Raw genomic sequence first — 64,383 nt, forward strand, 5'->3', positions numbered from 1 at the left:
GGTTACGACGACTATGCAGCGACGACATCGACTTCGAGAACCAAGCCCTCAAAATGTACACATTTTTTATCAACAGAGGATACCCCAGCAGTGTGATTGACAGGGCCCTTGCCCGAGCCAAAAACACCCCCCGGACCATCAACCCGATCAGGAACTCCCGCCGTAACAACCGCATTCCCTTGGTGCTTCCTTACCACCCTAACACACTTCCTATCCCCAGGACCATTAACCAGAATGTTTCCATCCTACAGGATGATCCCTCCATTGGGGCCCTCTTTTCTGATCGCCCTATCATCTCATATCGCCGACCACCTAATCTGCGTAACCTCCTTGTTCACAGCTCCCTTGACCGCCCTCAACAACCATCCACACCAGGCACTTTCCCTTGCAACAGAGCTCGCTGTATCACCTGCAAGTACACAGCCACCACCACACTCATTCAAGGCCCCTCAGGACAATTCCGGATCACCCAGACAGCATCTTGTACCTCCAGCAACCTTATATACTGTATCTCTTGCAGTAAATGCCCAGCCATCTACATTGGAGAAACAGGAAGGAGACTCGGAGACCGCTTCAGAGAACACGTCAGGGCTGTGAAGATTAAAGATCTCTCCAAGCCCATTGTTTCTCATTTCACCTCTGACGGCCACGACCACACTAATCTCTCCGTCTGTGTTCTCAAAGACGGTTTTCCGAACTCATACATCAGAAAGACCACCGAAACTAAAATTATTCTGCAGTTAGGATCACACATTCTCCCTTCCCTTAACGACAGATTACTGTTCTTTTAAATTTTCTCCATTCATTGGAAGTTTCATTTCACACCTCTCTGCACCCATTCTGACTTCACACCTCTTGATTGGCCTCTCTTTCTGTCCCCTGCTCCCGCCTCTCACTCCTCCTCCCTCCCAACCTTTGTTCTCCCGCTACTTTACCTTTGCCTACTGCCCTGTCTCTCTCACACCTGAAGAAGGCTCCACGGCCGAAACGTTGTGTTCTCTTTCTTCTTTTTTTCAGCATGGAATAAACCTATTACTTGTTCCTTTGCAACTCTAAAAAGGTACATCTAAACTAAGATGACCATGGACCCATATCTTATATAGCGAATTCAGGAAGATTAATCCTTGCTGCCCAATAGCCTTCAAATACCAATACATCAGGAAAGAGAACAGCAGAAAAAAAACATTTCTGATGATTAAAGCAGTCTGTAATTTCAGTTCCTACCTTCAGTACCTTCAGTTCCTATAATGTAAATAATGACAACAAGACATAAACCAATGGGCAATGATGACATCACAATTGATGTTGTACGAGTAGGGCAAATACAACACAGTGAAAGGGAAACAAAATTTCGACAGGCACGTCAGCCTTATTGTTGAAAGATTGCCCGTGCCCTCACAAAAGAAATCGGCAATGTGTACTACAGGCAGCAGAGCAGAACTCCGCTTGCTGAAATTGCAGCAGGCTATTTATCTAAGCCACTAACACGGATTATCCTGAAAGTCATCTTATCAGAGTTCAGGAACAGTAAGCGCCTTCACTATGATCCAGTGATTGAATTACATATGACACAAACATTAATGAAAGCATGCGACTTTGACACTGTCCATTTTCCAGGATATGTACAGATTTTGCAGTTAGACACATTTGCTGCCTATCTTTACACAGAACAGAGTATGCAAATTCTTATTGCCCATCTAAAGATGAAGGAGAAAGTCAGCCTTTACCTGGATGCGACAAGAGGGGTAGTCAGAAAAATTCCATCGGAGAACAAAAGAATTCTGTACTACAGTCTCACATTACCTGGAGGTGGAAAAAGAAAGCCTCCATTACCAGTGTCTGAAATGTTGACAAATGACCACACCATAGTCAATATAGAACGTTGGCTCTGGAAATTCATGTTTGACATCTCAACATGTACTACCAAGAGAGTGCAGCATGTAGAAACTGACTACAGCTAAGCCCTGATTCACAGTGTTCTTTTTGCCTTCAATGGGGACACCATCCATGCATACTTAAATCGTACAATGAAAGTCTGCCAAGGCAAACTTAAGTACACAGAACTTCAGATGTTCACTGTTCTGCACCTTTGCTCTGCCCATGTCATAAAGGCTGTCCCTCAAGCAATTAGGAAAAAAACAACAGACAAAGGACTGTGAGACTTTGCCACATTTTCTTTGCCATCCTGCAAAACAGCACAACTTTGAGTGTCGCCAGAAATGTTTTCAAACACATGTGCATTGTACTCTCAAGCAGGAGGTTCACAACTGAAGTCCAATCTAGTGTCTGCCTCCTTAATGCTTACATTACTCAAACAACGATACCAGACCAGATGGAAAAGGAAGCAGAAGTCAAAGACACAGATGAGGTACTATACCCAAAAATGAGAGGCAGCCTGGGCTGCTCTCCTTTCGCTGTGGAGTTCAAAGGTATTTATGAAGACAGCATATCAGTTCAAGGACATGATGACTATGGGACACAACACAATGTGAACCCCTATTTCTGTGAAGACATAATTAGATTTCTGTTGCAAAGATACATGGCATTATTTCCACTGTGGAGAGAATTTTGTTGGGTGACCTGACAAGATATGCTTCAGACAGCAAAAAAGACATATCAATGTCAGAGGTAGCACAAACAAGAGCCACTAATTATCATGTTGAGACCTGGTTTGGCATTGTCAAGCAATCAATACTTCAGCACAGGAGGAAACTGAGGCCAGCAGAGTTTATTACGATAATGAGAAAATCTCTCTAGGGCGGTACAGAGAACATGATCAAAAAGGTTTTGATGACACCATTGATCACCACTAAAACACGTCATGAACATGCACAGGAACAATGGGCAAAGAGGGCACCAGGTGTAGGCAAAGAAACAAAAAATAAATTCTACAGCGCACCACAGAAAATTCCAATCCCCCAAAAATGAGAAAACAGGAAAAAAAATTAGCAATAGAAATATTGAAACAAGTGAAAAGTCGCCAGATGACAGCAACAGCCTGCAAGTACAGCAGGGGAAAGCAGGAACCACAGAATATAAAGAATGGCAGCACAAAGAAGAACGGAAAGTGTCACCCAAGCAAGCTGCCATGGGCATGACTGAAGTGATCACACCACACTGTGATGCACGCCCCATCTCAAAACTTATAAAAGAGAAAACAGATTTCAGAAAGAAGGTAGGATTTGTATTTCAAATAGTTTTCTGTGTGGACATTCACTACTTTTTCAGAGCTTATGAATGTCATCTTCTACTACTGTAGGTGTTCTTTGTCGTTTCTCTCTAACTTGTTATACTTGTTGATAGTGGTGTGTAATCTCAATTTTCGTTATGTATTGGTTATGTTAGCTCCAGTGATCTCTTGTGTATGCTTTTGGCTTGGTAAATCTTTTTTAGGTTCACGCCCTTTGGAACATCAATCCGAGTGAATTAGTGGTTGCAGTTTTGCCATCCATGCACAGTGCAGACACATATATTCTCAGACACTCAGAGTTTGTGTCTCTGAAACCAGATGAGTGCCTCATAGACGAGGTGAGATGAAAGTGTTTGATTGCAAGGTTTGTTAAGGTTTCTGAGCTTTTGTGTAATCAAATGTGTGTGAGTGCGTGAAATCATATCTTCTTCAATTGTATTTGCTTTTCCATAAGACCATTGAGTGTTACTTTCAAGTAGTGAAAGAATCCATGGACTTGGGGAAGAAGGTTTTCCAAATGAACCACTACACAACTAGTGTAATCATGAGTGGGAATAGAGAGCACATGGCTAGACAATGTTTGTCCAAGGTAAGGACATCAAACACAAATGTTGATGGATTACATTAGTGAGGGGCAAACATGGTTTTTCACTAACTGATGATTGTTTTATCAATAGAGAAACAAGGAGAGCTACAAGCAATCAAAACAGGTCACAACTGTGCTCATGGTGCTGCCTAAAGAAACTACCTTTATAGTCAGAGAAATCAAAATTCATAGGTAGCACACCATCCATGTGAGGCAGCCTGTCGTGCTAATCTCGTCATTCTTTTCATTACAGGTCAACTTTGAAAACTATGAAGCCATAATTAGTTTTTTTTTAACACTGGTGTCCATTGGAAGTTGTTGGTAAGTGTGGTGCAGGTAATCCAAAACAGCGTAGGTTTATAATAACACTTGGAACCATAGCACAGTTCAAGTGATTATCCCTGTTGCATCTAAAAAAATTACAATGTATTGGTTCCTCTCCTGTTAAAAAAGGCGGACATGGATAGTGAGTATCCAAGGCAATAGTGACAGTGCACTTTTCCTAAAATATTATTGTGAATACTGCTGTGTAATAAACAGAAAACCAAGTGTCATGAATTGCACCCCCGCAGGCAGGCGCTCATGCATTCCCACGAGCTCCTCCCATCCCAAACGTGCACGCACCAATCTTTCCTCTATTTAAACCCTCGCCAGACCCCCTTTCAGTGCTCACGATTGAGATCTTCTCCCTGAGCTTAGTTCCTAGTTTACATTCTGCGATACTACTCTTTGACTCCTGGATCTTGACCCTGCTGTTCTTCTGCTACGTCTTTGCCTCCCGACTTTGTACCTACGCGCCTACTACTCTCTCCTGGATTTTGGACCCTGCTCTTCTTTCCAGACGACGCCCACACCTACCGATTCTGTATCGACGCTCCTACTACGACTACCCGGATTTTGGACTCAGCTACTTCTCCGACTACGCCTTCGCCTATCATTACCCTTCCGAAGACCTCCACATAGAATCCCTATCCTCCGCAGTCACCCCCTCCGTGACACCAAGCAGGTCAAAGTGTCATGTAGGAAAAAAATAAGTACTGTTAGGTCATTTCCTGACTGTCTTTGCTGAGGTTTGCAAAATATTACATGTTAAATAATATATAAATGAAATATTTAAATATTAAAAACGTTTGTTTCCACAACATTAAACTCCTGAAACTGCCTGTGTGTCTGGCCCCACATTAAATGCAACTTCATGTCTGATGACGGGCCATTTGTTTCTTGCAGTATCTGTATGCTCCATCCCAGAAAGTCTTTGTGGTCGACCCTATGGGGAGATGGCAGACTCCACTGCAGTGGTAAAAAGTTTCAGGTAAGAAATCAAGCATTGGTTTCGTGGTGAAACTCTGCACGGGCACACATTCATTTCTTATTCAAATTCAGCATGACAAATATGTCCTCATTTATCAATAACCTATTATTTTGATTCACAGGGACTTTCAAGATGCGAAGGAACGTCCTAGGAAAAGAAGACTGGTTGAATATCATCTGGCACCCAAGTGTGATTGGTCACACCAAGCAAGCAGATGCCTCAAGCTGTGGGGTCTTTGTGATGCAGGTCAGCATAACCTTTCCATGCAGAAATTTTGGACTGTCTCAAAACTATTGTATGAGAGATTTTAGGGAAATAATAATTGTGACAAACCTTCGTCTGTTAGATGGGCGCAGACATCATGAACAATTTCCCGGATATTCAAACATACATCGAGATGAACAGCAGCGCCAAAGAAATAAGAAAGTTGCGGGAAGACCTGTCAATCAGAATTCTTGAAGCTTCAGGTATTGTACCATTTGATCATCATTGCCTGCGTATATTGGTGTATGTTGTTTTCCTGAAGCATGCTCTGTCTATGTAACAAGTCTGAATGAAAAAAGATTCTCGATTTATTTATATGCAGAACTCATTTGGGTATTCTTTTTGTACTGTATAACACAGAGATGAAAAGTTAATTAAATCACATTTCGCACAGTTAAAATTCAATTACACTTTGGCCTTCGTCGTGGTTGACACAACCATAGTCTGGGAAAAGTGTGGGTCTTGATTGCCCATAGTGAAACAAACTGGTTGAACATGGCTGTGTTATCATGTGCCCCCTTAAAGTCATAGCAACAAAAAAAGGGTAACAGGTGTTGACAGGAGTATTCTGAGACATGACAATGTGCGGTTTAAGAAGCAGTAGAACACCTAATCAGGAAAGTGCATACGAAAAGGTCTCTATCAAATGGTCTTCAATTATGCAACAATGATCTGTAGATAACATTGGAGAAATCAGTCTATTTGGCATGTTTATTATAGCTCCTCTCCAGGACATGTGTCTGATGTGTGGAGAAACACTGGTGCGGCAGACAAACTGGGAAAGTGAACATCATTTTTATCTGTATGTGTAATTGTTATGTCCCAGTGTGTGGTCTGTGTTTTTTTATGTTCCACACTGCTGACCCTTTGATTGTTCTCCCTCCCCCATTGGCCCACCATTACACCACTGTTCTGTATGACATCATGATCAATTAGCTTCTCAGCCAGCGTGCATCTTATTCACTATATAACATGGAGGTTTTCTGAAGGAAGAGCCTTTCGTTTGACTTTGGTCCTGCTTGGTTTTGCTTTGCTTCATTTAGTTGTGGTTATCGCTTTGTTTTGCTATTGTTTTGGCTTTGTTGGTTTGTTGTTTTCTGTTCATTTCTTTGTACTTTCGTTTGTTTGTGTTTGTCCTTGTTTTGCCATTATCTTGCCCTAACATGTTACATGTTCAACCTTTATGTTCTTTTGTACCCTGTTCCTGTCGATTAGTCTCGTTTTCCCTTATTTGTATTCCTAGTTCACTTGTGTTTTTGTGTAAACTTTTGTGTATAAGGTTAGTTCAGGTTGTTGGGTACATTCTACACACTTAAATGATTTTGTATTAGTAACACTAGTTAAGTACGGGTGAGTGCCATTTTTCTTGTATGGTTTTGAGTAGTCAGGGGAGGTTAGCTAGGGTGTTGAAGACGCAGAAGACCGTGTGTTTCGGGTTTTCTTTTGCAGTCAGGTTAGCTTTCCCTCACTTTTTTTAGCCAGCTCCATTTTGTTTGGTTATTTTCTTTTCTTTGGCACCACTCTAGTTCCCTTACCCCTGTGTGTTATCGTGTCTTACCAGTCACTTATTTAACTTAAAATCATCACTTTTACACCCACCTTTGTTATCGCGCTTCCTAGTCACTTACCAGAACCCAAAAGAATTATTCTAAATGTTACACCCCTTTACCCCTAGATACTTGGGGTCGTAACATTATTATGTGTAATGTATGCACATAATAACAAAACATGCCAATGAAATGTGATAGCTGAACTAATATAAGGTTTACTCTGTGTAGGTCCAGTGTGACAGTTGTGAAAACTGGTTCCATGAATTGTGCATCTCAAAAGAAGAGTATGAAAGCGCAAAGAATGAAGTAACGTGGATATGTACATTTTGCCAACCCCAGTTTGGTGAGTATGCTCTGCATGCAAACTATCACTACGAAAGGGTTTTTTAAGCAGGACATGTAGTTTTAGTTTTAGATTCAACAGAAACATAGGATGACATATTTCAGTGGATGTTATAATTGTTTGTTATTGTTAGGAAGTTTGGATTTCAGGGTTATATTCTGGCATTAATGGTTCTATAAATTAGAGATACCTTTTCAAAAAACACTCCAAAGAAGGCATAAAAAGGCATAAAAGATTATTGATAATCTTTGCAATTTATTACATGACACAGGCATCTCGAAGATAGAATTACTGTGTATCAGATTGATGATTAGATATGGATGCATCAAATCAATTACTAGGTTTCTTTCCAATAATATAGAAACAAAGGCACGAACATGAACACCTTAAAGAGCTTGCCATTTAGCACAGAAACAATATAATGTCTTGCTATAAAAACACAAAGTAAGAAAAAAGGAGTTTGATCAAGAGAGATCTGTCAAATTCTGCAAATACCTAGATCTTGATCTGTGACCCATTAATACTCTTTGGATTCTTTGCAGTTCATAACCCTTCTTACGGTTTTATATTTCAGGCACTATTGATGAGTGAGCAACCACCCCCTACTCCCAAGCATTACATAAAAGACATGCTGGAAACTCAAGAAGACTGTCAACGTGTTCTCAGCAGAATTCAACTCCAAAAGACAAGTACAAGTTTCAATATTCCCCCAAAAATCTCTTGGGTAAGAGTAAACTTTCAGACACTTTGCGAAAAAATAATGAAAAACACTAGAACACAAAAAAATCACTAGAAACCATTTGTTATCTATTGCCAGAAACCAAACAAAGTATTATGAAAACGGTAAAAAAGTTCATCATAACACAACACAGTCCCTTTTATATATGATTACTACACAGTGTTAACATCAAAGTAGTAGTGCAAATAATTCTAAATCAGCAATATATCACCATGACATGATTTATTCCACTCCGATGTAAGAAAGATCAAAGAAAACTGGCTTCTATCCAACAGAGGTGTATCTAATGTGATTCCTTATTATTAGGTTACCCAAATAGTACCATCTCTACAGTACCTTTCAGACAGGACACACTACTAAAAGGATTCTAACCGAAACAATAAAAACACAATCACATCATCGAAGTCTGAACCCCACTGACTTTCAATATCATACCGTGTACATCTCCAGGCTTGGAGACTCATCAAAAAAGCCTAGACACCAAAGCGATCCTTTTCTTCCAGTAAGATTATGGCAGTTGCAGGATGCCGTCTAGATCAATGAACAGATTACGTTAATAATAGCAAGCAGGTAGCAGAGCATTTAAGCACACAGCCCCTAAATTGTGGAAATATGTCAGACCTTATTAAGGATGCCCCATACCTACAAGCATATTTAACAATGCTATAGTCTTCTACATCATCTCTGTAGTCTTATTGATCCTGAGTGATCTAATTCTTTAGGAAGTGCAGAAACAGATATCAGGTGGGTAAGTAGACAACCACGTTGCAATTGTTTTTTCTGTGTCTAACCCATTTTTTTTCTCCACACCATGCCTGCCACTGTTCTCTCTTCGGTGCCTTTGGTTGATATTGAGCTCTGTCCCCCATGACAAGGGATCCTCCTGGATTTCTGAAGCAAGGAACCCAGCCGATATGAGTCCTTACAAAACTCAAGATCCTGTACTGCTCAACCCAGTCGATGGGACATACTCAACATTAATATCTAGCCTGACATAATACAGGAAATAAAATTCACCGTGTCAATCTGCATGGTGGTGCATGTGAACTGTTTCTAGTAACTACTTGTCATACCTGGAGGGGAGGTCAACCATCAGGCCTTGGACCCCCAGAGATTTTTTTGTTTTTCTCTCCTTCGTGCCTGATGGTTACACAGTCACATCTGCATACCACACCTTCATTGTGATTTGCTACAGATACAGCTTATTTAAAATGTGAAATTAGGAAAAACTAAAAGAAAGCGTGAAATAAAAAGAATGTCAAATCTAAAATTTTCAGATGTTGTGATGAAGCTTTTGACTCATGAATAGCACCCCCCATCCCAGTGTAATGCATGTTTAATGGTGCCGTATTGAAAAAATAATTTAAAAAAAGGTTTCACAACCCCAAGCAAGGTTGTATAAGGTGAGGGGGGCTGTCTGGTGTGTAAAACACTTGGTTGCAGCATTGTGGGTGCTGTAGTTTAAATGCTATTGGTTTGTGAACAGCATACCCCTATCCCAGCGCAGAATGCCACATTAATTAAAAGCATGAGAAAATGAGATTCAGAATGCAAAGCTGTATTAGTCTTCTGTGTAAAAAATCGGTTTGAACATCATTGGAGCTGTTTTAATTAAGCTGCTGAGTAAAGAATATTTTTAATTTTCCCGCTGTCAGCACTATAGTGTATATATAGTTGACCCTTACCTGAATGAAAACAGGACATTAAGAAAGGGTTTCAGAAATCAAACAAAGCTTTATTCCTGTGCATACAGTCTGGGTAATTGGAGACTGCGCTGTCCTGCTTCCTATGGTGATATACTGTTTTTTTTACACAAAGCCCTATTGAGCAGTATTTCTTGCATTGTGAACGTGTGTACACAGCAGTCCCCCGGGTTCCAGTTAGTGCATAGTTACACATCAATGAAAAACCAGAGGTTTAAAAAGATAATTAGCTCACTAATCGTTTTGATGGCTTAAAAATGACATCGTGAAGGCTGTGAAAATGGTCACAATGTAGTTTGCACACTAAGCAAGTGTTTTCATAACCCTAAGAGGTTTTGTGAAAATGCTGCAGGTGTGCCAAATCGTTTTCGAACTTCAAGCTAACTTTACTCTGCTCAATGACAGTACCTACAGGCTATTGATAGGTTTGCTGGCACTGTGGGTTTGTTGTTCCTGACAATGTGCACGCTGAGAAATGGGCACAGACTGGCTTTCTTTCGGAATGAAAATGTTACCGCTTGTTCCTCATGTAAACACAGTTTTAACCATTAGCACACTCATATATATATATATCTCCTGAATCAAGAATGAATGTGCCCTGGAATCCGCTGTACCGCTTCAAACTGAAAGTCAGATATTTAGAGTCTTGGTAAAGACTTTTTACAGGAAGAGACGTCGTGCTTCAGCTGCTCTGGCCTGCAAAGTGCGAAGGGGCTTCATTTGAAATACCCGATTGTATTTCAAAATCCAAGGTATTTTTGTTGTGCTAGAATGTATAATTTATTATAAATGTTTTATTCACAGCCTCTTCTTCAGGAAACCTCGCACACACTAAACAATCTTCAAAGACTATAGGAACAGTGAAAAAGAAAGCGGTAAGATGGATGAAAATAAAAGATTTTGACATCTCTTCCGTAACTGATGAATACTCCTGTGTGACGTTATTTCTTACATGGATTCCGTTATTTTGCCACAGGCTGCGGGTCTCCGTTTTCAAAAAGAGCAAGTAAAAAGTTTTGTAAAAAAAGCAAGAGCACCTGTTTGGAGTGTTTACGACAGCAGCGGGTCTCCAAACAGAACTTCATCTCCTGAAAAGTGCCCGTCCCTGCCACACAGGTTGCTGTGCCCGGTGCAATGCATATCTCCACACAGCCCTCCACCCCCAGCAGAGCACACACCACCTTAGGACACTCCATCCTGTCCTCTCTGCTCACCACCACCCAGGAATTGGCTGATGCCATCCCCACTGTCTCTCTCCCCTCAGGAAGCACTATCTACACAGCAGAATTCACAGATGCCAATGCCATGTACAGTTCTCCCAGATTTCCACCTTTTGTCCATCAGTCAAGAGAAGGAGGGGGGGATTGAATGTGCAGTGTGTCGGCACGGGGGGACAGCCAGAGCCGACCACTACGCCGCTTTTCTGTTTTGTAATTTTGTGACTAGGAGTGAACCACATCCATAAATGTCGACTGGTCCAGAGACAAAAGGGCCTTGCCTTGCATTCTCCGCGAACGCATAGGCATGGTCAATTGGAGATTCCCAAAACTTACTTTGTATGATTGGAAACCGATACATGATAGGATAAACAAAATGCTTCTCTCTGGTTTTAGTCTGTGCAGCAATGAAACAATCAGATTAAACAGAGAGTGTGACGTTACTTTTCGTTAATGAAAAAATTGTCTTTTCATGTTTATTTAAGTGTCCTTCTTTCATTTGGATTGTATGAAACAACTCGGGAGTTATTGTTATGATTACTCTATTATCGAATCCTCAACTCGTTCACTTCTTATTTTGGGAACATTTTGACATGTTGCTTTTAGCCGTCGATACTGTTGAATTCACTCAGTTTGTAATGTAGGGTGCTCTGAACAAGTTAAACTTTGATACAGGACAAATGTATTTCCCACAAGCTATACTGTAGTAGCTTTAAAAGTATACAATATCACACCATATGCATGTGGCACGTCTTTGTTCAACTTAAGAAAAAACAGGACATTTGATTGCTGGTTGCCTTATGTTAAAGGCCAACAATGACACCAGAAAACTGAAAGTTCCTTCCCCTCCCCCCATAGAACTGTCTAATCTACATAAACACAGTGGGATGTAACACCTAGCCTAGACTTTGTGAGAAGTATGGAGCTGCGTCGCATTAAATTGGCTGCAATGGAATATACAGTAGTAGGCAAAAGTTAATTTCAAGCTGAAAAGAAAAGACTCAACATGTCCCCTCTATATATTTTCCATTTAGACCATCCAATGTCATTTATTATTAATAGCTTCCGTATCCCATTAAAATCAGAAAGTTTCTTACACGTGTAAATCCAACTATTTTCTAATCGCTTTATCCAGGACAGGTAACAGTTTCACCAATACTATTTGGTAACTTTTTACGATTGTCAGACTTCAGAATGCTTCAACTGATGCTTAAAGATATGACATAATGCGCACTGTGTTAAAGAGCTATTGAGCACAGAACATCTTTTCGCCTGTGAAAAGATTTGCATGTGCAGTTTATTCTTATCTGTGTGAAAACAGGAAATATCTATGGAGTTTCAGAAAGTAAACAGAGGTATAGAACACCCTATCTCAGATGTTTAATAAATTCAAGTTTGTGAAAACAGTGACAAATCACCCCAAACAAAATACAATTTTAGAATACAAGCAGTTTGAAATTATTAGTTGTTGTTATTAATAAATCACTTAACTTTGAACATGTTGTGATGTTTAGAAATAGCAACAAATCAATATAATTTACTATTTTAGTTTTTCAAAGAAATGTTTTTGTTAAAGGAAAACTCATGCCAGGAGCTAGGTTCAAACAAAGCTATAGCTGAAAAGGGCAGGCAAAATGTTTAAGTAATCATGGGCGAATGAGACAAATTGATGCAGATGTTTAGAAAGAAAGTGGACTACAGTAATATTTTGAGCTTACAGCCTATCCAATGTTATTCATTATTAATCTTTCATATCACATTAAAATGAATGTTTTTTTTAAATGTAAGAGGCAATACACAATTTGTGTCCTCTATAACACTCCAGTGTACTTTTTAACCAGTTTGATGTTTAACAATGCAATACAAAGCTTAAACTTATTAAATTGGATATACCGTTTAGACTGTTTAATTCTGTAATTGACAAAAGATTGTCCCTCAGCATTGACAGGGATTCAAAACCAAGTGTTTTCTGGCAACAGCCCAAATGCTGCACATGAGAGCTTTCATAGCTCCACCTGGTGGTTTTACAAGATATTCCACCCTACTTCGATACATCATGCGGTATCCTACAGTTCTTTGCGGAACGAGCACTGCGATTTACTGCAGCATACCTTGCACATTTTGAATGGTTGGATCTGTAGTTCTACTCAGTTTGGTGAATTCTTGATAAACCAAACTGGTGCCCTCCCTCTAACTCACCATTCCTCCCTTATGGTAGTGTATGCAGAGAAACCCATAGGGTCAAATGCAATGGACTTCCCGAGTTAAAACACAGCCGCGTACTAAGTTAGTATGGTACATTGTGGAGATTATCTCCTGCTCCGAGTTCAATTTCAGCAAAAAACATGTGGAACAAAGTTGGAGCTCAGCTCAACTTGTGCTTAATCCGGTTCCAAGGGCTCGGCCTTGTTGTACTAATTAGCCCGAACTGGAGAGGACTGTACATCAGAACACTTCTGATTAGTAGAATAATATGTAGGTCACGTTAATATTCAATTACTTTTCTGTTTCTCATTTAAATTCAAATGAAATTTCCTAACAAATCAGTTAGTTTTTTATTTAAGAATTGCATTTAGGCTACAATTCATCTCATGAGGCTACATAGTTATTAATGAGATACCCAATTATAATTAGTCATGAAACAAATGAGAATCGCAGCTGTGCATTTGAAATTAAACACTACTGTATAATTGCAGCATTAATTTTGTTTAACACTCCAGATGAATAAGCAGACATCATTATAGCTAAATCGTTACAAAAGACACCGACTAATAACCAGTAAAGTTAAGTTTTATTTTTAACAGAACTGGAAATTAAACTTATAAAAATACTTGAGCAAAAAAAAAAAACCAACAACAACAATTGTTCCTCTGACCTTCTAAGCATTTTTTTTAAGGCAATACATTTCTTTAGCAGGGTGTGCCTTGTGCTTACTTTTCAGAATTTTGATTTTCTCTCTCTCCTGTGTCAGCTCAGATTAAGCTCTTTAATCAGTTCCAACATCTTCCTTTCAAAGTGGGGAAGTGCTTGCTGGCGTGTTGTTTTGCTAACTCATGCTTATCCTTTATGACAGTATCTTCTGACACCTGTGCACAATCCAACAACATTGCAAGACCAGCACTATAACAGGAATCATAAAAACACAAGAAGCCACGAGCTTTCAGAATTGTAAAACAACGCTTTGCTTGTCTGTCATTTGGTTTGCATACCAGTCCATCAAGAGATAGCACAACCCTGGCTGTTTCAACACAGTCATTGGATCACAGCCACAGGACAGAAAAGGGACTGTAAACCATCATATATCACTTAAGATGCTGAGTTTTTTCCTTTAACATGCTTGGGTGCCACCTATTTCCTCCTCATCCCTGCTTTCCTCGGATAACCACAAATACGGAGACCCATCACTAAAATATTTAACAAAATCTATCCAGTTGACTCCTCAATTTTATAGAACAAATAAAAGGCTCATGCTACATTTTTATAAATAATAGCTTAGGTTCTGTTCTCTTCACTCCCTAGCACCTTAAACTTCACAGCTACTAGTAATGATTAACATTCAACATAATAAGTAAGTGTCACTTTTGTAAATAGCCACATTTATTCATAACGAAGTGGTATGAGTGTTAAGCAATTTTAATTAAATATTACAATGTTTCCAAGCGACGGATGCATAAATTCAGTACGTGGTAACGATATTATTTCCACTATATTCTGGAGCCTTCTAATGCGATTCTTCGTTACACCAAGTATGGTACTAAGTTGCTCAAGCCATATTAAGAGGTGGTTTAAAATAATTCACTAGTTTAGTCACTTCTAGCGGGCAACAACTATTAATTTGTGTTCGTTGTAACGGAGAAAAGGTTTAGTACAGTGCTGTGGACTAAGCACAGCAGCAAAGTTCGTTGCAATTGGACTTAAAGTGGAGCACAACTTCAGACCACAGCTGCGTACTAAACACGGGTTGAACGCCTGTTAGTACGTCACTCTCAGTTTGTTGCAATTAACCCCTAGACTTTGCACTACTAAGGTCTAAATCAAGCTCAAGCAGAGACAACCCATTAACGGCTTTCATAACTTCCATTAGTCTCCACCTCTGTCTTCCCTAACTCGTTCTTGATCTTCCTAAATAGGCGTTTAACTGAAATTCAACCCAATGATACTGTTTAGTCTGAGAAAAAAATATAATAAGCGCTATTCCTGACAGCCTGAAAAGAAACACATATTCCTATAGTCTCAACTGAGCAAAAGAGTCCGTTTCTGCACCTTCTGAAGTATTATTTAAAAAAAAAAATTACCCTTTTAAAATCTCCAGCACTGGCTGGAGAGGCTGTGTGTCCGGGCTCAGCGGTTATATAGGACAGGACTCAGCGCGCAGCAGGTGTGACTCATTGCTCTGCGCTGCCCGTGCGGAATGCGCGTCTCCTCCCTCTACACGCCACCGCCTCGCTAAACCGCCTTCATACTCCCCAGCGGCAATAACATCTCCATTTATTACATTTATTCTTCCCTCTTAACCCAGAAAACTCCCGGGACGTTTCTGTGAACCGGTAAAGCTCTCTCTGTTGGTGGTCACAAGTAGAAACAATGCACGAGCTGAAAGCAGGAAGTCAAAGCACTCCTCCCTCACTGTATATCTGAGTCCAGACTTCCGAAAACTCCTAAAAGTGAATTTCATATTAAAGTCTCCCATCCGTTCGTTTCAAATACATAAATTAGATGAGTTCGGGTACTTTTCTGATGTATTTTAATAGTTCGGCACTGTGCCTTGTTAAATATGTTAAATATGTCACAAGCAAAGTTTATCAACTTCACTTTAATGCGAGGTTTTGCGTGGATACAAAAACATTATATGATATCTATATATAAACATTACAATACGGTAGATGAAAATTGTTGTTCAGCGCTCTTGTATTAAATATACTCTAGTCATGTGTCAGAAATAAAGTGTATACAATTTGCTAAATCAAACAAAACACAAGCTCTACGAAAAAGAAAAAAATGTGTTAATCCTGCAATTTTATCTCGTTGAAACGTTTTTTTTTCTCTGTGGCACTAACGGGCTAAGGCTTAGGATTCCTGGTTTCCTGATTACATAGAAATGTGTCTCTCTTGCCTTACGATGTCCAAATGATCAGTTCAGTGTAGAAAAGAGCACCTAAAACCCCGTCAGGCGTGCAAAACGTATAAATGAAAGAGATCGCTTTGTTTCTGCCCGCTATCTCACTGAAGCCCTTTGGTGTGTTAATAGAAGGTTATAACCGCTACACTGCGCGGTGTGGGGAGGGGTGACTTGCAAGCAGAGTTGACCTTTGAGAAAGGACTCGTCTCGGGAATATATTTCCACATTTTGAAGAGATTTTCTCCATTTCTGTAGCCTGATTTCCAATATTCCTAGAGAGCTGTAGAATCTGGAATCACCTATCTGGGAACAGTGTGTAGATGACAGGTTTGTGACTTTCTCATGAGCACAGTATATGAATCCATCAGATTAAAGACACTGTGAGCATTTGAATTAAATTAACGATAGTCTGTCCCAGCTCGCCGCGATGGTATAGTGGTCAGTACTTTGTGCTGTGACCGCAATACCTGCGCTTTGAATCCGGGTGACAGCAGCCCAAGACAAGAGAGTTTCCTTCGTCTATGTTATTTCAGTGAAGGGGGGCATGCGTGTACAGCAGCGATCTTCGAGTTGATGTGTTGCCCCATATAAGCAATGTGAGCCAACACTGCTTTACAAAGGAGCACGGTCTGATCTTATAGTTGATAATCTGGAGACCAGACCTCTTCTCTAACGAGAAGAAAAGGTCAGGAGCCGCAGTATTTAATATAAATAAGAGATTTCATTTTTTCTGTGGCGCAACTAGTACCAAGCACTTAATCTCGGGGTTGTGAATTCGAGCTCCACGCTGGTAAGAAATCATATAGGTTATGATAAATTTACTTTTTTTAATAAAAACAAATATCGGAAAGAATTCGCCTGTCACTAAGGAATTTAAGTGGAAAGATAAGTAGAGACATAATCAGAAAACCTACATATAGGAAATGTTAGTTACTTTGTATGTGCTTTAGCGTTTTCTTTTATATACCGAAAAAAAAGTTCAAGGCGTTCTAGTCGCTGTACTCCTCGTAGATAATCTCAACGAAATCACAATACAGTACAGGACACGCAGTGAGGAGCTCACGCAACGAACATGCCAAGCGTAAAGGCACACTGAACATCTGCGAAACATCACATCCTAGTTTAGTTACAGTGAGATTATAGACTGGGAGGTAGGAAGTCTCAGATCACTTTTTTATTAAAGGTTCAAGCAAACCCAAATACATTTGCAAGAGACTTTGCAAGAGAGCTGTGCGGACCTTATCTTCATTTACGTAGTTTAATCGTTTTCAGAAAGTGTAATTGTATTATTTTATGTACCCCTGACGATTCTACTGATGTTATAAGTGCTCTTGTTTATATTGAATCTATTTTGTTGTTCAAATAAAAAGTTAAAAAAAACTTTCCGGATGCGTCTGCTGTAAAAATAAAATGACATCAAAGGCGTTGTACGTAGAGTTCTGAAGCCTGCTCCACAGAAGAACTAGCTGAGATGAAAAGTTCAATATTCTACTGACAGGGCTATTCCCGTCAACTCAGTTTCTTTCTGAAACAACGTTTTATAAGAAAAACTTACACTTTGCAAAATGTGAAATAAAATACTTGCTTAAAAGTTCAGATTGTTTTTTACCCAAAAACTGTAAATGGAGAAAACCGACCCGTTGGAGTCTCTGTTGTACCATTGCTCAGTGCGGTCAGGTCGGGACTAAAATGATAGTAAGGTGCTGGTTCAAGCACATCTAGGCACGCCTTTCTCACTGTTCCACCGTGAACATCATCTGGAGAAAAAGTGGCATGTAATGTTTAATACATTATTGACCTTATTAATAATTTGAGGGAATACAAATGCTTTGCATGTATCGAATTACAGCACGTAACAACTGACTACCTGAGTCGATATCACCGGGCAATTTCCAATAACGACCAACATCAGAAACTTCAAGAAAAATAAGATTCCATATCTTGGAATGTAGGGCGGGAGAATTCATTTATAATCCTGTTGCATCTTGAGCTAAACTCAAGAGGGCACAAGCCCTAGAACCCGAATCCGTTACAATAACAAAAGGACAGACATTGAAATATGGGCTATTTCGAAGTAGCAAATGTGAGATATAAAGTCGGAATTCTGAGTTGCTAAGTCGCAATTCTGAGATACCATAGCGGTTTTTTTTTTACTCCCTGGCGGAAACGGGCTTCCATAGAAATCCGGGTTGTGAATAACAACTGTCACTACACACGATTGAGTTCTTGAGGCTGGCACCTAAGACCACTCAGCCATCCTGACAAGCAGTGGAGGATGCCCGTTACTTTGTCAAAGGATTATTAACTACTTTTCTTTTCTTATTATTACAGAGATTTCTACATTGCAAGACAATTGACGATTTAGATAAAGGTATATCGTGGCACGCAAACCAGGCACGGAGGGGGTTTGAACCCGCGCTCTTCGGTTTACGAAACCGATGCCTTACCACTTGGCCACCGCACAGACAGTTTAGTTTTTTTTCCCATCAAGGCTAATACATTTTGAAAAAAAAAATCTGTGCGCAAATTGCAATGGCAGGAGAAGTAAAGAATATAGTTCTTCTGTGGAGCTGGCTTCAGACTCTGCTTATAGCGCCCGTCAAATAAAATAGATATTTTATTTTTACAGGAAGACGCATTCCGAAATGTATCTCTGCAGTTTTAGAAAAGTTTTGAATGGTATATTTTATACAACGCACAAACCGTATTCTAATTGCAGACTGCAGATCTGTGCAGCAATCCTACTACATTTCACTGTGATTCTGAAATACTTCTAGCAAACATATTCAGGTTTCCTTGAACTTTAATAAAAAACTACTTCGCTTTCAATCTCTGGTGTTACTGTAAACTCGGACGTGATGTTCCGCAGATGTGCAGTGTGCCTTGTCTTATTCGTTTACTGGATTTGTGAAACGAAAATACAAACTGGACAGTTTCAGACACATGAAGACTCATAAATGTCACTACAAATGACAAATTTGTAGTGTAAATCCGCCGGGCTGATTTACGTGTCTGACCATCTCTCTCCTCCCTCTTCGGCAGTGAGCACTATTTTTTCATTTTCTTCCCTTGTAGTTTCCTCGCTCTTTTACTGTCCCTTTCTCCCACGGAGAGACGGAAAACATGCCGAAATCGTTTTCACCCTGTGTTTGTGCAACGTCAGTGTGTGAAGGGAAAGTAATCTATGTGGTTCCAGTGGCGCAATCGGTCAGCGCACGGTACTTATACAGCAGTGCACAGCGGAGTCATGCCGAGGTTGTGAGTTCGAGCCTCACCTGGAGCAGTGTAGCCTGTCTTTAGCTACCGAAAGCAACCGTCCACTTTAGATACTGTTACTTATAGGTCGTCCTTAACACCTTATCTAACGGGATTGTAGCCTGTTAGGTGTTTGCTGGAGATCCAGTCTAAATTAACATCAAAGGAACAGGTAAAGGTTTATTCCACGTCACACCCGAAGAAGGGTCCACGTTGTGTTTCCTTCTCTTTTCAGCATGGAATAAACCTATAATTTTTCCTTTGCAGCTGACGCAGGTCATTACTTAAATTCCCATCAGCTGTGGACCCCCAGCTGATCTCTACACAGACAGATGAGAGATATCTCATCTTCTTAGATGAGAGGTCTACTGGGACTAAGGGAGCACGATGGTGTACCGAAGACTTGAAAAAGCTCTCGCATTAGATTCTGTTTTTGTTGTTTCCCAGATTTGTTTTTAATGTTCTTTTTGTTTTGAAGTTGTTCCTTTAAGTATTTTTTTATTTTATTTTCTGTAGTCGTTAGACTACTACAGTGATTTACCTAGGTTCCCGGAAGGCTTCTCGCATCGTGGTTGTTGTGTTTTTGGGTTACAAGTATTTTTTTTCTATTGATAGGACCCCACGCATTACTGTGGGACTAGTTAACTTAAGTTCTTACATTGTACCTGAAATTACCACATAAACTACTACTCTGTTTTTCTTTTTTTTAAATAAAGGCACAAATGATGTTTTTTTTTCTTGCAGCTGATTGGCAATGACCCTACAACGGGTCATTGCAACGAACGTGGCTGCTGAAATTTGTCAGCAGCTCCATACTAAACCTGTTCTCAATTGCAACAAACCTAAAATAACATATGCTGCCCATTAGATGTTACCGATGTAGGAGACTAACTTGAACCACCTCTTCACAGGGTTTATGTAGTTCAGTAGAGGAACAGTCGATCGCATTTGAACTGTTCTGAATGTAGTGGAAATAATATAGTCCCAAAGTAACGAACATACGCACCACTCGCTTGAAATATTTACTGTAGCTAAAATTGTTTTCTAGACACCACAACTATTCACAATGAATTTGATGAATACATGTCTTTATTAATAAAAGTGTAATTTATTAATAATTAAGATTAATGTATATCTTTATTAGTAGCTGTATTACCGGTAATGCATGTACAGTCCTTAATATGGGATAGTGAACTTTCAGGTATCCTGGGGAGGTAAGAAAACTGAAATGAAGGAAATACATATTTAAAGGGGGTGTAAGTCTTAAATGTGTTCTGTTACATCTGGGTGTTAACTGAATAGATTGTATTACTTATTGTGATTTGACACATGTCTGTCTCAGGAGACAGCAGAAAAATTGGGGAATTTGCAGGTACAGAAAATAACTTGAACTGAACAGGCAAATGTAAGGTTATGTTAAAGAAAAATAAACTTTGTCACCTTTTTAAACATGATTATTTAAGACAGTTTATCGGAACCGTATCTCTCCTCGATTCTGTGGCTGTGGTCCAACAGTAACGGTGGTGAAACAAGCAGAATGTGCGGAAAGAATTGGAGACGTAACGGGAGACTCATCCAGTCGATAGAAGGGTTGTGTACGCTGAGAAGTGTAGTTTAAAAGCTTAACGAGCCAGGGAGGAGTCAAACCTGCAATCTTCTGAGCCAAAGTCAAACACATTATCCATTGCACCACTGGCTCTGATACCCTAAAGCCACCACTGTAAGCTTTGTGCTGTCATTAGTAATACTGTAGCACTCCGGTGTTCACAACAGCCCCCCACCACCAGGAACTCAAACCCAGGCCTCCTGCATCACTCAACAGGGACCTAGCCTGTTGAGCTAAAGAGCAATCTCCCTCAGTCCTGCAGCTGTGGCCCTGCTATTACATTGAAGGGCAGTGACATCACCGCTCTGGTAAGCCGGCTCTTACACACTCAATGGTGGCCGTATGCGTTACACTCTCCCCCGCTTAACTCACCAACCTCAGCAAAGGGCTATCCCATTCCACTGCTGACACCAATGTAACGCTCCAGGGTTCACATGGGCATCCTCGCCACTGCCACATCAGGTCAGTCCCCCACCGTCAGGGACTCAAACCCAGACCTCTGGCATCACTCAACAGGGACCCAGCCTGTTGAACTAAAGGGAGACCGTCCTTAAGCTCAAGCGGCTGGGTCCCTGTTGAGCTATGGTGGCAGTCGCAGGTTTGAGTCCCCGACGGTGGGGGGCTGACTTAAGTGGCAATGGCAAGGGTGCCCGCCTGAACCCCCAACCATTACAATACTATACATCGCTCCAGTCCAAATTTTCTCAATTAGATTCACGTGTTTTCTACTTGTATTTAGCTACTAGGTCTTTCGTTTGGTCTGTTTTAAAAATAGCATCTCAAACGATTTTATGTGTCATGCTGAAATTCACACACGGGGGACGTCACATGAAAGACAATCACAGATAAGATGTTGCATTTAAAAAGAAATCCAGAGTGGCAGTAGAAAACAAAGCCTTATACACGAGATGCAAGTGCTCTACCACTGAACTAAACTGACAGGCACTTTTGCCTGCAGCTCTTTAATTGAGTTAGGGAGAGTGAAGGGTCTACACAGTGTACAATTTAAAGGTCGAAGCAAGACAATCTGATGCGAGGAGAATTCACAAAACGAGCCTCTGCTTTATCGTTTACTGAGCATTCAATGAACGTCTAAGTGAAAGACAAATTCACTATTTTCACTTTTTGTTTAAAGAACACTTTTATCACGTTCTGCACTCCCGGTGTTTAACGGTGTTCTTTTCTACACTCCTGATTTGAGGATCCCCAGCTAAAATATTTTTTAAATACAACAAAATTCCGATATATTGAATAGTATTTATGTTTACATTTATATTCACTCGTGCCAAAAGCTTGTGTTCTCTGCATATATCAGGATGTGGAAAGAGGCCCAATCACATCTGGAGTAGATAGTATTTAGGTCAAAGCTAATTCAAAGTGCATCTCTGGGTGTGTTTGAATTACCTACGTGTTTGACTGAAGGACAAGCTCACGGTGCCATAAAAATTGACACTCGTCATCTTTTCTTCTACATTCACAGGTTTTACGCTAAAGACAAAAAAAATTTTTTTGTCGTTTTCATGCCAGCTGGCACTAATTATTCTGCACTGACAGGGAAGATTAGTATTTTATCTATCGCAATATGTGTGGAATTTGTTTTTAAAAAAGTTGTTCCAGAAATGAACACTTCCATTAAAGTTAAGGCAGACACCTGTTGCTGTCCACAACGACCAACTCTGCATGGCAAGAGAGGAGAAAAGCACTGTGGTGATTTCAACCCAGAAACTTATTTACTAGACATGCACATTAACCAGCTAAGCCACAGCACCAACAGAGCACTATCCTTTTACAGCCTCTTAGACACACCGCTCTGAGATACCTGCGTTCTGTGTGCGCTGAGCCTGCTCGCTGAGCAAGTGATGAGAAATGGCTTTTATCTGGTAATTTCAAGTCCAAGGAGCTCAATATGCTTTTTATGTTTGACATCTTCAAGGAAAATGGTGAAATCGCAGGTGGAAGAGGAAAATGATCCTTGAGTAGAGGAAAGACGACCATCTTGAGTACTAACTCATGTCAGGAGGCTAACTTCTGGGATGAGGTGGTGGAGTGGTAAGGTGATGGACTACTAATCCATTGTGCTCTGCACATGTGGGTGTGAATCCCATCCTTGTGAAGTTCAGTAGTTGACAAATGTGCCTTTTTAAACTGGGTGTGCTTTCGTTTCGTCTTTCGCTCCTGTACTACAGCAGTAATATTTCTAGATGTGCATGAACATGGTATAGTAGGCTGACGGCAGGAACACGGGGTCCACAAGCAGTGACAGTATCAGAGGTGTCTGCGGTGTGTTGGTTTGTGAGCACTAATAAAATAACTTGCCGTGGAAACACGTGTGCCTGCATTAATACAGCTCCATTGAGCAGAAAAAGCAACACAAACACCGACTTGTCAACAGGAAGTTTCCGTAGCTGAAAACACAGCCATTGTGCTCCAGGTGAAGCTTGTGTCGCAGGATGTGGGTCATTGAGGCAGTCACGGGCTGGGATTGATTGGGTTATGTTGATTTGTGTTACAGGGTGTGGGTCATTGAGGCAGTAACAGGCTGTGATTGATTAGGTTATGTTGAATTCCAGGATGGTGTCAATGTTGCCTCTCACTCAAGGGGGTGACTGCAGTTGTCCCAATTAATACAGGAACAGTCAGTAAAAACAGTCAAACCCAAGTCGTTCAGGGAGCAATTAGGTATCGAGACTTGGAGGTGTGAGGAGTCGCTGAGTCAGTTTTAGCCAGACCAAGGGGTGAACTGATAAGGTTCCATGACACCTAGCTCAGCACTCCCACACCCCTCAAACAACACAAGCTTCCTCCTGGAAAAATACTGGGCAGACCTGATTCTGACAGGGACAGTGGAAACCCCCGTGAAAGGGATTGGCTAAGGAGAGGGATAAAAAGACCTGAGACAGAACAGAGGGGGCTCCCGATTCCCACTGGATCCTGGAGACGACACAGGCAGCACAAGGGAAGCTGCAGAGTGCAAGACCCCGGAGGAACTCTGCAGAGACTTCTAATACCTGGAGGCAAGGATCTACTGGTTCAGTAACTGACGACAACGAGAGACATTGGCATTGAAACAGAGGTACTGTACAGACTTTTAACACCTGAAGGTGAGGAACAAGGAAACTGGCACAGCTAGCCAATTCAAACTGAGAGGAATGTAATACAGTCGCAGAGGATTTCTATTGTAACCTGAACAGAGACTGGGAAAATAGGACTGGGTGATACCCCTCTCCTCAAAGTGGGCCATCAGAGACTACAGGTACTAAGTAGAGACGTTCTACTGACAATTATTAATTGTAGCAGTAAATCACAAAATGATTCTTTTGATGGCTTTAGAATCCAACCATGCGATATAACTCAAACAACGCACACACACAGGTACTAATACACGAGGATACATTTATTAATACATAGAATATGCATGTAAACCTAACAGTTCTTATTGAGAGGGTTATCAGAATACAAAAGGTATATATTCAGTCAGTTACGAAGAGTTACATATATCAAGAGGACATACGTTCAGTATATCATTATATTCATTATATCAGTATATCATTCATTTAGACCGTTTCATAAATGAACATGGTTATAACTTCTACATTAGATACTCAAAACAAGTACATAACTCTTAGGAATTAAATTGATATCAACTGGTTGGGATAACAATTGAATTCTCGAGCAGTAATGCAGTGAAGTTGAATACTCATCCAATCTCTGGGGATTCAGATCTCCTGCGGGCACAAAGAAACAGTTGCAGGCTGTTGCTGTCCAATCCGCGCTCTCTGGCTCGTGCCAGGCTGTGCTGTGTGGCTTGCGACGGTGCGCTGCTGATGCTCACTGACCGGCTAGTTAGTGTTGGCTTTAACTAGCAAAGTTTGCGCACAGGAGAAAAGATGACTGTGGGTCCCAGCAAGTCAGGAAGAGGACCGGTTCGTTCCTGATGAAGAGCTAGTTCTGAATAGTGATTCAGCTCTCCACAGTTCTGACCTGTTCACGAGGTCTGCTGCTGGTGCTAACCTCGGGTGGATCCTCTGGTTACTCTCTGGCAACCTCCGCTCTAGACTCTTAGAACAAAGGAAAGTTCTGGCACTCGGACACACTGGCCGTTCCGTGGTGGTCCGGGCTGATTCTCAGGATGGTCAGGAGGCGCGCTGCGAGAATGTCCTGCCCTTGGGAGCCTTCTGCTCCTGGGCTGTCCTGCCCTGGAATTCTCCTTTGAATTCCCTTTAGAATAGTCCACAGAATTCTACTGAATCCCACTGAATCTTACTGAATCTCCCTGAATCTCTGTGTTGCCTGTTTTTACCTGGAGGAACTTCAGCTCATTGATTGGCTGAAAGTTCCATGGGCATCAGAGTCCCACGTGGGTTACTCGGCCCTACCAGTCCCTGATTGGTTGATCAAGGTGAGATATGAGTCACTTACTCCTGACACTTAGGAATGCAGTCCAGATGTCCAACTGGCACTCCCTAGACAGATAGGCGCCAATGGATGACCATTGATCATGATAGCCAGGCTTAGCTAAGTGCATCCCCCTTTGGGAGCTGTCCCTTATCAAAGGAAACCTTAAATCAGCCTGCATGAATAGTTTCTCTGTGGCTGCACCACAGAGATGAACAGAGATGAACTTAATTCTTTCTTATTAATAAGCCTCGCCGCTACACTGACATTTGCTCTGCTTTAAGTAATCAATGAAGAACACAATGTGCTTCACTAGACTCCGGTCCAAACAGGATTAAAAGCCAGCAAGTATACCTTTTCAAATTGACGTCAGCAGGGACTAGATTGGCACTTTAACCAGTGCCTGATTGGCTCAGTCAGTAGAGCATGGAACTCTTTATCTCAGGGTTATGAATTCAATTTTGGGTGATACAGGTGTTCTCATTAATTAAGTTTCCTGTTCATCTTTGACCATGTTACATCTTGATGGTGACTCAAATTAAGAAAAAAAGGACTGATCTAGCTCCTCATCTGAGTAGATAAGTCATAGACTCCGTAGATAACCTATTCATACCAAGCACTTGGATGCAGCTTCACCTATCACAACTAGTATTTAACATTATAATAGCTCCTGTCTATTTACACTATAATTTACACTAGTGTTTCCTTAAAAATTGCTTGTAAGAATGAGACATTACACATGTATTCCAATAAAATAAATAGTATTAATCTTTTCACTGTAACAGTTTCACTGTGACTTGGCAGATAACTGGCAGTGATCAATAACCACACCAAAAAATATGGGAAAGCAATGGGGAAAATCGACTCTTCAACATGTGGAAATGTATTACTGAGAGGAGGAGTCCTTTTCTCTTAGGTCAACACTCTTTGTAAGAGTCAATTCTCCCAGCTCACATCCCTGGGTTTCCGTAGTGTGCCTGCAAAGAGTGATCAATTTGAGACAGGTAAACGTCCTGATTTTATTTAACAAAGCTAGATGCACATTTGCTAATGCTGCCTTCATTGTAATAGGCGGTTTATTTCTCGAAAGCATGTTATGTAAAAAAAGAAAAAATGAAAACATGGATAACAATCTTTCAAAGCTAAAGATTTTACTTTTGAGAACTGGACATTTTATGTTTCTGGGTGCTTTTCAAATGCTGGTTTTAGAACTTTGCTGTGCTTCAAGCATAATTTTTCACCTTATAAACTGGGTATTGAGTGTTAGGGTTAGTGTTTTTTATTTTGATGACTTAGTAAAATGTCTGGAATTTTTTCACTTTGATATTATAGAGCACTTTGTGTTGATGAGTGCAACAATTCGCAGTTAAATACATCATGGTTCCATACTGTAAAACAATAAAATGTGAAAAGGCCAAGGGGGGTGAATAGTTTTTATAGGCACTAAACGTATTACAAAAATATAATGCTTCATTTTATGGAAACTTCTTACTATAACCACCAACACACTCGCTGTTTAAGCAATGGGGGTTTCACAATCCTCTTTCTCACTGGTAATGTTATGAGCAGGAAAAGCACCATTGAAAATGGATTTCAATCACTCAAAACTAATAGTTGTCACACCCTCTACAGCTAGAGGGCGCTCCCACTCTGTCCTGTCCTAGTTTCCCTGTGCTTTGCTTGTCCTTCTGGTTTGTCTTTGTCTGGGGCTATATATTTCCGGGTCACCCTTTCCTCCTCATTCAGTATTGAGGGTTCATATGTCTTCAGACCTGCCTAGCACCAGGCCATCTCCTCCGCGACCTGAGGACTTAAGTTTCTACCCGACATCATCTGACCTCCTAAACGGGCTAACACCCGTTTTGCCACTACACATAGGGCCTATTTTGCTCTCCTGGCCATTCCACGGTATGCCCTTATAACATCCGTGACAGTAGTTCCAACGCTGTGCTGCCCTTTTAATTAACATTGGCTGTAACAATGTGTTGTTTTTGTCTCTTAAAGGGTCTGCTCCTTTACTCCGTCTTGCCAGTGTCGTATAGAATTGAGTACCCATAAAATCTGAGACCCCTTTCAAAGTCTGCATGTGCAGTGGACATAAGAGGCTTGGCGCGTGTCGCAATTGTTGCCCTATCTACTAAGCCCATCCTCCAAGTTTGCACTTCTGTGATGTAGTCTCACAGGCCTGAGAGACATAGATTTCACACATGTAATTACTTATAAAAGCCAACAAACCTTTTCTGAGTGGTCTAAGGCTCTGTGTTAAGGTTGCAGTCCCCCTGAAAGCTGGGGTTATAGTCCTGACGTTATACTTCAACTAATTCTCAGTAAATAGATCTTGCAGTACTCTGAGTGCCAGCTAGCTATGGAACAAGTGCGCTATAAAGACAGAAATTACACATTGTTTGTGAGGCTGTGTGCTCCTGTATGGTCTAGTGGTTAGGATTCTGGATTTTCACCCAGGTGGCCTGGGTTAAACTCCCAATAAGGGAAACTTTTCTCTTCCCTTATGTTTTCCAAATAAGCAGCTCAGTGTAGAAAAGAGCCCCGTTAAGCACTGTCAGGAGAGCTAAACTTTTGATAAAAGAGATCGCTTGTTTCCTCCTGCTTTCGAACTGAAACCCTTCAGTGTGTTAAGAGAACGTGAAAATCACTACACTGCACAAGGTGGGGAGGAGTGACTTGCAGAGAAAAGGACTCAATCCAGGAAAATATTTCCACATTCTGGAGAGGAGATTTTTTCCATTCCCCCACTTTTGCAGCCTGACCTCCTCTATTTCTAGAGATCTGTAGAATGTGGAGAAAACGTTTGAAGTTGTTACTGCTACCTCCCCTTGCTTTGAACAATGTGTGGAGTTGTTTGAGTCAAAAAGAGTGATAGTTCAGGCCCATGGGAAGATCCACATTCAACTGTGCATGAAGTTTTGTTCTCAGAGTTTGCAAAGATGGAGGACATTCGCACCTGGCTAAGCCAGTATTCTATAGTCCTTCATGGAACTGAGTTCAGAGGTGCTGACGGAATAAAAACAGGAGGTTGAGGAACATGGGGGTGTTCAAAGGCATTGAGGTTCCAGTCAAGGGAGCAGGTAGCCTGGCCCTGTCCATTATTAGAGCACTATAACCTAAAGAGATGGTTTCATATATATTGTTTTGGGTATTGTCATGGAAATATAACTATCAAGGAAGCCACAAAAGAGAGTTCTCACCTGAGTAAGATCTTTATTTCAATATTGCAATATTGGGAGCCCTGCTGCCACTTCGCAAAGTGCAACCAGAGACTCAATTTGTTACAAGCAGTACAGGGTTTTTATAAGACGTTGCGCTGTAAAAAAGTTCAGCACTTGGACCCTTCTAAAACTTCCCCTTTCTCTAAGAGAAAACAAATTACATCATAGAGCGAGAGAAGAAAAACTAGATTTGTTATTCAAAGCTTATCAGTTACTTTCAGCTAATTCTAATGACCCAGACAGCATATATTGTTTTGGTACATTGTCTTCTAAACTAACCTAAACAGTGTACTTTGTTGACGAACTGTTTTCTAAAATTCTGTAGCACAGCAGTTACATCCTTGAAATATATTATCTAAAAGCACCAATATATTTCTCTACATTTTTAAGAATCAATTTACTTATTAGATTTCCACTTCAGTATATTTATTAAAGTTTCCTATTTTGTGATTCTTTGTATTTGTTTGTGAAATTAAAATAGTTCTTAAAAAATAAATGGAAGGTTTTTCTGAAGTCAGAAAGCCAATTTATTTGGTGGAAAAACTGATTGGTGAAGCTCCAACAAATAAATCCAGTTTATTTGTTTACTTTTTTTTCTGAAACAACTGAATTAGATGGTGTGCTAATATGCAACCTAACACCAGTGTGAATAACTAGAAGAGGGGAGCAGCGCTATTCCAGACCATGGGAGCTTTGTGATTGGCTGGCACAGATCTCTAATTTGCATATCAGATTTGGAAATATAACACTAAATTTAGTGGATTTAATTTACACTCAAGAGTCACCTACTGTGTATTGCCACTTCATTTTTTTTATGAGTAGCTGTGATTACCAGTTGACAGCTTTTATTTGTTTAATTTTAAATTGTTTTGTATTATCACGCTGAATGGCCTGTACTCGAGGTTTGGTAGGGTATATGTGTTTTTGTTTTTTTTCACCAACTGGATTTTTTGCTCTTTTAGTATTTGTCTAGAAGGCTTTCTGAAGTCAGAAAGCCTGTTTTCTGGTAAAAAAATAGATGTGTTTAACAATAATTTTCAAACAATTTAATTGGGACTTTTATGAATAAAAAGATCTTGTATGATAGTTTCAAGAACACTGCTGTTGTCAGCTGACTTTTAGTGAAGCTCTTTCCTCTGGCCACCTGCACAGAATGTTCTTGTGCCTTTAATTTCAAGATGTAAAACCTAACAAACAGTTGCGTTTGTTCATGTATATTTCTGAAACTGTTAAATGAACTACTGTGTGTAAATCTGCAAATGTTGTTTGATAGGATGCTGGATAAGCAAAGTACTTTCTGATTGGTTAGCCAGATATCATATTTGCATACAACATTTGAAACAAAACCATGTGGTCTCTTTCTTATATGCACTGAACGTTACAACCACATTCTTCTACATCTTCTTTATGAGCAGGTTAGTTTGAAAGCCATTTTACACGTTTTGTGTTCAATTTGAAATGCTCTTACATTCTTGAAATCTTGTGTTAGGCAGGATATGTCAGCTTCAGTAAACTTTCTTTACAGGGTTTATTGTTCTTTTAGTCCTTGTCCTTCATATCTTATGAGAAGGTTCACAAGCTTATCTGTCAAACTACAATCTAATGGCTGTGTTTAAATTCCAGGTCATTTGTTTACATTTTTTAACAATAACAAGAAGAGGAGAGCAGCTCCATTCCAGACCATGGCAGCTTTGTGATTGGCTGAGCCAGATCTCTCATTTGCATATCAGATTTGGAAGAATAACACTAAACTCTCTTCTTGCATGGATTTAATTTACACCCAAATATCACCTACTGTGTATTGCCACTTCAGTTTTTTATTAGTAGTTAGGATTGCCTGTTGACAGGTTTTATTTGTTTAATTTTAAATGGTCTTGTATTATCACCCTGAATCGCCTGTACTCAAAGTTTGGTAAGGTACATGTGTTTTTGTTTCCTTCAGGAAGTGGAATTTTTGCTCTTTTAGTATTTGTTTAGACGGTTTTCTGAAGTCAGAAAGCCTAGTGTTTTGGTGAAAAACAAACATCTGTATTAATATTTCTCAAACAATATAAATAGGGTCTTGCATTTGGATATCTTGATATAGCTGTGTGCTTCTGTAGTATTCCTGGTATTTGACTGTGGTTACTTGGGTTCAACCTTAGGTGTGGGAACGTGTCTTTTTCACCCTTTAGTTTCCAATTGATCAGCACAGTATAGAAAATAGACCCATAAAGCAACGTCAGCAGTGACAATTGTGAGAAAAGTGATCACTTGTTTTCGCCCGCTTTCAAACAGAAACCCTTTGCTGTGATAAGAGAATGTGGTAACCACTACACTGCGCAAGGTGGGAATGGGTGACTTGCAGGGAGTGTTGAACTTCGAGAAAGGACTTCTCTCAGGAATATATTTCCACATTCTGAAGAGGAGATTTTCTCCATTTCTGTAGTCTGACTTCCTCTATTGCTAGAGAGCTGTAGAATGTGGAGTCACCTATCCAACTCTAGAAACAGTGTGTAGGTAACAGGTTTGTTACTGCCTGATGAGCACAGTAAATTAATACAGCAGAAGACTGTGAGTATTTGAAGAGAATTAACAATGTTCTACGTCTCGCCACGTTCAATGCTGCTGTCATTTCTGTAATATTGTGATTATCACTGTTACAACCCCAAGTGTCTATGGGTAAAGGGGTGTAACATTTAGGATAATTTTTGGAAGCAGGTGGGTTCTGGTGAGGGACTAGGAAGCGTAATAACAAGGGTTGGTGCAAAGGTGATGATTTTAAGTTGAATAAGTGACTGGTAGGACACAATATCACACAGGGTAAGGAACTAGTGTGGTGCCAAAGAAAAGAAAATAACAAACAAAATGGAGCTGGCTAGGAAAGTGAGGGAAAGCTAATCTGACTACAGAAAACCCGAAACACACGGTCTTCGGCATCTTCAACACCCTAGCCAACCTCCACTGACTACCCAAAACCATACAAGACAAATGGCACTCACCCGTACTAAACTAGTGTTAGTAATACAAAATCAACTTAGTGCGTAGAATGTACCCAACAACCTAAACTAAACTATACACAAAAGTTCACACAAAAACACAAGTGAACCAGGAATACAAATAAGGGAAGAGAGTAATCAACAGGAACAGTGTACAATAGAACACCAAGGTTGAACATATAACACATTAGGGCAAGGTAATGGCAAAACAAGGATAACACAAACAAACGAAAGTATAAAGAAACTAACAGAAACCAACAACACAAGAAAGCCGAAGTTATACGAAAATACACACACAAAGCAAAACAAACCAACAAAGCCGAAACAAAATCAGAAGCGAAGCGATAACCAAAACAAAATGAAGCGAAGCAAAAACGAAGCAGGACCAAAGTCAAACGAAAGGCTTCTCCTTCCTGAAAACCTCCATGTTATATGCTGAATAAGGTGCAGTCTGATTGGCTGAGAGGCTGATTGATGATGATGTCATACGGAACAGTGCTGTAATGGTGGGCCAATGGGGAAGGGAGAACAATCAAAGGTCAGCAGTGTGGAACATAACAAAAAAAAAACACACACAGACCACACACTGGGACGTAACAATCACATTCATCACACATGCGCAAGATCCCCTGTTTGAAATCAGGCAGAAACAGGTGTCTTTTTATCCGCTCAAGTTTTGTACTTCTGCCAGTGTTTTATGGATCTTGTTTCTCTTATTGCAAGAACACGCATTTACCGTGTCATTCATGATTACGCCAAACAGCCAGAAGATCATGGCACCTTTCAGATAGTCATTCCTCTCCTTCCTAAATATCCCTATAGACAGGCCATTTCAGCAGAACTGACAAACGTGCCAAAGCAACCTGATAAGACCAGGTCCTTGGAGTCACTTCTCAGTCAGTTACTGCTGCCGAAATGCGAGCCCTTCCTCCAGCCTGAAGAAGTTGATCCTACATTACTCATATGGAAAATGTATCTACCAGACCTCAGAGAGCTAAGCTGGATCACTTCCCTTCTGAATGACATCTCAGTAACACTCTACCACTCCTCTTTGTGCACTCATGCTGGAACAGTGGGTGGCTAATGCAGACAGCATTATTATTTATACTTACTCATCAAAAGAGGATAGCTGAGAAAAACGTGACAGTATTTAACCTAAATGGCAAACAACAAAGACAGCTTTGCAGCCTACGCATGCTGACGCAGCTACCCACCTGAACTACTACCGCCTACAGCTGCTGCGACCCACTATGCCTTCCTCCAAATCTTTTTCTAGATCTCTTCGTCATACCTTTGCCTACTGCCCTGTCTCTCTCACACCTGAAGAAGGCTCCACGGCCGAAACGTTGTGTTCTCTTTCTTCTTTTTTTCAGCATGGAATAAACCTATTACTTGTTCCTAAATAATAATAATACTATTTAAATACATACAGGTCTTACTTAATATTATTTTGATTAAAAATAGTACGTTAATAAGCAATAAATGGCACATCAAAATATTGTGAAGGTGAAGATCATACAACATCAACTACAAATGTGGAAATTTAACAATTTTAGGATTATAAATTGCATGTAGCACATTAACAACACTACAGTTATGCTAATGTAACAATAGTGTAAGAAAATCCTGACCTAATTCCTTTCAAATGCTGATACAAAATGTGAATGATTTCAGAGTTTTGGGTATTGGGTCTCCTGATAGAGATCAGAGATGAACTGAGGCGTGTGGGAAAGTGTACAGAACAGGTGGACTCCCAATTCCACATCAAGAGGCTGAGCACAATGGAAGAGTCCTGTACACACAAGCAAGTCTTTGACAACATGGACAATCAAAACCTACTGGTATGATATTATATTCTCTCTGTGGTGTGGAAAATATTCACTACTAGTATTCTAGGTTACAGATAGGTCATTATATGACAGCTTACATCTGATTAATAGGATCCACCTCTGGCATACTTTCTTTTTTTAGTTTATAATGTATAATCTTGCTGATCTTTTAATGCCAAAATAAAGTGTTTTACAAAAAGCTCCATGTTCTAAAAAGTTACTACAACTTTTGAACTTTGAAATATGGTCACTTTGTATTCTATGACTGAGCAAATACTGTAGAAAAGTGCAGTTAATATGTGAAAATGTGTAATGGGTATGTCTGATTGGTTGATTTGTGAAGATCTAGTAGTAGTTGATGATTAGCCATATGTTGATTACAATATTGTATATAATGTACTATAATTTGTGACTACTTAAATTACCATCAGCTGTGTACCTCCAGCTGACCTGTAAACAAATATATGAGAGAGGTATACTGAGACGAGAGGAGCACTGAAGACTTGAAAAAGCTCTCGCATTAGATTCTGTGTTTTTGTTGTTCCCCAGATTTGTTTTTAATGTTTTGTTTTCTTTTTCTTTTGAAGTTGTTGCGTTTGGTTGTTTTTTTTTCATAGTTGTTAGACTACTACAGGGATTTACCTAGGTTCCTGGAAGACTTCTCGTTTTGTGTTTGTTGTGTTTTCGGGTTATAACATTTTATTTTCTATTGATAGGACCCCACGCATTACTATGGGAGTAGTTAACTTTAGTTCTTACATTGCACCTGAAATTACCACATAAACTACTACTCTGTTTCCCTTTTTTTAAAAGGCACAAGTGAAGTTTGTTTTTCCTTGCTGCTGATTGGTAGCTACAATGGGTCAATTGCAATAAACTTATATACAATAAACTCCACTGAAATTTGTCAGCAGCTCTGTACTAAACCTGTTCTCAATTGCAACAAACCTAAAATAACAGCTGCTGCCCATTAGATGTTACTGCATTAGGAGTCTAGCTTAAACCACCTCTTCATAGGTTTTAAGCAACTCAGTAGCGGACTAAGCAGAACAATTGATCACATTAGAACTGTCTTGAATGTAATGGAAATAATGTACTCATTAATTAACAAGCTTATGCACCACTTGCTTGAAAATTATTATTATATTTAACTAAAATTGCTTTCCAGACACCACAAATATTCACAATGAATGTTATCATAACACATATTTAGTAATACAAATGTTATTTATTAATAATTAAGTTCCATGTATATCTTTATTAGTAGCTGTATTACAAGTAATGCATATACAGTCTTTATTATAGTTAGTTTTCAGTTATCCTGGGGAGGGAAGAGAATGGAAATTAAGGAAATAAAAATTTAAAGGGCTTTTAAGTCTTCAATGTGTTCTGTCATAGCTGTGTGTTGTCATATCTGGGTGTTAATTTAGTATATTTGTTGTATTATTTATTGTGATTTGACACTACACTTGTGTTTCTCAGGAGAAAGCAGTAAGATTTTTTTTTTTATTTGAGGGTACAGAAAATTGTATTGTACGGCCAAATGTAAGGTTACATTAAGAAACCCTTATTGTTACCTTTTGCAACGTTATTTATTTAAGACGGTTCTTCGGAATAGTGTCCCTTACGTATCTGTGACTGCAGTCCAACAATAACGGTGCTGAAATAGCCGGAATGTGTGGGAAGAAGATGGAGATGGAACAGGAGGCTTATTCAGTCGATAGAAAGGTTGTGTCGGAATGAACACACTACGGTTATGGTATTGGGTTTAAGAGCATTACGATCCTACAGTCTCCTGATCCATAATCAGATGCGTTATCCAGTGCACCACTGGCCCTTGTACCGCATTCCTCAAGTGCACCACTGTGAGCTTGCACCGCTACAATAATAAATCACCCCAGTCCAAATTTTCTCAATAAGGTGCATGTTTTCTATGTGTATTTAGTTAAACAGTCTTTCATTTTGTCTGTTTTAAAAATTGCATCTCTTAAAAACAGACAAACGAGTTTATGTGTCGCGCTGAAATTCACACATGAGGGAATTCAAACGAAAGAAATCACAGAAAAGATATCGCGCTTAAAAAGAAATCCAGAGTGCAGACACCGGTGATAGAAAACAGAGCTTCATACGATGCATGAGATGCTTTACCTCTGAACTAAACTCGGCTCTTTAATCGTGTTAGGAAGAGTGAATAGCCAACAGTGTACATTTTAAAAATCAAAGCAAGACAATGAGACAAGAAGAGAATTCGGAACACGAGCCTCTCTTTCATTGTTTAATGAGCTTTTGATGAACGCCTAAGTGAAAGACAAATTCACTATTTTCACTTTGTGATTAAAAAACACTTTTATCACACGTTAAGCACTCCTGATGGTGTCGAATAGTTCTCTTTTCTACCCTCATCATTTGAGGATCCCCAGCTAAAATATCTTTTTAAACTACAACAAAATTGCAATATTTTGAATACTATTTAAGTTTACATAGTCACATTCCCGGTGATATTGACTTAGGCACTCAACTATTAACTTCTTGTAGTTAGCCAAAAGTTTGAAATCTCTGCAACTATCAGGATGCTTAAAGACATCCAAAGAAACCCCATCATATTTAGGGGAGATGGTGTTGAGGTCAGATTAATTTGAAATGCGTCTCTGGGGACTTTTGATTTACCAACGTTATGTTTAACTGAAGGATATGCTGACTGACTGTGCCATAGAAACTAACGCACATCACCTTTTTTCTACATTCACAGGTTTTTGACTAAAGACAAAAAAATCATTTTTGTTTCCTTGCCAGCTGGCAGTAATTCCTCTGCACTGACAAATGAGTATTTTATCTTTCGCAATTTGTATGGATTTTTTTAAAAACAAGTTGCTCCAAAAATTAAATGAACACTTCCATTAAATTTAATGTAGAAGCATGTTGCTGTCCATAATGATAAACTGTGTGGCAAGACTGGGACTCAACCCCAGGATCTCCTGTTTACTAGGCAGGCACTTTAACCAACTAAGCCACAGCATTCTCGCATCCTAGTGTTAATCCCGCATCAGCAGGGTCAGCTTGTCGGCACGCCTGTCTCCATTTGGTGGTTTGAGCTGACGCTGCCATGACGTTCCCATTAAATGCGACCGAGAATACTCCAACCGGCGCGCCGCTACGCCTGCTGTCGGAGAACTAAGCCACGGCACTGGCATCAAATATCCCTTTTACAGCCACTTGGACACATCTCAATTGCTCTGAGATACCTGTATTCAGTGTGCGCTGAGCCTGCTCGCTGAGAAAAGTGACGAGAAATGGCTTATGTCCAAGGAGTTCAATATGCTTTTTATGTTCAATGGGGTGTCCACTACAGCTAACACTGAAGCGCAGCACAGGCTCTGTGGTTTGACATCTCACAAGGTAAATGTTGAAATTGTAGGTGGAAGAGGAAAATTACCCTTGAGTATGGGGAAAGAGGCAACTCATGTCCGGAGGGGGCTGAAGTGTGTATGGAGGTGGCCTAGTGGTTAAGGCAATCTCCTCTTAATACATGATACTCTGCACAAGTAGGTTTGAACCCCATTCTCCTCGAGGAAGGGCTTTGACACATTTTGACCTTTTTAAACTTGGTGTGCTTTCGTTTTGTTTCTTCGCTCCTGTCCTACAGCAGTAATATTTCTATAGGTGTATGATCATGGTAGGCTGACAGCAGGAACACGTGGCCCACAAGCAGTGACAATATCAGAGGTGTCTGCAGTGTGTTGGTTTGTAAGCAACGATAAAATAACTTGACATGGAAGCAGGTGTGCCTGCATTAATACAGCTCCATCGAGAGGAAAAAGTAACACAAGAACCGACATAAATTCAACAGCACGTTTCTGCAGCTGAAAACAGAACATACTCCACGTGATGATTGAGCTCACAACCTCGGTATAACTCCACTATAAAAGCACCACAACCTGACCAATTGCGCTACTGGAGCAGCACAGCACAGTAGCACATTTTCCTCAGTGCACTCAAACAGTGTTTCTTCCCTAGCCTACCAGCTTCAAGACTTTTTTAAATTGATCAAAGATTCATTGGAAAAGGTTTGTTGATGGGTCAGGTGGGAATCACACCCAGATTCACTGCTTGCAAGGCAGCTATGTTCATCATTATACCCAGGACTGGCGCCAGGGGAATGATCTGTAGGGGGGGGGGGAGGTCTGAAATCCTGAGGGGGGTAGTGATATTTCGGTTTAAATGGAGCCATTGCAACCATCCAAGTGAATTCTCGCAAGCATGCCACTGATTAGTATTTCATGTTAGAAGATAACGACAAGCAATCTGGTATTTAGTGATGAAGAACAGTTCCACGTTCATCAGAACTCACGTGATTATTTTTGCCTGGAGCATCAACCATATGTGTTCATTTTTGCAACAACATCAACGGTAACGAGGTTCTGAATCATTAAGAAATCATTGTAAAACCAACAGAAAGTAGAAACTTCTATAACTACAGTCCTAGTTATATAACGATTGTAAGTATAAGGATAAACTACTGCAAGGCATTGGTCCACCTGAGCAAATAAGGTCATAATAATATTGACACCCCAAAACATAGACACTATGTAACGTGCTGTTCCTGGACAGATAGCCCTCCTGCACATTAAACAGTCTGATGTAGTAACTGTGAATTCGGGGTTAGTGTAGTTATCTGACCATTGACAATTTATCCAAAACTGAGGGGGGTGGGACTGTTCAGTTGAGGGGGCGATTTTGGCATGCCAGTAACATTTTGACAAAACGTCCTAGAGTTACGAAAACACTTACTTTGTGTATAAAGTACATTGTGTACACACTGTAAGTTCAGAACGGGAGAAATACTGCTCAATATGGGATCCTGTCCAGGAATATCAGGGCTGTAAGGGGGTCAGATCTATAGATGTAGTAAACACATTAGTGGAGACAGTGTGTCTGCCCTCTGTGTGAGAGCCAGACAGGAAAAATAATCTGTGGTCTGGGAAGAAGAGACCCTCGTTGGAAGAGCGGTGCTTCTCACAGGAGAGAATGAAAAAAAATATTTTTCTCCTTGGGGGAATTAAAAGCACTTATGGGGAGTGGTGTGATGGTAGTGCATCTGATACCACATCAAAAGGTTGTGTGTTCAAATCATGTTGAGATCGGATGATGTATGTTCAGGTTCAGCTGGTGCCGAACCCAGGAATTAGACCATGCCGTTTGGTTTTATCTGTACACCACATAGATAATCTAAATGAAATAACAGAGCAGTACAGGACACGCATTCAGGAAATTACACAGCAAGTCATTTTGAACATGACAAGAGAAAAGGCACACTGCACATCCGTGAAACATCACGTCCGACTTTAGAGACAGTTACATCACAGAATGGAAGTTTCAGGCCCCTTTTTCATTACAGGTTCAAACTAACCTGAAAGTTACAGAGTTTTAGGTCACTTTTGTATTAAAATGTGTCTGAAGCCTATAAATATAATTTGCCCTTTTTTAAATTGTGGATGAAATCCAATCCCATGTACCAAGACCTTACAGTATATTCATGTTAATTAAAATGACTAATGCTATTGGACATTAGCTGGTGCTTTTTGTAACGATTTGCTATTTCATGCTGGAAAGAAGGAAACCTGACCAACGTTTGCTTTCAGGTGCGGTTCATTCACATAATGGACTTCTATTTCTGAGTAGCCTGATTTAAAAACACACGAACCCGGTAGAAGTCGAACCTCCAATCTCATGATGCAAAATCAGACGCGTTATCCATGAAACCACTGGCCAATCATGTAACTGAATTGCACCATGGTGAGTTCAGCACTGCAACTAGTAATTACTAGTAATAGTAATAATCCCATCCTAAATTTCTAAGTGAGAAACGTGTTTTCTACATTTTTATCAGTTTTAAAATATCATCTCTTTAATACAGACAAAGGGTTTGTGTTTCACTTTGAAATTCTGATTGATTTAGAATTCAAAGAAAAAGATGCTTTCTTCAACAACGCAGTGCAATTATGACATCTTTCACTCTACTTCTCTCTTGTAGTAAAGCAGACCTTGCAGTGTGAGCATTTACTCTAGTAAATTAGGTCATGTATCATGTTAAATCACTTCTTCAAAACAAAACATTCCTGGTGCACGTTTTCTCCATGAAAAAAATACATTTTTCCCTTACATGATTTCTCTTTTTTTTTCCATCAGAGTACAGAAAGAAGAAAAAAGGGAAAAGCAGTGTCGCAAAAAAACTCCATCGCCCTTGGGAGATGTCAAGCTCATCGGATATGAAAAGTGCCCAATAAAAGCAATTATTTTTCATTTATCTTAGCGTCAGGGCTGCTATTGTGTGTAGAGGAGGCAACTTGCTCAGCCAGCAGACTCACCGCTTACTGAATACAGGTATGTTTTGAGTGTCATGCTGATCGTCTTATAAATGCAAAAGAAACTTTTAAAGCTGATAAAGTTTTCCATTGTAATTTGCATGTAGCTACAACGTCCCTGGAAGAGAGATTTTATCAGTTGCACGTAATCAGTATTTTTTACTTTTTGTTTAGTACTGGAAATATATATTTTTTTAATTTTTTTAAAGAAGATCTCAAGAAGTATTGCCAGGACCTACCTTTAGCATTCAATAGCGATATTAATGGATCAGAAATGTAAGGTAAATTGGTGATCTGAGCCAAAATAGTCCTTACACGCCTCCTGGAACAGTGTTCATATTCATAGCAAGTTATATTCTTTTTCAACCCCAAACGTTGCTATTGCATTAAGCTTTGTGTGACCATTAAAGGTTTCGGTAGCTTCTGGAGAGCGCACTTTTCCAAACTGAAACCTATAAGAACATTATTCAAGACGCACCATGTCCCAGAATCATTCATCGGGACTAGGATTAATATCAATGGAAAGTACTTCAAAATAAAAGATTTAACTGAAATATTAAAAGAGTAGGAAAGCATTTAAAGTAGAAAAAAATCAGTTCAGATGATATTTAATTTTTTGAGAAATGGGCACATACATCAGCTCAGTGAGCAGTGCGAGGTGCTCTTCTGGAGATGATGTTAAATTAGTTAAAATCATGTGATAGTTAAAAAAGCTTAATACTTAGTTAAACAGCCAGCACAAATGGTTGCATTTGTGATTATGTCACTTCTCTACTACAGCAACGTCGGTAAAAGACCCTCTGAAAGCAGTAAAGCTCTGCACAACTGAATTCGTTGCTATTTGGAGAAATCCACAAACTCGTGTTTTTCATGTGCTTTAAAAGACAGCCATACTCACCGACAAAATAAAGACACTGCTGCTGATTTTTTCCAAAGCACAGTTGACCTTTCTGAGCCAATTGATGAAGCTCACCCAATGAATACTATAGCAGAAGGTGGAGGAAAGTGCAACTTTGTAACTATCGCAACCACAGGAACAACTGCAAGAAGTAGAATCAATTTCCCATCGAATGGTGGTGTTGTTTGAGGTACGCGATGTGAACGTGTGCAGAGAATCCCACAATCTCTTCAAAACTTGGACAAAGTATTTCTGATAGAGCGCTGTGCGCAAAGATTGAATAAGCTTTGCTCCTGCCGATGATTCTGCGTGAAAAAGCACAGCATTCAAGTTTCACAGACAAATGCACCATGCCTACTGTAGCGGCGAGGCTTATTAATAAGAAAGAATTAAGTGTTCTGAGCCTTCCCAAATGAGGCCCCATTTCTGTGTTCATCTCTGTGGTGCAGCCACAGAGAAACTATTCATGCAGGCTGATTTAAGGTTCCTGATAAGGACAGCTCCCAAAGGGGATGCACTTAGCTAAGCCTGGCTATCATGATCAATGGTCATCCATTGGTGCCTATCTGTCTAGGGAGTGCCAGTTGGACATCTGGACTGCATTCCTAAGTGTCAGGAGTAAGTGACTCATATTTCACCTTGATCAACCAATCAGGGGCTGGTAGGGCCTAGTAACCCACGTGGGACTCTGATGCCCATGGAACTTTCAGCCAATCAACGAGCTGAAGTTCCTCCAGGTAAAAACAGGCAACACAGAGAGCCTGAGAGATTCAGTAAGATTCAGGGAGATTCAGTAAGATTCTGGAGAGGATTCTGTGGACTGTTCTAAAGGGAATTCAAAGGAGAATTCCAGGGCAGGACGGCCCAGGAGCAGAAGGCTCCCAAGGGCAGGACATTCTCGCAGCGTGCCTCCTGACCATCCTGAGACTCAGCTCGGACAACCACGGAACGGCCAGTGTGTCCGAGTGCCAGAACTTTCCTTTGTTCTAAGAGTCTAGAGTGGAGGTTGCCAGAGAGTAACCAGCAGCAGGCCTCGTGAACAGGTCAGAACTGTGGACAGCTGAATCACTATTCAGAACTAGCTCTTCATCAGGAACGAACCGGTCCTCTTCCTGACTTTCTGGGACCCACAGTCATCTTTTCTCCTGTGCACAAACTTTGCTAGTTAAAGCCAACAGTGAGCATCAGCAGTGCACCGTCACAAGCCGCACAGCACAGCCTGGCACCGAGCCAGAGAGCGCGGATTGGACAGCAACAGCCTGCAACTGTTTGTTTGTGCCCGCAGGAGATCTGAATCCCCAGAAATTGGATGAGTATTCAACTTCACTGCATTACAGCTCGAGAATTCCATTGTTATCCAAACCAGTTGATATCAATTTAATTCCTAAGAGTTATGTACTTGTTTTGAGTATCTAATGTAGAAGTTGTAACCAAGTTCACTTTACGAAACGGTCTTAATGAATGATATACTGAACGTATGTCCTCTTGATATGTGTAACACTTTGTAACTGATTGAATATATATCTTTTGTATTCTGATAACCCTCTCGATAAGATCTGTTAGGTTTACATGCATATTCTATGTATTAATAAATGTATCCTCGTGTATTAGCACCTGTGTGTGTGCGTTGTTTGAGTTATGTCGCATGGTTGGACTCTAAAGCCATCAAAAGAATCAACTTTGTGATTTACTGCTACAATAAATAATTGTCTCAGTAAATGCCCAAACCCTACAGAACTGGTGCCTTCAGAGAGCCACTACAGTTACATATTTGGCGTCCCTGAACGGCCGGTTTTTCTTACACTACAGAACCAATTTTAAAAACAATTGCGGCACACTACGATTCACACTGACTCAAAAGTGATCACGGCAGATGTTGTTCCCTGCATAATGCTGAAGGGACCAAAGAGCATTGCTGTTGGGAACACAAAATGAGGCTTTTTTATGCCTTGATGTTAAGCTGACAAAGACTATCTTGAAACACCTAGTTCAGTCTCTCGACAGACTGCCAAGCAAAGCTTTTACCCATTGACGTCGCAATAGAAGGAAGGTCTTAACCCACCAACACTTAGCAGTGGCAAGATTCAAACCTAACCCAGCGAAGAAAATGGAGCACAAACCCAGCACTTAGACCACCCAGCCACACTCCTTACACCTTACTCTCTTGAGAACGTCGGGTGGGTTCAGCTCTTGTTGTGCGATGCGTGGAAATGACTGCATCTTCATTTTCCGAGATGTTTCCTATCACATCTTTGTCAGCTCTGAATAAAGTGCTTCTTTGGAGCAGGCTTCAGACCTTTTATTTTATTTATAAAGGAGGGCCATTCAGAAACATGTAATTCCTGTTTTAGAAATGCTTTGGGCGGTGTGTTTTATATAATGCACAAACAGTATTCTGATTGTATACTGTAGACCTGTGTAGCAATCATACTGGACGTGACTGGGATTCTGAAATGTTTCTTGAAAAGGTATTCAGGGCTGCTTGAATCTATAATAAAAAAGTGACCCGAAACTTCCAACCTTCCAATCACTGATGTCACTCTCCCTAAACCTGTACGGGATGTTTTGCTGATGTGCAGTGTGCCTTTACTCCTGTATTAAAAACGACCTCTGTTGTTGGGCGGAGTTGAAGGAGAACTTACTGCACAGAAAAAGTACGTAACGATAAAATATTTCTGCGCGTGAAACACATCAATCGTTCAGCATTTCTAAAATGTTTAATTGAATTGACAAAGAAATCCTCTCCTTAAACTTCGAAAAGGATTATCTGTTGAGCCAGCAGGCGTAACACTGCAGTTGCCCGTTTCTCACAGGTGGTTGAAGTTGTGGATAACATTTAGCAGGTTTGGCACCATGGCTTAGCTGGTTAAGACGCCTCACTAAAAACCAGGAGACCCTGGGTGTGAATCCCAGTGGTATCTATTCGTAGACAACAGGCCACTCATTGTCAATATTTATGGAGCTTAATTTAAAGACAACGGGAGAAGCATGAGTTACAGCTTTCTGTAGCTGTTTTATATAGGGATGTATCGGTTGGCTCTGTGGCGCAATGGAGAGCGCATTGGACTTCTAGGCTTTGATAGAATGAAGTCATTCAAAGGTTGTGGGTTCGAGTCCCACCAGAGTCATGTATCATTTTGATTCAACCTTTCAAAATCCTCTAGGGATCAGTGTTGATCAAGTCAAATAAAGGACTTCTTAAGAGTCCACAGTTGAAAATGAACCAGCAGCCACAAGAAAGAAATTAGCACTGGACTGTGATCACATTACTCCTGTCCTGGACTCCTTGCACTGGCTTCCTGTCAACTTCAAAATCCTCATGCTCACCTATAAGGCTCTCCATGGCTTGACACCACAGTACCTGTCTGGGTTATCGCCCTACTCCCCACCTCACAACCTTCGCTCTTCTAATTCTGGTCTCCTATCTGTCCCCCAGTCCATCTACACTCTATGGGTGACAGGGCCTTCTCCTGTTTTGTACCAAAGCTCTGGATCTTTATTCCCAAGGATATCAGAGAGTCACCTTCTCTAAACTCCTTCAAATCCAGACTCAAAACCCTCTTCTTTAGAAGAGCCTTTAATGAACTATTCTTTACCCCTCTGTTCCTACTGTATTTAATACCACCATCTATTGTCTCCTCTAACTGTGTATTCTCATCCTGCTTATCTTGTGTATTTTTTAACTTTATTGGTTTCATTCTGTAAAGCACTTTGAAAAGCCACCTTTAAAGGCACTATATAATGTATAGATTATTATTATTAATAATAATAATGAACAGCGCATTTAACACTGAGCACATGCGGTCCTTCTTTGCAAAGGATTGCAAAAGCTGGGAATTAGCCTTTCACTCGTGTTGTTGAAGACCGTATCCTGGCTTTGTTGCAGGAAATGTCTGGATGCCATCACCGGATCAAGGAGAGGATCAGGGTTTTGGGAAGTCTTTTTGATGCCTGACACTGTGTGTTTCCTGGTTGTAACGGGTGTCATTCTGGACCTAAACAACAGAGAACACCGTTGAAATAGCTGAACTGCCTAGCGGACACTTTGTTGCCTTCTTCTGACCTGTATTTAATGCGATTCTCTGAAAACTTGGCACGTTATATCTGTGCTACCTTTATGGAGGGCACACTCATAAGAATCATAGATTCGATCACAAGCATCTAAAAATGAGCCTGAGAAAATGACATCACGCTATGAGGCTGAATGGCACAAATTCTCCTGTTACTTCTGCAGCAAATGTGTGTTTTTTGCTTCTTATTTGGCAGCAGTGGGATTCCAACTCACACCCCCAAAGAGACTAGAGCTTTAATCTAGCTCTAAATTAAAAACTAGGTGACTTGTAATGGCTGGTAGGAGAGGAAAGGTATAAATGCTTCTTTTTTGGACAAAGTCTTTATCTTTTTTTTCACCAGTTGTTTTGATCAAATTATTGTAACGCAGTGCCATATTAAGGTATAATATGTACATGAACGTCATGTCTGAGTCGATGATGGCAGCTGAGTATCGCTGGAGGACAGTTCATCATGAGTGGGTAAGCCTGCATAATGAGGGAGAAGAGATCGGCCTCTCTGATGCAGTGTCCAGTGACACTAACCTTCTGTCCTACTGTTCTCTGCTAATGTAGATGGTGAATGTTTATTTAGGTGAATGTAAGGTTTCATTCTTGTAAAATATTTCCGAGCACTTTTTTTGTTGCTGAAAATTAATCCTGAGCATTTGAATGAATTCCGATATTGTCACCTAATTCCATACATTGTTTCATCAAACTAGAACATTTAGAGGAGGTCAATTGCATTTATGAATTGCATAGTGATAGTATTTCTTTCCATTTAAATACTTCAGTCAAAAATGTAGAGAAGGTGCTCCTGTTTTCACCATTATAAGAACTGTGATGCACCAGTAATATTTACTCTCATAAAAGTATTGTAATTGTATTGTTCTGTTCTGTAACAATCTTGAGTGACACAAACCTTCTGTTTTACTGCACTACACTTCTCCAGAGGCCAGTTCAGCACACAAGGATCCTCAGTCAAACAAACACTGCAATCGCTTGATAAACGCTATTTCTCATCCTTTCTCTTAGTGTCGGTGCTACTATTGTATGCAAAGGAGGCGACTTGACAATGAAGAGAGTCTTCATGAAGGTGTGTGTCGGCAAGCTCTCCACTGTCAATTGACTGGGCTTGTGAAGAAATCAATCTCATTCAACAACCATACAAATTGCACAGCTTAAGGCACATGAAGCGAAATCTGTGAGCTGATTGACACAAAACAATGTCACTTCACATTATCTGCAAAGTTGTTTTGCTTGTCTGACCACCTCTTCCTACTTTACAGTGAGCACATATATTTCAGTTCCTTTCTCCCATGTGGAGATGTATCCACTGCCAAAACTGCTGTCTGATTATTTAAATTATCTGTAAAACTGTTACATGACTTCATCTAATTGTAAATTTATAAGACGGTCTGTGAGACATTTGTGAGAGTAGCTGAATCCCAGGGCTGGTATGGAATCACACACAGGCGGGTCTTCTGTGTGATCTGAGTCCCACTGCTCAGAGCTACAGACTGGTCAAATGGTCACTATTGTAGACACGACCATCGGACCATAGGCTACAAATAATCAATATACCGATCATAGTGTCACTACTGTTGTTTATTACATAAATACTGTATATAAATAATAAGATAATTCCACACTCATAAAACATTTATAAACATTTTGGGAGGCTGACATACAGTAAAGAAAGTAATACTGAAGAGTTTGGAAGTCCTGGAAAGCGTTAATAGATCCTTCTTGCTTTCGACCTGGAACAGAGCCCACAACTGCCAGATCAGTGACCCCTGAGCCCAGTTCACAGAGAGGAGAACCAGGAGCTCTTCTATGTCTCTAAGAGGGCTGGGAGGAAAGATAAAAGGGGGAAATGTGACATGAGTCCAGGCTGTTCTGTCTGATATTGTTCATGTAGCAGCACTGATTGTCTGAATATCTTCTGGTTCTGGATTGTGAGGATAGAGAGCAGTACGGAGTTGAGATCCTGTCTGAGTGTGAGTCTGAGCTGTGAATCTCACTGAGAAGAGAATAATGATTTTTTATTCTGCCTGAGAATTTTCCTGAGAATTTTTTTCTTTTCCAAGTGGTGTTACATCCCCTTCAGATACTCTACACAGACTGCCAGAGAGAAGAGGATAGAGAGATGGACAGATAAGAGCACACACAGCAAGAGACACCGACGTCTTGATTTACTTTGAAGCAAGTGTTAATTTCTTTTCTGGAACAAGTTGTTTCTGAACTTCAAGAAATTCATACAACTTCTGAAAGATAAAATACAAATCTTGCTTCTCAGGACAGAAGAAATGCTTCCAAAAAATGCTAGTGATTTTTTCTCCTTTTAACGAAAAGTGGAGAAAAACAACAGCAGTGCAACTCCGTCGGCTTGATTTAGCTTAATACAAGTATTCACTTCCTTTTCTGTAGATTACAGCCTGCGAAAGATGAAATGAACTTCTTGGTTACTCTTAGTCAGTGCAGAAGAAATACTGCCAGCTGGCAGGAAAATGACAGTATTTTATTTTCTTTAACTACAAACATGTGAGTTGTGAAAAGCAACGGGAATGTGTCCCTGTGCAGCTGTTAAACAAAGGGCTGGTGGGTCAAACGTACTCAGGGACGTGCTTCAGATTGTGATGATGTAAACAAAATCTCCGCTAAAAATTGAAGGGATTTCTTCGCAAACCCTCTTGAATGTGGCAGGAAATCTTTGTGTTTTACTCGTGTGCAACTACAACAAGTAAACAAATAAGTACCTAAGTCAATGTCCAAGAAAACCATCTTCACGTGTGGAATTTTTCTTTAACTGGCTGTTGGGAGAATTCATTTATACACCCGTTGTATCCTTAGCAAAAATATTTTAAAATTAGAACACAGATTTGTTGGAGAACTTGACAATCCTTGACAATCATTATTAAATGAGCATTATACAAATGTGCGTTGATATTTTTAATATGTACCTTAATTGTAATATATATATACATAATTGCTTTGATATGGATGTTCATTTGAAGGAATTGAGGAAACTATGAAGGATCGCAGAACAACCAAAGATACATTTGGGCATCTGCTATTGGTAAAGATGAAAGAGTACCTTAAGTGTGAAGCTTTCATACACACGAGAGAAAAAAACAGTTTTAATGCACTTCATTAAACTGATGGTATGCTTATCAATCGTGCATAAAGTGTACATAGCAGAGGATGGTTTCGATCCATCGACCTCTGGGTTATGGGCCCAGCACGCTTCCGCTGCGCCACTCTGCTGACAGTTGTTATAATGTGATTCAACACAACTGCTCTATCTTTGCTTTCTAAAAGTGCGCCCGAGATGAAAAGTCTAAACGGTAAACGCAGACGTCACTTTGAGCACTTGGTCTTTTATAGCACAAATCATCACCCGCTGCTCTACATGGGCGTGTCTTCAATATCGTTGAGAACCAAACCTTCTGCTTTCCGAGGCAACTGATTCTTTCGTCGTTAATTCCCAAATCTTCAATGAGAATCAGTGAAACGAAAATCAAACACATGTACACACTCGCGTCCTAACCTGAAAGAAAAATCTACACCCACTTTATAATACTGAAAATGATTCAGGAAGTACAGCAAAGTTCTAAAACCAGCGAATGCATCTGCATACAGTACATAAAATGTCAATTTTTCAAAAGTAAAATCTTCAGCTTTGAAAGATTACCATCCATATATTTTCGTTTTTCTCTTTTTTTACATAACACGCTTTCGAGAAACAAACTGTCTTTTAATTAAGGTTTCATTAGAAAATGTGTATCTTGGTTTGCCAAGTTAAAATCGGCACATCCCAGTGGGCAAGAGATGTAGAATATACGACTATTAAACGCATACCAGACGTGTAACTGTGCTCCGTAACTGGTCTAGAATGAAATTGATTATATGTTTATTATACATAAATGGTTGTAGTTCTATTATACGGATAAATTTAGAAGACTACTATACATATATAGTTAAAGGTCTATTATACATCAAAGAAAGATTTGTATAGGTGTAGAAACTAGTAAATAAAGCCAATGATTTATTTTAGAAATTTATTCTTAAAATATACAACTATTCACACCTGAAAAATATGTAGTTCAAATTATACATTATATACAATATTGTAATCAACAAATGTCTAACCATCATAAAAAACACAACTAGTAAACTTCAGTTACAAATTCTAGTAACATGGCAATATATATATATAGTAATGACAAACACAAACTAATTACATGAACACGCTAATATTTAACTCAAAACCACATTTCGAAACTTCTTTATTTCCACGAAAATATTATTAATGTAGCACAAACGCTACTTTCTAATAAAGACAGAAAGAAACTATTTGTTTTGTGTCTCATGGTGATCCTCCTCTCGATACTAATGACGTGTTTAATATGATCCCTCGAGAAAAAAAAGGAGTCAATTTCCGCCTGGAATGATTGATGCCCCATCAAACATTTTGTAATATCCCTGGAAGTTTATACAGTAGAATCCTGGTTCGTGGCTTAAATTCAAGGTAAACAAGACTAAGGAAACGAGTTGGAAACTTGATGTCGAAGTGGGATTTAAATCACCCGGAACATTTCACTACATTGGGCAGTATGTGCTAGGGAGCATTGCTTGACATCCCTTCGATAGCTCAGTTGGTAGAGCGGAGGACTGTAGTGGAGTCATTAGGGAATCCTAAGGTCGCTGGTTCGATTCCGGCTCGAAGGAAGGTGCTTTTTGTGTACTTTAATCAAAGAGTTAAAAAAGCGAATCTGTTTCATTCAGACATTTATCAAAAGTTCAATAAACGACGAAGTAGAGGTTCCTGTTCCGAATTCAGCCCACGTCTGATTGTCTTGTTTTGGCCAAGATCCGATCTTTGAATTAAGGGACTACTCTGTCTGCTTTGTAATTCAAAAATACATACAAATGTCAAGTTTTTTGTAGATATAAAGGTGTTCTCTGTTTTCAAAGGATAGGTACTTAATTGGCATAATGATTTGGTATTGATTTTGTATCGTTGTATTATGAAGTTTGTGCTTTCTGTGTTTTTATCGTATTGTGAACTTATTTTTTAAACAAATGCTTACAAAGGCAAACAGGGCACACATCTGTTTATACCAGTGGTGAATTGTACATTTGTACAAGCTACTGTGTACTTCTGGGAGTATAACAGGTTCGATATAAAGTGGCAAAAATATAAAAGGGGAATATACCCCAGACTGCGTATAAGCTCTCGTTGTGACTGTTGTTTTATTTTTAGATAAAAATGGCGTACTGTGCGAAAATGTTGCAGAAACACAATTTGATATTTTAATAATTATTATTATAATAATTTGATCAAATTGAGGCCCAGGATCCAAATCTTCAGTTCTGATTTTTTTAAGTGATATCTTTCCTTCCTGTCGTGGAAGTCACACGATGTGAGCAATTGTTTTTTTTACGTTGCGATCCAAAGATCCTCAGGCGCACTGTAACCAAACCAGGATGGATTCTGCTCGGAGCCGGACTGAGCTCATTCTCACTCCCTGTGCTAAAAACAGAATTAGCTCTTCCCCGAACATCGTCTACAGCTGCTGGATGGTGCTCTGCGTCTTACTGCTCCGGCAATTACTTTGACGAAAGACAGATCACTTGTGCGCTTTTAACCTTCTCGCAGCTACAGCTATAGCCCTGAAAAAAGCATTAGCTTTATCAGTTTTTACATTAATCTATTTTGAATCAAAGTTTGATATTTTTTTTATTGCATTTTACATTACAATTATAATAATAATAATTATTATTATTATTACGCACACTTATATAGCGCTGTTCTGGATACTCCACTCAATGCGCTTTACAGGTAATGGGGACTCCCCTCCACCACCACCATTCTCCTGAATGATCACAGAGAGTCAGGACCTCGGTTTTACGTCTCAGCCGAAGGACGGCACCTGTTTACAGTTTAGTGTCCCCTTCATTGTACTGGGGTATTAGGACCCGCATGGACCGCAGGGTGTGCGTCAAGCGACAGAAACCAGACGTGTGTCGGGCTCGGCTGCGAGCAGGACAATGACATCACAGGGACAAAGTAGAGGAAATCAAAAGGGTTCTATAAAAGACCTGTGTAAGCTGTTGGTTTGCAGTCTGGACTCTAAATCCTCCGATCCGATTTTAAATCTCTCTAATACCTCAGCTGCGGCTTCTTCCGAGTATTTATTCGTATACTTATTATGTGTAAGTGTATAGATGAAACCTTTCATATATTGTTCAGTTTAAATCAAAATGCTTTACTAATACAAGAGAGAAGTATAGTATGAAGGATGTGACAAATCTATGATTTCTTGGAACAAAACGGTTTTTATTTGCATTCGAAATGAAGCGGAATTTTAGCGGGACACACAAACCCTTTGTCCATTTAGAGTTTTTAGAGTGAACAGACATAAATGTAGAAAACGTGTTTTTTAGCACTACAATAGCAGGGTCAGTGGCATAATGAATAACGCGTCAGGCCTCGCGTCAGAAAATTATAAGTTGGACTGCCGTCTGGCTTGTTGCGTTTATACCACTTACGTTGTTTTATATAAATGAACTCCACCTGAAAGCTATAAAAAACACTTTGGGTAAGTTGTCTGCAGCCTCATGCGAATTTCGACAACTTACCCAAAACACTGTACTGTCTGGAGATCAGCTCCAGCTCTGAACTCAATTGCAATGAAAAACCATGCGTAACAAAACTGGAGAACAGCTGAACTTGTGTTCAGTTCGGTGATGAGGGATCAGAACTGTCCTTGTTGTAATTAGCACGAACTGCACAGGCTCTGAATCAGACCATGTCAATTAGTCTGATCAATGTAGGACACGTTAATGTAGAATTATTAAAAGGTTTATTAGTTAGTTCAGGTTTACCCACCTGAACTAATGTAGAATTATTACTTGGTCTGTCTCTTGTTTGTATATAAATGAATGTCTCTGACAACTTAATGTTAGTTTTACGATGTAGGTCAGGCGTTGACATATGCACGAGTATACTAAATGTCTCACTCCTGATTCAACTCATGTTCTATAGGAGATTGGCGATTCCTCCTGTTTCTCATACAACCATATCAGAACAGAAGCCCATTTCACCCAGCTCTGATTCAAGATCGACTTGCATCTTTATCCCTTTTTTGTTCGTGATCATTATTTTCTTTAGTTATGATCAATATTGAACTTTTTCTAAGTGAAATGACAATAATCAAACATGCAGGCAGATTTTTGAAAAGTATTCGGAATTGACAGGGTGCCCCTTTGGAACAATCGTCAGAAATTGTGAGAAAATGAAAGTTATGTAAGCTCTCACACAAAGCATTGAAGATTGGAATCTGAGTGTAAAAAAGTTACCCGTCTCCCAATGATAGGCAGGGATACACACCATGACTCGAATAGACTCAGCAAACTTTAACACCTATGATATTACGAGTGCTTTGCACGTGTCGAATTTCAAGAAGGAACTACTACAACAGTTGTGGACATAATTCAATACCACCGGCAAAGTCCAATGCCGGCAACATCTGAGAAAATAATGTTCACTCATGGAATTTGGTCTTTGAATGGCTGGCGGGAAAATTCATTTATACTCCTGTTGCACCCTCAGCTGAAACATGTTAAAATAACAACGCAGATTTGTTGCAGAACCTGACAAGAATTATTGGGTTAGCACTGTATGTATTCTTGTATATTTACTTTAATTTTAATATAAATGTAAACATGCATGCTGTATAAGCTATTGTAATTTTAAAATATGTTAGCTGAGGATGCGAAGGGGGCTATTATACCTTGTGAAACACGCAAGGAACTGTAAAAAAGGCTGTTATTTGAATAAAATTGGCGATCACAAGAAAACCACAATTTATGTGGTATTATCATCAATATCCTTCAAAATCTACGTTCAAATGAAGGATTTGAAGAAACTATGAAAAAAGCAACAGTAATAGCAGAGGATTTTGATTTTTGCTCTTCAAGTCAGCAGATCACCGTAGAGTTACACCCCTACAAACAGCACAAAGGATGAATCCCACCACCTTCATTATTGCTGTGTTTGTGCCAGTGAAAGTAGCGTTTGTGTTATTGAAAGCATCTCGGAAGATGAAGGTGCAGTCACTTCCACATGTCATGATATCATTAGATCTGACGACAAGAGCTGAAGCCCCCCCTAGTCCAAGCCAGCAATGTGAAGATGGGTATGGAGGAAGGTAGCGTGGCTGAGTGGTCTAAGGTACTGGATTTAGGCTCTAGTCTCTCTGGGGGCGTGGGTTTAAATCCCACTGCTGCCAAATATTAATGTTTTAAGACCTGCAATACAATCAGTAAAAGCGCTTTTTGTTAGGCTGCGGGAGGTGTTTAGAGATAGACTTTCTAAAAGACAGGCTTAACATCAAGGCAGAAAAAATATTTTTTCTCAATAGAAATTCTCTTTGGCACGTTCAGCTTTATGTAGGGAACAACGTCTGCCGAGATCACTTTTGAGGCAGTGCACATGATAGTGTACCGGCAAGTACATTTAATATTGGCTGTGGTGGTGAGCTGCTTTTGTCTGTGAAACTTTTAATTCTTCACGCCGAATCGTTGGCAGGGGTAAAGCTTATTAAATCTTTGAACATAGCGCTCCATCAGAAATACTTTGTTCGTGATCAAAATAGATCAGAGGATTAACTTCATGGATTCACATAGCATACCTTACAGGAAAGATTTAAAAGGGGAATTGATTGTGCTTCCTGATGTTGTTCCTGTCGTTTCTTTGGATACAAAGGTGAATGTTCTTTGACGTTCTGCTAGAGTATCCACTGGGTGGGCTTTATCAATCAGCTCGGAGAGGTCATCAGTGCTCTGTCTCTGGAAAATAATCAGCACTGTCGTTTTTCCCTGTGCTGTCTTTTAAAACATATAAGATCACGAGTTTACAGATTTCTCCAAATAACAACTATACATTTTAACCCAGCGGTTAGCATTCCTTCAATCCAATAGTTTTACTCCGGGTAAAAAGCAGCAAAATATATAGAGAGATTATATTCAAATATTTAAACGTTCTTATTGGATTACCTGTATGGAGATATCGCTCAGAATTCCTAATATGATTTTGAGTTCAGTTTTGCTTTACTACTTTCAGAGTCTTTTATTGACCTTGCTGAAGCAGAGAAGTGACATAATCACAAATGCGACTTACCTGTGCTGCTGTTTTTGGTTAATAATGATTATTGCAAGGAAAAAAAACAGCTCCTTGCATTAAGAGCAAGAGCAACCAACACGCTCGCTTGTTGAGTTGGGTTTTTTTTCCGTGGTGCTCTTCCTCAGATGTAAAGTTATTTGGCGAGCAAGGACCTCTGAGAAGGAGCCTGAATCCATCAAGAACTCAGAAATTCTAATATCGCACTACTGTCTTGTGTACAGAGATCTGCTTCTTCCTTTTTGAGTGTTTTGGTGTTTAAGAGCACGCTTCCTACCTCGAATGTTAGTTTCAGGAGATGTGCTACCGGATAAATGATTATCTTGAAAAGGTTTGGGGATGCACTGGCCGGGATTAAAACCCGGCTCAATTATTTGGAAGTCACCTGTACTACCAACACACTTCTAAGAAGCACCCGCACATTTTCGCAATCCTCTCTCTCACCTACAAAGTTATGAAGACACAGACGACCAATGAAAACTAATTTGATTCACCCAAGGCTTTACTCTTCTGTTGTGATGTTGTTTTAATTAGTGTTAGCTGTGATGAGGTATTGTTTCTGTCTCTTAAAGTTTAAGAGTCTGCTCCTTTCTTCCTGGTATAGAAAAAAACATGTTCCATCTTTGTTTACAAACACCACTGTAAATTATTTGTCCATCTCTAAAGCCTGTGTGTATTGACAAGGCAATTCAAAAGCACATATTAAATAAGAACACGATCCTTCTTGTTACCATTCCCGTGGTTGGAGCGTTGTTTCGCCCTTTAACGTTCTTCTACAATATTTACAGACAGGGCTTTATCACTGGAGTTGTGTGCATCGGTCCATGAACATCAACTGTACTGCTGTTTTTCTATGCGTAATTTAATCGCAAGCACTTAAAAGATGCAAAAAGATTTCAAGGAAAACATAATTGAAAGACAGTCGAGTAAGGAGGTAGAAAAACGCTCTCCCCCATTGAAGAATCAACCACCGTCGCCCATGTGACTGGATATAAAAATAAATTATTCATTTCAATTATTCATAAAGGGTGGATTGTGGTCAGTGAACATATGCACATCTTTAAGTCAGTTCCACCATCTGTGCCATAGGGGATGTAGTTCAATGGTTTTCATGTATGAAGTTCCGAGTTCAATCCCTGGCATCACCAGATGTCTTACATTATTGTGCTCACATCGCAATCTTCTGTTGAGTGAGAACTCTTTGCTCGTGTTCATAGAGAGACAGGTTTACACAATTAAACTCAGTCACACACGAAGTGCTACAGTGTTGCTCTGCTGTTTTAAATGTACCTCCAAAGCATTTTGTTCTGTTAACTACCAAATGATTTGAACTAATTTTACATCATATTCAGGAAATCCAGAGAAGGTCATCAGACTTTTAGTGGCTGTTGAAGAAAACACCTGTTGAATCTCACCAGGGATTTCTTGAGAGATCATTCAGCAAGCGAGTTAACAGGGGTTAACGTAGAGAGTGGCGGAGGTGGGATGTCAGGGCTTGACGTCACTGCTTTATGCAAAGAATGGAGGGGTGGTCGTCAGGGCTATATGACTGTGCTTCACGCAGAGAGTGGTGGGGGTGTGATGTCAGGGCCATACGACAGTGCTTTACACAGAGAGTGGCGGAGGTGGGATGTCAGGGCCTGACAACACAGCTTAACGCAGAGAGTGGATGGGTGGGTGTCAGGGCCATATGACACTTCTTTACGTAGAGAATGGCGGGGGTGGGATGTCAGGGCTTGACGACACTGCTTTATTCAAAGAGTGGAGGGGTGGGTGTCAGGGCTATATGACAGTGCTTTCCGCAGAGAGTGGTGGGGGTGGGATGTCAGGGCCATATGACACTGCTTTACACAGAGAATGGAGGAGGTGGGATGTCAGGGCCTGAAAACACAGCTTAACGCAGAGAGTGGAGGGGTGGTGTCAGGGCCATACGACACTTCTTTACACAGAGAGTGGTGGGGGTGGGATGTCAGGGCCATATGACACTGCTTTATACAGAGAGTGGCGGGGGTGGGATGTCAGGGCCTGAAGATACTGCTTTACGCAGAGAGTGGCGGAGGTGGGATGTCAGGGCCTGACAACACAGCTTAACGCAGAGAGTGGAGGGGTGGGCGTCAGGGCCATACGACACTTCTTTATGCAGAGAGTGGTGGGGGTGGGATGTCATGGTTATACGACAGTGCTTTCCATTGAGAGTGGTGGGGGTGGGATGTTATGGCCATAAGACACTGCTTTATGCAGAGAGTTGAGGGATTGATGTCAGGGCCATACGACAGTGCTCCACTCAGGCCTCTGCTTGAATTTGTACTCCTCCTCTCTCCCTACCTCTACCTCTATGATATTTGCACTTTCTGGAGAGGCGATTTTCTCCACTTCAGTAGCCCGATTGCGTGGAGAGGGCTGTAGAATGTGGCACCGCCTTTCCTGCTCCGTCCATGACAGGCGTGCTGGTCTCTGGAGAGAGAGCACGGTCCATCAGCGCACTCCAATAAAGGCACTGGAAGCAGCTGAAACGCATTGGCGAAGCTCAGCACTGGGCCGCTGGGCACATCTTACCACTGTTTCCGTAGTGTAGTGGTTATCATGTTTGCCTCGCATGCGAAAGGCCCTCGGTTCGAAACCGGGCGGAAACAGACTGGCTTCTTTTGTCGCATACAAATGGGTTGTACAACTTTTAACTAGCAAATGGAAGAGGGCTGAAGTAAGAGACAAGATGTAAATAGGGTTAACTTAAGTCAGTTCTGCCTGAAAATTAGACTTCTAAGCAACAGGGGTTTATGGCAGGAAAGGGGGTTAACTGATAAGGATTCCAGATGCGAGGGGGCATAATCTTAAACTGACCATTTGGCCAGGGTCTCTTAACTGGCCAAATACCACGACCCCCCCTTACCATAACACCGAATGACGTCTGAAGCAGCAAGGAAGGACTATATAACCTAAAAGTTTGTACCGGCACATCGAACAATACTTCGGTTTTGTTGTTTCTTGTGGGAAACAAGACTTCGGCTTTATTGTTCCTTGTGTCCGTCATGGCAGTGAACAGGTCCTGGTTACAGGATCTCTAAAAAAGGAAATAAAGACTGAAATCAGATCCGACCCACCATGCTGCCACGGTGACGGTGCACTGCCCAGTGAAAGTGGCAGCCTGTCCCTGGACTGTGGGAAACTGGAGCACCTGGAGGAAACCCCCACAGACCAGGGAGAGAACATGCAAACTCCACACAGACAGCACCCACACCCCAGGTCCAGCACTGTGACGCATGCCCGACGATGCGGAAGGGCTTTTACAAATGAGTGTGTAACTCACACTGGTGCCCAGGATGGCCTGCTACCGGAACGCAACCTAATTTTCTTAATGCAGTTTGTTCGAAGCGGTTTGCAGGAGCTGGAGGTGAGGACTGAGCTGGGGTCCAGTGTGCAAGAGTGACTACTGATGTCGTGTGTGTGTGTGTGTGTGTGTGTGTGTGTGTGTGTGTGTGTGTGTGTCTGGATCATTGTGAGCGCCGTCAGGTTTGTGTATTTGTTTAAACAAGAGGACGTGTCTGTGCGGGTCTGACTCTGTGTGAGGGTGCAGCTCTAACTGTTCGCGCGCGGGCTTGTCTATCTCTCTACAATGCATGAGGGGCTAAATCTGCCTCTGAGAAACTGACTTTTCAGAAGAAAAATCTATGAAAAGGCACGGCCTGGCCCTCTTCTCTTGCTCCCGACGTATAACACACTGGGGGATGAAGCTGGTGTCTTCAGCTGTAACCCTAGCTATTTATGCAAACAGCTCTTTTATGAAAAGCAGCTCTAGGCCTAGACAAGAGGAACAGATAAAACAAATCTTAGATTTATGGCTTATTCAAAGCAGACTGAGCGCTGCTATACTGTATGTAGGAGCCAGAGATGAAGAATGAGCTATTTAAGGAAATCAGGAGTGTGAGAGAGGGAGTGTGTGTTTTTCCTCCCAATAGAGAAGGCTTGTGGTTCTTTCTGCTTTTCTGCACAGGCTGCCAACATAAGTACGTGTTGGGTTCTTGGTTTGAATGCTCGAGTTGTCAGGCTGGCGTTTTTTGTTCCTATTGGAGCCCATAATTGTGAACAAGGCGCTTGAGGACGTCTCTGTGCAGGTGTGCGTTTGTAATGACGTGTGTGCGCATCTCTGTAGCGGATGTTTCAGTAAAAAAACGCATTTAAAACATTCAACCTTTTCATGTTCCTAATATTCTTTCATTCTTCACAATAATAACTAAGGTTGCTGCTGGAAGAGGTGTTAGTGGGGCCAGCAGGGGGAACTCTCACCCTGTGGCCCATGTGGGTCCTAATGCCCCAGTATAGTGACGGGGACACTGGAAAAACTGTAAACAGGTGCCGTCCTTCAGATGAGACGTAAAACCGAGGTCCTGACTCTCTGTGGTCATTAAAAATCCCGGGGTGTTTCTCGAAAAGAGTAGGGGTTTTACCCCAGTGTCCTGGCCAAATTTCCCATTGACCCTTACCAATCATGGCCTCCTAATAACCCCCATTTATGAATTGGCTTCATTACTCTGCTCTCCTCCCCACTCATAGCTGGTGTGTGGGGAGCGTTCTGGTGCACTATGGCTGCCGTCCCATCATCCAGGTGGATGCTGCACATTTGTGGTGGTGGAGGGGAGTCCCCATGTCCTGCAAAGCGCTTTGAGTGGAGTGTCCAGAAAAGCACTATATAAGTGTAAGCAATTATTATTCATTATAATGTAATAAGTCCATTATTTCTCACCCCTCCATTGCAAGGCATACACAACACAAACACCAGGAACAATTATCTCAGAAGTGAATTGCAAATGTATTGAGTTGTGATGCAACTGTAACTTGAACCTAACATGACTGTGGCGTGCATTTTTGAAATTGCATTTTCACAGCTGAAATACAAAATGAAGCTGATCGCAGTCCAAACTCAAGGTATTGTTGTAAAACTAAATATTCAACATGTTTCTACCTGTCCCTTTTCAGCTCACTCAGAAGTCCACAGCCTGCAGCCTGGTGCCTCTCTGTCTGCCCCCTCCACACTGCTGGTCCAGTGGAGGTGCTGTTTGATCCTGCACGATCTGTCCGGAATCGTATAGTCTTACTGAGCAGCGCAGGGCTCCCTGGCCCCAGGTACGAACAGTGAGTGTCAGTGCAGAACAGCTCTCTGACACTCCGCTCCCTCACTCCAGCTGATCAGGGCAACTACACAGTGAGGGACCTTAATGGAAGCAGTATCAGCACTGTGATCGTCACTGTGGGTGGTGAGCAGGTCTACAGTAGGATCACTAGAGGGCTCTATATTCTTGACAGAGTGTGTTCTTATATCATCCTCTGTCCTGATTGTCTTTCAGCTCACAGAGACAATGTCACCCTGCAGCCTGAAGCCTCTCTGTCTGTCCCTCTGTTCACTGGAGAGCCAGTGGAGGTGCTGTTTGATCCTGCAGGAGGTGGAAACTGGACCTCAGTGTGTTCTGTCCAGAACAGCACAGCCAGCTGTGTCCCCCAGTACAGTTTTTTTTATTTTTGATGATTAGCCATATGTTGATTACAATATTGTACATAATGTATAATTTGAACTCGATATTTTTCAGGAGTGAATGATTGTATATTTTCAGAATAAATTTTGAAACCAAATTATTGTCCCTCGATCTCTGTCTCTCTCTCGTCCTGCTGTCTGTCTGTCCCTGCCTCTCTGTCTCTCTCTCTTTCAGCCCCGTCTGTCAGTCTGTCTGTCCTTCTCTCTCCTTCCTCTCTCTCTCTCCTTCCGCTCTCTCTCTCGGTTTGTTTGTCCCTCAATCTCAATCTTTCTCTTTGCCTGCTGTCTTTCTGTGCCTTCATCTTTGTGTCTCTCTCTCCTTCCTTTCTGTCTGTCTCTCTGTCTGTCCTGCGTTGTCCCAGCTGGGCCTGTCTCCCCGGCTCTCTGCCTTCAGCTCTGTTCGCCGATGTCCCACCAGCCCGTCTCTCTCTCAGCCTGTCTCTTGACTTGCAGGAGGAAGAGGAGGTGGAGACAGCTCCTCCGGCAGGAGAGAGGAAGAAGGTCAGTGCTGGTCCCACCCTGCCTCCTGTCCTGTCTGTGGTGGAGTTTCCCCATCTTGTCTGTCTTGTCAGCCCTGTCTGTCACTGTCTCTCTCCTCCTCCTCTCTGTGCTGTGGTGTCCAGTCAGTGTGTCTCTCTCCTCCTCCTCTCTGTCCTGTGGTGTCTAGGCAGTGTGTCTCTCTCCTCCTCCTCTTCTCTGTCCTATGGTGTACAGTGGGTCAGTATTAGTGGGCTACACCCAGGCTCACTCACTGCGAGTGTGATCTCAGCAGAGTCTCTGTACTCTTGGGACACTTGACTCACCTGTCTCTCTCTTTCTCTCCCTGTGCTGTCCCTCTCCTGCCCCCTCTCTCCCTACTCGGACTCCAGCTGGAGGAGGTCCAATCACCACCTCCTGTGAGACAGAAGAAAAAGAAAGTGGGTAATGCTCTGATTCTCTCTTTACTCCTGTCCAGTGTCCAGTCAGTGTGTGTGTATGAACCCCTCTCTCTCTCAGTGCAGTGTTCATGTACTGGAGTGTCCAGTCAGTGTGTGTGTATGAACCCCTCTCTCTCTCAGTGCAGTGTTCATGTCCTGGAGTGTCCAGTCCGACTCTTAACGTGACTCTCCTGTCTCTGCTTCAGAAGTGCTGGTGCGTCTTTTTAAAGTCCCTGAGCTGCATGTCGGTGGAGACAGATGATAAGGACGAGCCGATGGAGGCGGCGGAGACCGTGTGTCAGGAGAGGAAGAGCGAGGGAGAGGAGGAGCAGGCTGCCGGGAAGGACAAGAAGAAGAAGAGAAGGTGCAGGTGAGCAGACAGGGGGACGCCGCCCGGTCGTGTCTGTGATTCAAGAAGGAGTCTCCTCTTGCTGTTTGATGTCATGGTGATGTCCGTGTCTGTGTCCCTCACACCTGCAATAACAATATTCTTTCCAGGTTCCTTTCCTGGTTCTGTGCCAGCTAAGATCGGAGTCGCCTTCCCCACCAAGGACTGGAGTGGACTGGACTGGACTGGAGCTGAGGGACACCAGACTGGACTGGACTGGAGCCAAGGGACCCCAGACTGTGCTGGACCGAAGCTGAGGGACCCCAGACTGCACTGGACCGGAGCTGAGAGACACCAGACTGGACTGGACTGGAGCTGAGGGACCCCAGACTGTGCTGGACCGAAGCTGAGGGACCCCAGTCTGTGCTGGACCGAAGCTGAGGGACCCCAGTCTGTGCTGGGCCAAAGCTGAGGGACCCCAGTCTGTGCTGGACCGAAGTTGAGGGACTCCAGACTGTGCTGGACCAAAGCTGAGGGGCCCCAGACTGGACTGGACTGGAGCTGAGGGGCCCCAGGCTGTGCTGGACCGAAGCTGAGGGACCCCAGACTGGACTGGACCAAAGCTAAGGGACCCCAGACTGTGCTGGACTGAAGCTGAGGGACCCCAGTCTGGACCGAAGCTGAGAGACCCCAGTCTGTGCTGGACCGAAGCTGAGGGACCCCAGTCTGGACTGCACTGGAGCTGAGGGACCCCAGTCTGGACCGAAGGTGAGGGACCCCAGTCTGTGCTGGGCCGAAGCTGAGGGACACCAGTCTGGACTGAAGCTGAGGGACCCCAGACAGTGCTGGACCGAAGCTGAGGGACCCCAGTCTGTGCTGGGCCGAAGCTGAGGGACCCCAGTCTGTGCTGGACCGAAGCTGAGGGACCCCAGACTGGGCTGCACTGGAGCTGAGGGACACCAGACTGGACTGGACTGCACTGGAGCTGAGGGGCCCCATACTGGACTGGACCAGAGCTGAGGGGCCCCAGACTGGACTGGACCGGAGCTGAGGGACCCCAGATCCCAGTCTGGACTGAAGCTGAGGGACCCCAGTCTGGACTGAAGCTGAGGGATCCCAGACCCCAGTCTGGACTGAAGCTGAGGGACCCCAGACTGGACTGTGGAAAACTTTCACATTATCTCCACCTGAGTCCTCAGATCGTCTGCATGACCTTGTATTATTAAATATTATTTTAAGGTCCTGTGATGATCGTAAGATGGGGGGGGGGGGGGGGGTCCCTTGACATTAATCTGTATTGTAATTTTTGTTCTTTTGTTAAGCATCATTAAAATGTTTTTTAAAAAAAGCTTTTGGTTTTTTCCCTCCCCCCCCCGAAACGAACGAACAGAGTCTGTCTTTCTCTTTCATCCCGGAGAGTTTGTGGTTGATGGATTGAGGCCGAGAGCCCTCGTTGTCGGCGTGCCACCAGTTAGCGGGGCTAAAGCAGGGGGGGCATCGTGTCCAATACTCCTTGAAACGAGACAGATTTCAAGCCACCTCCGTCTGAAGAGAAGGAAGTTGACCACGAACTCCAGGGTGTCCTAGGAAGCTCTTTAGCCATCGTTTGCCCAGCAGCCATCTCACCCTGCAGCCCCCAGCTGGCAGCCCCCTCCCCACTGGAGCCCAGCAGGTAGAAGCCTGGTCAGTACCTGGAGGGGAGACTCCTGGGAAAAACTGAGGTTGCTGCTGGGAGAAGTGTGAGTGGGGCCAGCAGGGGGCGCTTTCACCCTGCGGTCTGTGTGGGTCCTGATGCCCCAGTATAGTGACAGGGGAAACTGGACTGTAAACAGGCGCCGTCCTTCGGATAAGACGTCAAACCGAGGTCCTGACTCTCTGTGCTCATTAACAATCCCGGGGTGTTTCTGGAGAAGAGTAGGGGTGTTACCCCAGTGTCCTGGCCTGATTCCCCCCCTGGTCTTTACCCATCATGGCCTCCTTATCACCCCCCTCTCTGAACTGGCTCCATCCCTCTGCTCTCCTCCCCACTGAGAGCTGCTGTGTGCTGAGCGGACTGGAGCATCATCCAGGAAGGGGCTGCACACTGGGGGGGCTGGAGGGGATCCCCCTGACCTGGGAAGAGCTCTGAGTGGAGGGTCCAGACTTATTAATTATTATTATTATTCGTGCTGCACTGGGCTTCAGTCCTGGCAGTGAGAAGGGGACTCTGTGATCAGTACAGATACTTATGACTGTCTAATAATACACGATAGAAATGGAAAACAGGGTAGCGCTGTAGTCTCTTCGAAAAGTTTTGAACTGCCAGAAGAAGTTTTCACAACCCGGACTCGTGAAGGTACAGCTCTTCTCCCTTCGTCTGGAGCAAGGTGAGAGGCCACCCCCTCGGGGCGCAGTATCCCCGATGCACCCCCCCCACCACCACCCAAAACGACAGAAAAACACCAGAGAGAAACGGTCTCCGAAAGAGAAGCGTACACCGGGAAAAACACGACGGGGTCATTACAAATGGGAATAGGAGTTCTTTTTTTCTTTTCCGGACGTCAGTTGTATCGTGTCCTGGTGATTTCTCCGGTTTCGAACGGAGTTCAATGTCACGTTTCTACTTTATTAGAGAGAGGCACTGAACTTTGGGGAACGTGACATCCACCCAGTATTACTAGGAGGTTGATAAATATAAATGTTCTTTTTCCACCCGTATGATACCTCGCGAAATATAACGATGGCCAACTCCTTAAGTCGAAATTTAAACCCTTCTCACGCTAGAAGACAGTCCGTCAACATCGCCGCGGCCCGAAGCGCGACCTTCGGTATGACGTTGGCGGAAGGGGGTAGGGTAAGTACGTCACAGCCGGGGGAAGCCCCTATCACGTGAGAGGGGTGCGGCGGGCGACGAGCCCCCGGGGGCGAAGAGAAGTTGATTTGCGTGGGGTGTGGAAACACGACATGACCGGGCAAACGAGCCGTTTTTTTTTTTGTTTTGTTTTTTCAGAACATCAGAACAACCGCAGAGATGACCATCGATCCACTCCAGACGTTTCCTTTTTTGTCCTTTTTGGCCTCCAAAATAAAAAAATAACTGGGATCCATCGTGGCGTTGCCAAATTAAAACGTCAACCACTTTTCTGGCTTTCGTGCTGTCCATGATGAAACGGTCATGGTTGTGTAAGCATATGTTACGTCACAGACCGGCGGCGCTCGGACGTGAGGAGTGTCGTTACGTTTTTGAAATGGCACGTCAGACAAGATCTCTGACAAGATCTCTGAAAAACCCAAACCTGTAAGATTCAATTTCAATTCAGTTTTTTTTATATAGCTCCTTTCACAACAAGAATGCCCCAAGGCCCCGAACAAAGGAGTTGTTCCACACCCCCGCCACCCTCTGTGTACAGTAGAGCCCCCTGTACTGACTGGAGGAGCTCACCCAGCTGTGTCTGGAGAGAAGCCGGGGTATCGGCTTCAACCACAGGGCTGGGCGGCTTGTTCCCCACCCCCACCCCCTTCTGTGGACAGAAGAGCCTCCTGTCCTGACTCCAGTAGGAAATGTCACCTGGAGGCAACACACCGGCTTCTTTTAACAGATCACCTCGGGAATCGGGAACAACGGAGCTGTGTGCGGCCGTCTGTACGGAGGGGTTCAGCGCGGAAGGGCTCCGGGCTCGGGTCTGGACCCGGAGGGGGGGGAGACTGTCTGTGTGGAGTCTGCATGTTCTCCCTGTGTCCTTCGGGTCCAAAGACAGGCTTTTGGGCTAATTGGCTTCTGGGAAAACTGGCCCTGGTGTGTGTGTGTCCTATGATGGAGTGC

The 64,383-nt window shown here is 41.7% G+C and overlaps 7 non-coding genes across 7 annotated transcripts; all 7 read left to right on the forward strand.

Annotated features, from left to right (window-relative positions):
• The first annotated feature begins 19,212 nt into the window (after positions 1-19,212).
• On the forward strand, positions 19,213-19,306 carry trnai-uau (transfer RNA isoleucine (anticodon UAU)). The gene is made up of 2 exons: positions 19,213-19,250; positions 19,271-19,306. It is a non-coding gene; the product is annotated as a tRNA-Ile (tRNA).
• Positions 19,307-29,448: 10,142 nt separating this feature from the next.
• Positions 29,449-29,506, forward strand: LOC138243819 (U7 small nuclear RNA). The gene has a single exon (XR_011192437.1). It is a non-coding gene; the product is annotated as a U7 small nuclear RNA (small nuclear RNA).
• Positions 29,507-30,452: 946 nt separating this feature from the next.
• On the forward strand, positions 30,453-30,510 carry LOC138243881 (U7 small nuclear RNA). Its single transcript, XR_011192499.1, has one exon. It is a non-coding gene; the product is annotated as a U7 small nuclear RNA (small nuclear RNA).
• Positions 30,511-43,608: 13,098 nt separating this feature from the next.
• On the forward strand, positions 43,609-43,701 carry trnar-ucu (transfer RNA arginine (anticodon UCU)). Its single transcript has 2 exons — positions 43,609-43,645; positions 43,666-43,701. It is a non-coding gene; the product is annotated as a tRNA-Arg (tRNA).
• A 5,564-nt stretch (positions 43,702-49,265) lies between these two features.
• Positions 49,266-49,353, forward strand: trnay-gua (transfer RNA tyrosine (anticodon GUA)). The gene is given in 2 exon segments: positions 49,266-49,302; positions 49,318-49,353. It is a non-coding gene; the product is annotated as a tRNA-Tyr (tRNA).
• A 3,484-nt stretch (positions 49,354-52,837) lies between these two features.
• trnal-uag (transfer RNA leucine (anticodon UAG)) lies at positions 52,838-52,919 on the forward strand. Its single transcript has one exon. It is a non-coding gene; the product is annotated as a tRNA-Leu (tRNA).
• Positions 52,920-56,369: 3,450 nt separating this feature from the next.
• On the forward strand, positions 56,370-56,442 carry trnaa-cgc (transfer RNA alanine (anticodon CGC)). Its single transcript has one exon. It is a non-coding gene; the product is annotated as a tRNA-Ala (tRNA).
• Positions 56,443-64,383: the final 7,941 nt, after the last annotated feature.

This window comes from Lepisosteus oculatus, chromosome 14 (assembly GCF_040954835.1).
Source record: "Lepisosteus oculatus isolate fLepOcu1 chromosome 14, fLepOcu1.hap2, whole genome shotgun sequence".
In the NCBI taxonomy this organism is placed as follows: domain Eukaryota; kingdom Metazoa; phylum Chordata; class Actinopteri; order Semionotiformes; family Lepisosteidae; genus Lepisosteus; species Lepisosteus oculatus.